A 50,582-nucleotide genomic window follows, 5' to 3' on the forward strand; every position below is an offset into this window, starting at 1 on the left:
TTATTGGCATAATGTTCCTGTGTCAAGAAATATCCATTCTGTGTATGAAGAACCTTGATGCCAAGGAATAGTGAGATGGTTCCCAACTGCTTTAACGCGAACTCAGTGTGTAGCGCATGAAGGAGTTGCTGAATGCTGTCGGAGTTATTACCTGTCACAAGAATGTCGTCGACATAGACTAAGAGAAAGATTTGAATATTATTTTTGGAGTAAAGAAGAAGTGATGAATCAGAACGACTAAACCTGAAACCACGATGTAGAAGAAAATTGGTGAATTTCTGGAACCATTGACGAGGTGCCTGCTTCAAACCATAGAGAGATTTTTGTAGTTTGCAAACGTGGTGTGGATGCCGTGGATCTTCAAAACCTTGAGGTTGGCGCATATAGATATCGTCGGGAAGGTCGCCATGGAGAAAGGCATTTGTGACATCTAGTTGAAGGACCTCCCATTTCCGATTGACAGCTACCGTGAGGAGCATACGGAACGTAGTCATCTTAGCGACTGGACTGAAGATTTCGGTGTAATTTTCGCCGAAACGTTGGTCATAGCCGAGAGCAACTAATCGAGCTTTGTAACGATCTATTTGCCCGGAGGGGAGGAGTTTGATCTTGTAAGTCCATTTGCACCCGAGAGGACGTTTGTTTGGTGGAAGCGGTACCAAAGTCCAGGTGTTTTGTTGGATAAGTGCATTGAACTCAGTTTGCATAGCCTTGTTCCAGTGATCGTGCAGGGCTGCTTGTCGGTATGATGTCGGAGTAACCCGATCAGTGGCCTGGCTAAGTAAAGTGAACATTTGCTTCGGTTTGTAGATACCAGACTTAGATCTGGTTTGCATCTGATGGAGTTGTGGTTGAGCTGAGTCAGGCAAAATCGGGACAGAAGGCAGAGGGGTGGGTTGATCCGGAGTAGCATTGGTGATAGAGGTGTGAGTGGGAACAGAGGAAGTGATGACATTGTCGGGTTTAGGAGAAGCATGATTACGAAGAGTTGAGGTTGGTACGAGAATTAAGGGGTTGGTTTGAGAAGAAGCAGAACTAGACTGTGAGGTAGTGATAGTATTAGATTTGGAATAAGGAAAAATGTGTTCTTGAAACTCCACGTGTCTTGAGACGTGAAGTTTATTGGTGTGTATGTTGTAGCACTTGTATCCTTTATGGCGCGAAGAGTAGCCAATGAAGACGGAAGGTTGGGATCGAGGCGAGAGTTTAGTAGCAGTGTACGGTTGGAGCCAAGGGTAGCACAAGCACCCGAAAGTGCGAAGATGAGCTAGAGAAGGGCTTTTCTTATACAGAAGTTGATAAGGTGAGTGTAGGCCGAGAGATTTAGAAGGCAGTCTATTGATTAGATAATTTGCCGTGTCTGTGGTGTCAGCCCAAAAGGTGTCTGGGAGATTGGAGGCATGAAGGAGAGTTCTTGTTTGGTTCAGAAGATGCCGATGTTTGCGCTCGGCTAAACCGTTTTGTTCCGGAGTGTGCGGGCAGGACAATTGATGTATGATGCCATGATCCTGAAGATAAGTTGTGAAAGCCGAGCTTGTGTATTCGCCGCCCCCGTCGGAGCGGAAAATATTAGGGGTGGTGTGAAATTGATTTTGAATTAGACTGCAAAACATTTTGAACTTATTTAACGTTTCAGCTTTCGTAGAGATGAAATAAATCCAAGAAAATCTTGTAAAATCGTCTATAAAGATGACAAAATATCGAAAACCAAATAGAGAAGTCGTAGGAGATGGTCCCATACATCCGAATGAATGAGTTCAAATGGATGTGTGGTGACCGAAACATGTCTGCTAAATGGTTGTTTGTGGCTTTTGGCCATAGTACAAGAATTACAATGAAAAGAAAAAGAAACATTCTTAATGTCGGTAGAATTATTCGCTAGATGTCGGAACGTCTGATGGTTCGGATGGCCGAGTCTCGCATGCCAGGTGAGTGAGGAAGCCGTGGTAGTTTGCAAAGCTGTCGGGTTGGTAGATGGCGGAACATCGAGCTGATAGAGTCCGTTATGGAGATGACCATGAAGGAGAGGGCGGCTGTCCTGTATATCCTTAATAGTGAAGCCATTAGAATCAAAAGTAATAGCTATATTGTTGTCCTTAGTGAGTTTAGAGACAGATAAGAGATTGTGAGTCAAATGAGGTACATGAAGAAGGCGAAGAAGATGAAGCTTACGGGGTGTATCGGGGAGAGGTAGCAAACCTTGACCGTAGTTATGAATGGGCAGAGAAGATCCATTCGCGACGGTGACGGAGTCGGAGCCAGTATATGGAGCAGATTGATGAAGACTTGCATTGTCATGTGTTATGTGATTTGTCGCACCGGAGTCAAGAATCCAGCTTTGTTGAGACGTGGGTTGAGCAAGAAGAGCGCGCGGAGCATTTTGAACTGTTGGAGCATATTTGTAGTTGTTTCTGTGCCAGCAATTTAAGGCAATATGACCAATCTTGCCGCAAATTTGGCAAGTGGGTCGGTCATTGGAGACGGGATTGGTGAAGGTTTTGGTTTCAAATTGGCGAGACGCGAGAATATTGTTTCTGAAGGAACGTTTGGAGTTCCTGTTCTTGTGCTGATTAGCGGAAGCGGCATAAAGAGCGGCGGTGGAGTTGTGTAGAGATTGCTCCTTCTTGATTTCATTGTTGATGTGTATCTCTTCACTGCAAAGCTGGGAGTAGAGCTTATCGAGATCCGCTGGTGAAGAAGATGTTCGAATTGCGGTTTTGAAAGCGTTGTAGGATGCCGGTAGACCATTCAGAGTGTATAAAATGATGTCTTCTTGGTCATTATCGACAATGTTCTTGATCATGGAAAGATACTGCTGCATTGTTTGATTGTTCATGTGAACTTGGTGTAATTCGTTCTTGAGTTGGATTACTCGAGAACGGCAAGTCGACTGAAGTCGACGTTCGAGTATCTCCCAGACTTCTTGCGCTGAAGATGCGGTGATGACATATGGGAGAAGCGTCGGAGAAATTACGGAAAAGAGAGCGGGAATCAAATTGCTGTCGATGAGGCGCCAGCGGGCGTAATCTTGCGAGGTCTTGTCGGCCGGAGGTGCGATCTTGCCTGTGAGGAAGTCGGCATAGCCGTTTGCCGTGAGGTTTTGTTGAATCTGGATCTTCCAGATTGCGTAATTATCTACGGTGAGGTGATGAGGGATCAGGTTCTTGAAATTTGAGATTATGAACTTGAGAGAGGCGGGAAGAACGAGTTCGTTGAAGGCGTCGGCGAGGGAGGAGGTGGGAGCGGGAGGGATAGAGGACGTCGTTTCTTGATCTCCCATTTCCTGCTCTGATACCATGTGAGAGCTGAGGAAGATGAGAAGGATCGGAACAGAGAGAAGCCAAAGATGAGAGAAAATTGGAAATTAATCTTATTATCTGAAAGCTTATTACAGAGCCTATATATATAGAAATACATGTGTATGATTGTAAATAACATAAGATACATAATGAGCTATACAGACGTGTTCGTCTCACAATATCATGCATGCAAGAAACTAAACAAGCATGTTTATGAATGATGTACTGTGCTTGCTGAAATTTTAAAATAAAAATCAATGAAAACAGAGGAAGATTTTATTAAGTAGAAGATCCTTATACCCACATCAAAAGCACTTAAATAATTCATTAAAAAAGGACAGAAAGACTGAGGAAATTCAATAGTGAAGCTCTTAAATACCCTCAGACTTGCTCTTAAAATGTTATACAGGAAAATTTTCCAGAATGGAAGTTAATCAGAATAGAAGACCGTGCTCCCGAGCAGCATCAGCAAGGGCTTGTACGCGTCCATGGTATGGGTAGCCACCTCGATCAAAAGCCACTTGTGTGATTCCTTTGTCTAAGCAAGACTTAGCAATGGCTTCACCAACCTTCTTTGCCACTTCCTATTTAACCATTTATGTTTACAATCAGCTGGTTTAATGTAAACATAAAACATGTTCCAAAAATGATAAAATAACATAGATTTGATTGAGATAATTTAAATTCTTCAAAACCTTACTTTATATTTATTTTTCATCAAATCAAACACCTAAAATGTTTGAATGCAGGAAGTTGACGGCTCGTTTGTTTATCCGTTTTTAGTGCTTTTTCTGTCTAGCAGCAGTAACGCAGAAAAAAAATTATTTGTGTGATAAAACTACTTTTCTTAATCACGTTCTGAATATCATTGTTTTTATACTATTTTTAAAAGCTTTATGATATTAACTTCTCCGTTAGAAAACTCAGTTATCTCAAACAACAGTTTTAAAACACTTTTAAGAAAAGTACAAAATAATCAACCGAAGCCTGGATGAAATACAATCCTAATATTCCGAAAAAACAACCCTTACAAAAAAATCTCAGGGCCAAGTACTGCTTTGCTTGACACAGTAAATCATTGCATAAAAACAAATAATTACTCGTCTTTTCTTCTTTTTCAGTGCTAAAACGAAATCTGATTACCTTTTCTTAACGGGATAAAAAAGATACTAGTATAGGATGCCAGAGGAAGGAACAACTGAGATGTTAGACAGCAAGTGACATCTGTTCAACCACAAAAAGACCTTCACAATAGCTGAACAGACTTTTTCATACTTAAACATTTAAGGATAAAAATCACGAAAGCAGTGCAAGAAAGGTTGAGGCATATGTTTCTATAAAGAAATTTTAAATATTTGTTAGATTTTTTCATGCATATTGTTGCTACGTTTTCCACAACACATCTTTCATTAGAGTGCTTACTTTCGCACAACATTAACATAACAAATAAATGGCAAATATTGATGCAACTTCTACATGAACGTAGATAGCTATGAAATATAGGATTAATATAGAGATTATCAATAGCATCCTTATCTTTATCATTCTCCACTGTTGAGTGCAGCATAAGGTAATAAATTTTACCCAAGTCTTTTTGTACAATTGCAAGCAACATTACCTTGGGTTAATTCATTTACCTTCTTATTGATTTCACATTCAATCTACTCACTCTACTTGGCTTATCTTTTACATTCTTTTCTATGTTCAAATCACCTAGTTTTATTATTCACTATCTTATCTTTAAGATATCTTAAGAGATGCTACTCCCTGAATCACTATAACAACATCAAGCCTTTATCTCACTACATGAGGTCAGCATTACTCCCACTATCACTAAAGTTATTAATTCTCACTTTATCGACCTTAATTTTATTATGTAGCCATTTTAACACTCATACATATATATAAACTCTCATTTCCATCTCCTTCAACTTGATTGTTATTGGCTTCCTTGTTTGTTTACCAACACTCAAATCCATAAAATATAGTAAGTCTAACTATAGCCTTATCAAAATGATCTTTGATTATCAATGTCATTCTCTCATATATCAGTACTCTTGAGACATTTCTCTATTTAGCAAATACAACCTTAACTCTAAAAATCACATCCTACTCCATATTCCCATCATTTTGTATAATGCATCCAATGCAATACATAATCCTTTGCAATGCTCTAAAAATCACATCCTAGGTATCACTTGTTCAATGTTTTATTTCACAGTTAATTTTCAATTACAAATTCCACTAAAACTGACAAGTACTTTATCTTTGTTCTATTAATCTTACACCCCTTACATTTTGGAACTCTACTTCAAAAAGAATTTCACCTATTAAAACTATGTGGCTTTGTAAGTAGCATACACCAAGTTGCCTCACATTGCATCTTTGCAAGCATCTTCATAATCAATAAAAAAAATGAAAAATATCTCATGCCAATAATATACTATAGTGGATAAGGAATATAAATCATTACACATATTACAAAAACTAAAACTTTGTAATATTTTGCCGCAAAACAATTCTAAATAAATAGTCTCAATTGACTTACAATTGTAGGCCCAGAAGAGAAATCAATTTCTTCTATCACTGGCTTCTGCATGGTTGAGGCTGCAGCTAGTGTGTGCATTTTCGTATCATCAATCACTTGGACATAAAGATGCTTGTTTGAACGGAAAACACACATCCTTGGCCTCTCAGGGGTACCATGGACCTTGAAAGAAGTAACATAAACAATACAAGAGTACCATATCATAAAAAATTAACAGAAGAAAATAAATTATACAAGAGTTGCAAGCATCATTCAAAATTTTTAAAAAATATATACTTTAACAGTTCAAATAAAGATCAAGCACATAATAAACATCAATCCCAATTATGAAAAAAGAGGGTACACTTTAATTTTTTCAACTGCTTAATACTTTTCACATCAAAATTTTCCTAATAGTAACTTATCTCAATCTATGCTTACATAAATGGTACTCACATATTAAAACACAAATGAGTTTTCTTGCTCTTCCTATTCACTATATGAGTCATTCGATATTGTTCATTGAACATAGCTCAACAAAATTACTAAAGAATGGAATAAATCTCTTTACGGATAAAGGCATTCTGCATTTCTGACTAACTAAAATGGAACATCAAAAGGTTATTGTACCTTGGATTCCAGTGCACCAAGCATTATAAATTTCTGTTTGGATGCTAGTAATGAACAAGAAAATGGTGTTCAAATACTTAAAACAATAATTTCATAATCAAGCAAAAATGCCAGATATTCCATGGATCTTCTTCCTTACTTCAACCTTTGTTCCATCTAAACATGGCCATCCTTTTGAAACATGGCCATCCTTTTGAGTAAAGAATAGTTCAATCGACTAACCTAGCTCATCAAATTACTCACAATTAGTCAATTTCATCACAATTTAAGAAAATCATCACTAAACTGGGAAAAAAATGCACTTTTTCATTGTAACTAGTCAGCACTATAATGAAGGCGGTAGCATTATCTTGAGAAATTAATAGCAGCTTAATTGCATCCAAATGCACACCATGAGACCAGGTTCACCTTCTTCCTAACGCGTTCGTGACGGGCGGTACGGCTCTCGCTCCTTGTCTTGGCTTTCGCCTCGATGGACGGAATCCCCGTCCATGTCTTTGCGCTAGGACGCTTATCGGTGATTTCGCCGGTGAAGTGAAGGCGAAGAGAGAAAGGAAAGGCGCCGCTTCCATTTGAGGAGGAAAAAGACCGAGCGGCGGGCGACAGAGCCGGAGCGGCAATTGCCGATGAATGAGAAGTAATTGGCAAAGAACAAGTGGAGTACATGACTCGAGCCAAGCTTCTGTTTTTCCTCTTTTCTTCCTCTTTCCCGTTTGAGCCTCCCACGCCACTCCTTATCCGCCCTAGCAAAGAAGACCTCTTGACAGTAAAAAAATTTAGGGATTTTTACATACATAACACTTTTTGGCCAATTTAATAAATAATGGAATGGACCGGGCAGGCAGTGAATAGAACCACGTCCGAGCTTGCCCTTTAAGAGGAACAATTATTACGTCCTCTGACCTGACGTAAAGCTAAGCTCGGCCGCCAATAACATGTCGCCACTTGTTATTATTCTAAATTGTCTTGATCCGGAGCGGAACCCGGAAATACTATGTTCTCGATTTTCTCGATATCTCGGTATTTGCTAGGTATTGCTTTGCAAAAATGAGAAATATCGCTATGTGAAGATCAAAACCATGCAAATACCGAGTTGTACCGAGTTTTTTACAACTCGGTACAACTCTGTACAACTTGGTATTTGCTCAGGATTTGCTCGATATTGCTACAGATTTGCTCGGTATTGCTAGGTATTTACTCGGTATTGCTAGAAAAAACTCAGTACAACTCAGTACAACTCAGTATTTGCTCAGGATTTGCTCGGTATTGCTAGAAAAAACTCAGTACAACTCGGTATTGCTCAGGATTTGCTCGGTATTTGCTCAGGATTTGCTTGAAAAAACTCAGTACAACTCGGTACAACTCGGTATTGCTAGAAAAAACTCAGTACAACTCGATATTGCTAGAAAAAACTCAGTTATTGACACACTTTAACTCGCCATAGCATACTAATAATTGCCCTTTGACGAGTCTTATAATAATTGTTTTGAATTTGGCCGTGCAGGATAAATCACAGAATGCTCTAATTCTTTTTAAGTAAATTTTCAGTTCAAATACAGTAATACGAAAAAAAATGCATAAATTATTTCCTATTAAATTTCATTTCCTAACATAAAAAAAAAAAAGAATATTATATGTATATTATTTCTCATTTTTATTTTTTATTTAATTTTAATCATATATTTAGATTTCTTAAATTTCCAATAAAAATAACTTTTACTCGATAAATTAATTTGGAAAATAAATATTTACTTAATAAAATAAATTTTATTTTTATTTCTCATTTTATATTTTTGCTGTCATACCTTATTCTGTATTTTGATTTTTATTTTTTTATTTTGTTGAAGTATTGCAATATTTAATATCCTAAAAAAAAAAAACTTTTACTCGATAAATTAATTTGTAATATAAATATATACTTAATAAAATAAATATTAGTTATTTTTATTTTTATTTCTCATTTTATATTTTCGTTGTCATAACTTGTTCTTCATTTTGATTTCAATTTTTTATTTTGTTGAAGTATTATAATATTCAATATCCTTTAAATTTAATGGGGCTTTTATCCTAATTTATATATTAATCTTGTATCTTAATTATGCTATTGCATTTTATATTATTTAAAATGAATAACTTAATTAAAACAATTAATTATATAAAAAAGTAATAATAAAAAACTATACTTAATAACCTATAATTATTAACCTAAGTTTCTGAATTAAAAAAAAAAGTTTGCATCGACATCAACACTGTTCATCCCACGAATTTAGCGTGCAATTTGACATTCAGGTGGAGCGAATAACAAACAAAAAACAAGAAGAAGCAATGCAGTTGGAGATAGCTTTAGGGTGCATTTGAGACGGCTACAGTTGTTGATAAAACATGTTGTGAATTTATTATACTTAAAGATTCTTTCTAAAGTTGTACATAAATAATTATATTTTATCTGGATAGTATAACTACGAAGCTACTATGCTACAGCTGTGTCAGAACAATTTACCTTGATACTCTTATATATATTGAGATGATAGAAAATTATTTAAAAAATAAATTTTTTAAAAAAAATTTATATAATTACAAACTAGCAATTCTAAATCAAAATTGATCCACTTTTACAAAATATTTCAAAACTCTTAAATATAAAAAAACTCCTAATATATTTTAAAATGACTTTTACTTTAAACAAAGTTTACAAGTTTTTGCTGTATCTTATATACAACTTGTACGAATTTTAAAACATAAAGAATTTGGAAAGTTCCAAGTGCATTACATCAAATAAATTGAATCGTGGAGTGCTATCACTGTCGGAGTTGAAAGAACTTTAATAACTAATGCATTACTCAACTGTTTAATATAGGGGTGCAAACCGAGTAAAGCGCTCGAACTCAACTCGGTAACTGGTTCGACGAGTCGAGCTTATCGAGCTCGCGAGTCGAGCTTATCGAGCTCGCGAGTCGAGCTCGAACACAGTTTCGAGCTCGAAGGCATATCGAGCTCGAGCTTGAACAGGCGTCTGACTCGACTCGTCGAGCATATCAACAGCCGAGCTAGCGGGCGAAAAATGCAATTTGGGAGCGGGAAATCGAAATGGCGAGCAGGAAAATCTAATTTGAATCTCGGACGGACGCTTACCGAAGGCTCGGCATCGACGGGACGTCATCGACGGGAAAATACAATGTTACGCTCAGCGACGACATTGAAGGCATCAGCATTGAAGACAACTAGCAAAGGTCTGCAACAGACAACAGAAACAAAAGTGGAAGCGGGCGACGGCATCTACGACGGACAACGGCGAAGGTCTCACGACGGTGCTTGACGACGAGCTTGCTTTTTCTCTGTCGAGTCAAGCTCAAGCTCGATTTTCGACAGCTGAGCTCGACTCGAACACCTCCCGACTCAAGCTCGACTTGACTCGTTTGCACCCCTAGTTTAATATTATGCAATTCAGGTTCCGAATTAAATTTAAAAATATTATCATCTAAGGAGAAAGAGGAGAAATCCTCCAATGAGAAATCCTCCAATGATTCAACTTGAAAATGTTGTGGATATTTTCAAGCATTTTGAGAAGAAATTGTCTATTGAAGTGACAAAAAAAAAAAGTGAGACTTCTCCTTAACAGCTACAGAATTCACGTTTAAATGATCTTCAGGGACATTTTGTTGAACAGTAGTAATGCAACATTTCATCAAGATTTTTTAAATAAGTGACACCCAAGCAAGCTTCTCGTTCAGTGCAGGAATTTACAAGAAAACAATACATTTACAAATTAAGCAGTCATGCATGAATATTTAGTGAAGTTGTAAACACTAACATTTTAGAGGGAGCACGAAACATTATCACGCATGAAAATTGAAAATAGCGCATTACGAAGAGTTTCCAAACAGAAAAAATTATTCTGTGCAGGCATTGAACGCCGTCTGAAGAACAATAAAAAACACCATGTCACCCTTTTACGGTACCGCGGCTCGGTACTACACAGTACCGCAGCATCCAAACGTAGAGCTGCGTCCGACATCCGCACAGAATAATTTCTCCCCAAATGGAGCCAAGTTCATGAAGTATGCTTTCTCACCCTCCGCAATGAATTATCATCATAATCAATGGAACTATGACCTACGGAAGCTTCTTCTAATTGTTTGTTTGTATCCATATTATTGCCTTCTCTACACCAACAGTAACCATCTTCATCCAGTAAGGTGTGATGGGATAAGTGATAAACTCTTTGAACTTCTGAGAATCTAAAAAGATAAAACTGGGAAACCTGATACTTTGTAAATACATGAATTTTTTTTCCACAGGTACGAAATGCAGGGCATAAATCAACAAAGAAGGAAAAAAAAAGAGATAGTCATCATAAACAAAAAAATTCAAGTAAAAATGATTTCAGAATAAATAAAGAACATTGAAATATATCATTTAAAGTTCGGGTTTCTCCCAGAAAAGCTTTACAGTTGTAGATCAATAAATACAAATATGATGCGTCTAATCCAACCTGTTTGTTTTTTTCAAAAAAATAATAAGAAAATAAATGGACTAACCTAACAAAGATCACAATTTTGCAGATAAAAGAAGAAAATATATCTGACGCTAAGCAATGACAAATTGAAAAACTAATATCAATATATCCCGCAAACTGCTCTTACATCTCAACGAAAATCCAATAGAGGAAATCCAAAGCTCGATTGTAGAAATGAAATGAAAAACTTCACTTTTTTTTTCAGAAGTGCAGCCTACGGGACAGAGTTTTACCTCAGAAGATTACTGCAATAAAATGCTGAGGAGTTCTCGCAACTGCAAGTTTGAAGAAATACCAAAACTGAAATGGTGAGCGAGTCCGATGTAGCTGAGCGTGGTAAGATGACAGGAGTGGAGAAATGTATGAAGTGGTCTGATATAGAGGAACTTCACAAGGATGAAGAAGACAACGGATAGTTCACAGATAAATGTAAGGGCATACCTACAAACAACAGGAAGCAACGGAATGCAGGAGGCTTCCTTCAGACGTAGAAAGCAACCGCAGGACATGAAAATTTAAAAAACATAGCACGATCACGGCACCCCAAACCACCTCTTGGTCACGTTCCGTGATGCACAATAGTGAAAAAGCAGACCCGAACGCACCCTTAGCCTGATCTCCTCCATATTCAACTTTTTTGTATTTTCATAACATGAAAATTCGAGATGCATTGAATGAATTATAATTAGGTTGATTATGTTATTCTAAAATGCCCAGTGAGGAGGAAGTTCTTTGGCTCTCAATTGCTGTACTATCATCATAATTTAATTACTTAAAGACATTTTTTATAATGACTTTATATAAGTATGTTTATACCATCATCATCATTAAATAAAATCAAGCTGTAACATTTTATAACTTCTGACAACATACAGCTTCGATATATCAATCAAGCAGAAAGTATAGATGATTCAGTTGGTTTCAGAAACTTACATGAACTATTTAAGAACTCAGACATAATAACCTGCCCAAAAATTTGTAACCTTCATCTCATGAGATGGCAATTGATAGTTAGACAAGAGCAGAATCTTTTGGCTCTTTTCAGCATGAAAAAACCAGCTCTGAACAGTCATAATAAATCAATCTGGCCTCGTAGCTTCATCAGCCAAAGCTGGCAACTAGCATTAATAAAAGTTCTTTCTAGCCGCTTATTCAAAGCTTAAATTAAGTTCAGTTCAAAGATGTTGGTTGCCTGCCATCTGGAATCGCAAACAGAACCATGGGTTTTGAAGATCGAACGAATGGGATGTCACATCTGAAATAACCTTTCCTCTCAAGCTGGATTACATCTCCACGCTTCAGATTACGCATATTGGAATCCCCGAGAGCCGCAACCTCTCGTCTTGTGCACGAATTTAGATTGTCAAGGAAGTCCTCACCTTCTTCCAGCTGCAGCAATGTTATTTTGTGCAACATACGCAGGCAAGTTAGAGCTGGAAGGAATGTATTTTCCATTTCCAATATCATAAGAGGAATTAGTAGCAACAATTATAAGTTACTGAGAGACCGAAAAGCCACCAATCATGGCGGTGACATTCGTATCCTGCTATGTTAACTATAAAGATGCTTGCGAAAGATATTCTAAGTTCAGTTTAAAAAATAAAAGAACTGGTTGGAAAAAAAAAAGACTAAATATGAAGTAAGACCCATATATTTCATTACATAATAGTGGTAAACAGTAGTAAATTTCATTTAAAACTAGAATACCATAAAGCAGTAGCAAACATACCTTCTTTTTCTTTAATAGGTAGTCAAACTCAACCAATGAAAGGTTAATTAGCTCATCTGTGTCAGGAAGCCATGTAAGCTTCAACTTGGTTGTTTTCACTGAGCCTTCTGGATGCAGAACCCCAACCAGATGAGTAACGATACCATTTTCCTTCTTAATATCTGTAATAATGGCATTCCCCCAGTCCATCAAAGTTACTTCCTCTCCCTCTAACATAGTTGATGCATCGGTATAGTCTACCCATATCTTATTTGTGTAAGTCGTGGCCTTGTTCCCAGCACCCTCAAATTTCTTATGCCTTGGCAAGACACGAACAAATGGCTTTTCAGGACCATTAGCAAGGGTGAAAATTACTCGTCCCTCTTCAAGTACAGCGGTATGCCTTGGACAAATGGGATCAATGATTTTTTTATTGATAGTCCAGAGCTTGTCCCACTCCATGAGGTTTATATTTTTGGAAGCACCCTGAAAAGAATAAGATAAACTCATAATTAGAGGTTTGCATAATGAAGAGTATTTAGGAATTAGATAATAAATACCTGTTGAAGAATGAACTGAATCAACGCCTCAATTTTTAGACCTCTACGTACTATTCCCTGCACAGTTGGGAACCGTGGATCATCCCACCCTTCCACTTTCCCATTCTGGACAAACCAAAGAAGTTTCCTCTTGCTCAAAAGAGTATAAACCATATTGAGTCGGCTGAACTCATATATTTGCACTTTTCTTAGTTCCATATCATCAAGTATACGGTAATATTGTGCATTGCGGTCGTGATATTCACTTGAACGAAGGGCGTGTGTGATACCCTCTACAGCATCAACAAATGGGCAAGCAAAGTCATAGGTAGGATAAACTTTGTATTTAGAACCGACACGATGATGAGGATCTGGGTTACACCGATAGTAAACGGGATCCCGAAGCGATTTGTTTGGGTCCTGCATGTCTAGTTTACCTCGTACACAGCACTGGATGCCTCTTTCAGAACCTGCAATCATTTCCTTCCACAACAAAAGATTCTCTTCAACTTTATTATTCCTACACTTTGACTCAATCCCATCCATCCTTTCCTTCTGCATCTGCTCCCTAGGTGTATCATCTACATATGCTTTTCCCTTGGCTATCAAGCTTTCAGCCATTTCCATCAACCGTGGAAAGTAATCTGACGTGTAAGTAACAGCATCATATTTGACGCCCAATGTCTCAATATCTCGTAACAGATTTTCGACAAACTCGTTGCTTTCCTTCGAAGGATTTGTATCATCAAAGCGTATAATCATCCTTCCTTTATATCTCTGGGCAAAATATTGATTTAACAAAGCGGCCTTAGTGTGCCCAATGTGCAGGAATCCACTTGGTTCCGGGGCAAACCGCAAGCAAACTTCTCCAAATTTTGCACCTGGAAGATCAACTTCAAAAGGAAGAGCCTTCTCCCTAGGATTTACTTCACCATTTACCAATGGTTCTTCATGTTCTTTGGAAGCTTGAGTAGGATTGGTAGAGGGAAATTTTCCCAGCCCTCTTTTGCCAACATAGGTTCTAGTAACTTCATTCAAAGAACTGTAGTCTTCTGCTATGCAGTTGAACCAACGGACTACATTTTGGTACTTCCTTGACTTCCTCAGACTTTCCCACCTCTGCCCAGTGCCTGAAAAATGAGATTAAACTTTCTAAAAAATCTCCAAAGTAATCAAATTAAAAGGCAAAGCATAACAGATCATTAATGGTGAGTGGTGACAACTTACCAGCAAGACCTGACCATAATGCTACATCAGCAATAGAGAGGCTATACCCAACCAAAAAGGTCCTCGAAGCAAGATATCCATCTACATGCAAGCATGCACTCTCAAATTGTGGACCAGATGAAAAAATTGGAGCATATTCAAGCCACTCATCAATCTGCATTGAAAGTCATACGAAATTCAGATAAAACTCAACTTAATTGGTACTCTTGATATCCATAAAACATACCTGAGATGACTCTATTGCATCTTTTCCATAGAAATTAGGAAGTTTTGAAACCCTGCCAAGATAACGCAAGAGAGTGTTTGTTCCCTGCAATTTCAATCTGAAGAGAAATAAAAAAAATTAGCATATACTTTAATCAGACGTAGCAACTAGAACTTGCACAAGAGCAAAAGGACTTGTCGAAACTGCATCATGCTAAATCAGTAAAACAAATTCCAGAAAAACATTATCATAAATATAATAATATTATTAAAAAAAAACTGAGGCAAAGAAGTGCCATAAAAAAGAAAATGAAGTCCAAATTGCTTCTTCAAAATCACAGCGCCATCTAATCACAAATGTACCTCAAATTTATCAAGATAGAATCATATTTCCATCTGAAAAGTATCCCAAAAAACAAGATAACAGGAGCAACCTTTTTAGTGAAACCAAAGGTGATAATAGCAGCAGTTACCGAAGCAGTAAATTTGATCCGTATGATTTAAAAAACAAAAACTCCATCGTAGTAAGTGTTTGTAATACATATTAGAATTTCAAAAAAAGTTCATCATAATTATTGATTTTCCAATCAGTCACTTCATTTCAATACAAAATGAAAAAGAAATCCCAATCAGACCATTTCTCTATATATTATTGTCTCGCTACTCCCAACAAAATCATCTCCCCATACACCCTCTTATTACACCACATCCCTCCACTATATTGTTACCGGTACAGCCGGTCCATGCGGGACCGGCTCAGCGGAACATAGGCGGAAGAATCCACCTCTTCCTGTACGTGCGTCTGATCGCCGATCCTCACAAAGCCATTTAGGAAGGTTTTTGAAGGGAGTTTAGGAGGGAAATTGAATGTAGGGGCTGTTTAGAGATTTCCTTTTGATTTATATGCATTAAATAGTTTGTTTTCCTAGGTTTATGGCATCTTGAATTTGGCTAAAATTTGATATCTCTTATATTTAAGTTTTCTTTTGGGCTCTAGCGGCATCTAGAGATTTGGGAGAGATTGATCATCCTCTCGAATTGAGGATCACGTATATCTTGTTTGTTTTTCTTCCGTTAGTTGATTTCTTGAAATAAAATCTAGTGTTTTCTCTGATTTTCATTGGAGTTTGGAAGAGTTTTCTCGTTGTTTTCCGAAGATTGACAGGAAATACTTGAGATCTACAAGTGTTTCCTATCAAATTGGTATCAAAGCTGTTTTTGGGATCTTTTTTGGGCTGTTTTGGTGAATTTTAGCAGCTGTTCTTGATATTTCAAAGAAGAAAATTCCTGTTTTTGAAGATTGAAGTTTAGAATTTTATTTCTAGAAAAATTTAGGCATCAATGACGGCCAACAAAATGGATGCATTGGAGGAATGCCTCGAAATGGAGAGTGGACAAATGAAATCTAAAATTTCAAATCTCCAAACTAAGTTTCGGATTTAAAAAAAAAAGATGTTTCAGCTATCCATAACAAGTTCGATTCGAAATTTTCCATCTTGGAGGAGATGTTGAAGAAACTGCTCGAGGGCCAATCCAAAATATCTCCGTCGGAGGTGAGGGATAGCGCCGACAGCCACGGAGATGGGAAAAATCCTAAGCCAATCAGGAAAAGGGGAGATCAAGAGGTGGTGACTCAAAAGGAAGGAGAAATACCTCTCATAGTGCCTATTTCTAGGGAGCAGCCGAGTAGAGGGTATGAGGAGATGCGTGAGGAGCTAGGGAAAGAATGAAAATGTGCTGATTTGGAGAGGAGAGAGGCGAGATTGGAAAGGGAAATGAGTAATTATGATAAAAGGGGGGCTAAATCTGAAAGGAGAAGAGTTTGTTATGATCTAAGGAGTGCTGAATTTGAGAGGAGAATGTGATAATTTGATGAAAGGTTTGGATATGAACGTAGTAGGGATGATTGGGACACTTGGGGGGAACCACCCCCTTGGGGAATAAGAAATTATGTAGGGAACAGAGGGAACAGATGATCTGAGGGTTAGGAAATTGAATGTGTCGATCTTTGAGGGAGATGATGCGCACGGGTGAATCTACAAGGTTGAAAGATATTTCGCCGTCAATGGATTGATAGAGGAGGAGAGAATGACGGCAGCATGCCTATATTTGGAAGGAAAACCTTTGGCTTAGTACCAATGGAGGGACATGCCACGACCCATACGGAGTTCGAGGGAATTCAAGGATTATTTGATAGAATGTCTCCGAACCGGCAGGGTAGGAGACTTCTACAAGCTGTTCTTTACAATGACGCAGGATGGTTCAGTGATAGAGTACCGAGAGAGTTTCGAGTACCTCTTGACTTGGGAGAGGCTATGAAGCTAGCTCAAATGGTAGAAGATCAGAGGCACCTCGAAAGAGATGCAGGAGGCAGCAGCTCAGGAGGCCCATACAGGATGACCACCACTTATTGAAATCAAAGAAGCCAACACCGGATACTCTTCAGGAGACTTTGAAGGAAAAAACTGCAGGAGGAAAACCTGGGGACAACTTCAAGAAGCTCACAGAGACGGAATTACATGAGAAGAGGGAAAAGGGGCTCTATTTTAGATGTGACGAGAGGTATACGCCGGAGAATAGGTGTAAGGACCGAATTCTTCAGGTTCTTACCATTTGTGATGACGAAGGAATGGAGGAGGGTATCGTCTTTCCACCTTGCGGACAAGATGGATCTTTAGAAGGGGAGTATTATTAGACCGGTCCAACCGGTCCACGCGGGACCGACCCAACGGAACAGAGGCGGAAGAATTTGCCTCTTCCTGTACGTGCGCTGACCGCCGATTCTCACAGAGCCATTTATGAAGGTTTTTGAAGGGAGTTTAGGAGGGAAATTGAATGTAGGGAATGTTTAGAGATTTCCTTTTGATTTGTATGCATTAAATAGTTTGTTTTCCTAGGGTTAGGGCATATTGAATTTGGCTGAAATTTGAGATCTCTTAAATTTAGGTGTTCTTTTGGGCCCTAGCGACGCCTAGAGATTTGGGAGAGATTGATCCTACTCTCGAATTGAGGATCACTTATATCTTGTTTGTTTTTCTTCCGTTAGTTGATTTCTTGAAATAAGATATACTGTTTTCCCTGATTTTCATTGGAGTTTGGAAGAGCTTTCTCGTTATTTTCCAAAAATTGATAGGAAATACTTGAGATCTACAAGTGTTTCCTATCATATACCCAACCTCTTGCACTCTATCATACTGTAGCTCACTCATTCTCCAGATTCTTATTTTTCTTTTTTATATGCCTGAAAAGAAGGTATGTTGCTGATTGTGTTGGCTCTGCCTTCGCCTCATCTTCCTTCCTACATCTGTCACTCTCTTTTGTTATCTATAACCTTTTTTTCCTCTCTGCCACTAGCAAGTCATGATGCACTTACTACATGCGAAGAAAGTGAGGGGTGCATTCAGAAAGAAGATGCATATGCACTTTATATGCAAAGGAAATGAGAGGTGCATTCAGAAAGAAGATGCATGAGAGCAAAAAGCGGGAACCATAGCATTAACAGGGCCATGATCTACCGTTTTTGTTCTGGAATCTCAATAAAAGAAATTAAAAGAAGCTTATGATGTAGAACTATATGCGTAATTGGAAATTTGCACGATTATTTTAAGAGCAACGTTAGATTCTCGTTAGAGCGATTTAACACAACAATGAAAACAATTAAGTAGTACCTTCGCTTAGGTTAAACCACACAAGAGACTAAGCTAGATCAAAACACATAGGAAATTTAAAATGTTGCATACGACGTAGTTTCCAACTTAACCCTTGTTTAACAATGAGATCTAGAGCAAAGAAGTAACAAATCCTACAAATACTAATGGATGGCGACAAGTGGACACAATCTCTTGTTTTGAACAATTCTCATGAAGAATTTGGAATTCGAAAGTAAGAGAATCAAGAAAGGAAAGGATCACCTTCGCGGAGAGACATCATAGAAATACCTCGTACCTTCCAATGATTGTTCCGTCCAAGACTAGGTGAAATCTTGTCGAGAAAACGTCGTGAGATGCAAGGTTAAACTTCAAGCTCCGGATTGGTCTTCCATCTCCAATTGAATTAGGAGCTATACCTTGAGAGGAGGATGAGGAGAGCAAGAGAGGGGGGCGGTGGAGAGAGGGGGCCGGCGGGTGTGAGGGGAAGGGGAACGGCTAGGGCTAGGGGAATTAGATGTTGTATTAACTCATAAATCTGAAATTATTTCAGGTTTGAGTGAGTTTGGAGGGAAAATCAATGGATTTGAAATTTCAATTAACAAGCATTAACTCCCCTTAATAGAGCATTAAATGGGATGGCCCATTGATGGGGCCGGCGGCATAGGGAGTCATTCATTCATTAACCATCAAAATACAAGAAAGAGGCTATATATAGCCCATTACAATGTCATGAAAAATAAAAGACTAAAATACCCTCGAGGGGCTACAAGACTCAATCCCTCAAGCAAGGGCAAAAAGGGAAAAGTGCAGAAATAAAAATACATCAAATAAGATGACCAATCCACTAATCAGAAATACATCGGGCAGATCGTGGCCGTCGATCTATGACCACGTCGACGGTAGACTTTCCAACCGATGTCCCCATCAGCTTACGATGCGGGCAAGAGGAAAAATAGTCTTTACTGTATATGACTCAGGCCACCCAAATTTCTCGACCCACAATTCCCACCCACATTTGTTTACTAGAAAAACCCATCTACGGACTTAACAAGAGCCATGATAATGGTATTCCTTCACTGGACATCTATTGCAACGCGGATTCAAATTCAGCATGTTGAACTGTCACTTCTTATCTTTAATCACGAGCATGTCAGCATATATCTCCTCATCTATGTAGATGATATTCTTCACACAAGTAACAATGATAAAGCTTGTGTCAAAATTGATACAAAACCTAGACATTACATTCCATATGAAGCTACTTGGTCTCATCTCCTACTTCCTGGGAACTCAGGTATTAAATGCACCACACAATTTCTTCTTATCTCAAACACAATAAGCAACATAAATTTTTCACAATTCTGGCATGACAAACTGTGAACCAACCCTTTATCTAAAAAAATTCAAAATAAAATCAAACACTGAAACATTAAAAGTATGTAAAAGAACTTGAAAATCTCCAACACTAATGCCACTTAGCGAGCTCACTTCAATATATTACAATTACTACACCTGACATACCATTCATCATATATCAAAAACATCAAGCTCAATAGCCACTTTCACCGGGTCAAACAATTACTTCGCTATCTCAAGGGTAAATTTACCTTTGGACTTCATATAAAACGAAAAAAGAAAACTCACTCTCTACTCCTACTTAGATTGCGACTAGACATTTAATCCTCATGACCAAAAGTCTCTCATAGACTACTACTTATGTCTAGAAAATACACTTTTCTCATGGAGTTTCAAGAAACAAAATTCAATGGCTCGATCGTCCACCAAAGCCTAAGTATATAACACTAGTTCCATCCGCGATTGACATCATATGGCCCCACCGTTTCACAAGAGAATTCCAAATCCCAACAATGTTGTCGATGTGTCTACATTGTGGCGATATCTCAATCAAACACTTAAGGATATATTATCATTTTATCAGACACCAAATCTTGCCAAAAGAATTGCATTTCATCACATCAACACTCAGGACCAAGTAGCTGATATTTTCACTAAAGCCCTCCTCATCATGCGCTATAGCTTAGAGACAAGTTGGAGATAACATACCTTAGCCCGTCAACTTGAGGGGAGGTGGCAAACCTCTCTCCACTATAGGCTACATTAGGAATACTCCAAACAGCACAGGCACAATCTCTCTGAAAATGAATCATAACCATCACACACGACCATGATTGCACCTACATCATTGTCATCTCATAACTTATTCTAATATAAATAAGCAACATTGTACGCCTTTGTAATTCAATTACTTACAAAATGTAACTCATCATTGCTACTCATCCTAATACTGAGACTAAAATACAACAGCTTCTACTCTTTTCTGTTCTGTATCATATACTCTGCTTGGTTTTGCCAATAGCCAACACAACAAGTTTATGAATTCATGGTCGTGTGTACCAATGGAAATATCAAAACTCATATGAGACAATATCATGGTAATCACCACACTGATTTTACTAGCTTTGATCTGGAAAGTACTCAAAAACCTAGGAAATGTATATCTACTGAAAGAAAAACATCAAAAACAAACATTTTCCCATAAGCAGCTGGCATTTAGAAAAGCAAGAATTGTAATAGCATACACCCTTAAGTTGTACATCCAGCAAAACCCTAAACAAATTTCCAGACATGAATTTTGTCATGCAAACAGGCTTTCAAGATAGAATTGCAATCAACAAACTTTTTTCTTTTGATAGGTGAGAGAAGCTTTGCTAGGGTTAGGGTTCTCTCCTTCACATCTTCTCCTACATTTTTTAGGCTCTTCTTGTAGCCGCCAGAGGGATCTTTCTCCTTACGACCCTTCTTTCCCGCCTCTCCCAAACTCCTCTACTCCTCCTCCCATGGCTGGCCCATATAACCCTCTTTACTGGGGCTGCATCCTTGCGGGATCCCCAAACCCTTGTGAGTTTCCAATATCCACTCTCCCAACTCCGGACGGAACCATCCCTTTCCCACACAAAGATATAGTAGAAGCTACATAGGAATGGAACCTGGCGCTAGTTGACTACTCTCTCGGTAGGCGGCCATTTTACGAGTCCTTGCTTAATGCAGTCTGGAAAGCTTGGAAGCTCAAAGGTATGATGAAGCTCATTTCTCTCGGCGATTGTTTTTTCCTGTTCAAATTCTCTATCCAAGAGGATTACGAACAAGTGTGGTCACGAGGGGCTTGGTTCATCCTAGGAAAACACTTCATTTTCCAAAAAAGGACTCCTCACTTCAACCCTAAATGTGAAGATTTTAATTTTGCCCTCATATGGTTCAAAATCCACAATCTCCCCTTATGTTGTTGGACCCCCACCGATATATCCAAAATCGCTAAAAAATTGGTACTCCCTTCGCAGTAGATGCCCTTACTACTTCAAAATCCCAACTTATATATGCCCGAGTATGTGTTCAAGTTGACTCCTCTGCATCTTATCCTGAAACCATTCCCATTTCTATTGTGGGAAAGACATTTGACCTTAAAATTTAGTATGACTGGAGACCCACTCTCTTTTCTATATGTAAATCCCTAAATCATACCACTTCTTGCCCATCTAACCCAATTCCAACTATCCAACTAGCTCCTATGTCTAGGAGAGGCAGAAGCTTAAGCCACAGACCGAGACCCCCATCCCAAAGTCCTAAGGGGATCCTTCCTCTACCAAAAGCTACCCCCAAAGTCAGTAGCATGAACAACCAATTCTCCTCTCTCAACGACTCTGCTATTCACCCAGTTGAACAAGGCCCTACTCCCAACACCCCAGTTACACCAAAATCTAAAGGACTTACAAACAACTCTATTCTTATCCCCAACCTAAAACTCCCCTAACGTGGAGTTCTCCTCCTCAGACACCATTCCTCCCCCCGTTAAACCAGCTCTCTCTAAAGTCATATCTCCTAATAAATTCAGCATTCTTCTTGAATCTCCCAACTCTGAAGCTTCATCTTATCAGGAATCAGAAGACCATCCTGCTAATAACCCTCACACCTCTCCTATATACTCCATCCCATCTAACCACACTAAGACCACCTCCACCATAACCAAACCAGCTGACCCTCCTAGCAGGACATAGCAAAACTAGAGGCAAGGGCTCCAGGAAAGGCCCGAACTCAACTCATAAAATTTTATGATCATTCCAACCATTACTGCCTAGAATATCAAGATTTAATAACCCTGATAAGTTTTACTGCTGTAAAAACTGGTCAGAGACGAGAACATTGACATTATATGCCTCCTGGAGAAGCGAATTCTACACTCCAACCTTTTATTCCACCCACAGAATCTTTGAGCAAGAACAAAGCTTCAATAACTTTGAAGTGGCATCCCCTAGTCGTATTTGGATCAAATGGAATTATGCAAATCTCTTTTTCTCCCCCACTTTTTCCTCCAGTTAGATGATCACGAGTGTCCTTAAGGCCGACCATATCCTACATTTACTTCTCTCTACTATTGTTTATGCCTCAAATTCTTTTGAGGATAGATCTTCTCTTTGGGAAGATCATAAAAGGATGAGCCCTACTGACTCCATGCCTTGGGTGGTCATGGGAGACTTTATTTGTTGTTGATTTCAAACTGAAAAAAAAAGGAGGGAATGTGATCCCTGCTTCTAGGCTTGTCCCCTTCAACAATTTCATCTTCGAGACAAACCTACTGGAACTCCCATCATCTGGCAATTTTCATACTTGGTTTAACCAGAGAACTGACAATCCGAATCATTTGAGACTTGATCGTGTGTTAGTTAATGAAGCTTGGGTTAATTCTTTCCCCAACTTCGCTTACAAGGTGCTCAATAGTTTAATTTCTGATCATTCCCGGTTATCCTCAGAGCCGATATTGATTTTAGACGAATTCTGAGATTCATGTTTAAAAACTACTGGAGCAAATTCCCGAAATTTTGGGACATCCTTATATCGATTTTTGCAACCCCATCTCAAGGCAACCCTATCATCTATTTTTCTAAGAAAAATTGAAGCTGTTGAAAACAACGATAAAATCAAAAAGTGGGAATCTTCGAACCTTATTGATGCTAAGTGTGAAAATCTGGCCTTACAACAAAAGGAATGTCAATTGAAAATGGATTTAGACCCTCTAAACAGTGAGCTTTGTAGTAGATTTAGCAGTTAAGTTCTGAACTTTCCTTTTACAACTCTACATGGGCCTCCTGGAGGACCTGGACTATCAGAGGTCAAAAGTTAAATGCTTGATGAAGGGGGAAGAAGACTTAAAATTCTTGTACTCCAAGCTTCACAAAAGGAAAAGTTTCAATAAAAGTGCACGCAATGCTCCTATCCTTGGGACAGACCACAACCAAAGTGCAAATATTCATGGCATAATTAATCACTTTAGGGACCTCTTCAATTCTCCATCCCCAGCCAACATGGATATCAATATATTTCCTAGGGGCAGGTTATCCCTCCTACAGATATCAAGACCCTCATTATGCCAATCACCAATGTTGAAATCTAAGCAACTGTCTTTTCGGGTTGCTCCATCTCCTATCCTAGTCCTGATGGCTTCAATTTCGATTTCTATAAGCAAACCTATAGCATTACGGGGAATACGATTTGCAATGTTGTGAGATCATTCTTTAACAAAGCTATCTCCCAAAATGTGTCAAAGCCATATCCATCTCTCTCATTCCCAAAAAGCCTCATGTGGAGAACATTCAAGACTTCACACCCATTGCGCTCTGCAATGCCTTTTACAAAATCATTGCTAAGATGCTTGCAAACCATATGAAGTTAATTATGCCTAGCATAATCCATCAGAGCCAAGTTGCTTTTATTGCAAATAGAATTTCTACTAATAACACCATCTTGGTTGCGGAAATTCTAAGTTTTTTTCAAGAAAAACAATAGAAATAAGTAGCTTTGCGCTAAATTCGATATCATAAAAGCTTTTGACACAATGTCTAGGGAGTTTCTCTTTGCAAGAATGGCTCAAAAGGGTTTCCCTACCCCTTTTATCAACTAGATAAAAGCTTGTATCAATGAAGTTAACTTCTCTATTAGCATCGAAGGGGGCTCTGGAAGGTTTTTTCCCTTCCTCATCCGATATCAGGCAAGGCTGCCCTTTAAGTTTTTTGCATCATCATGGATGCATTCTCATGCTTGTAGATTATACTACCTCTACTGAAACTTTTGAAGGCTTCAATTATGAGAAATTTCAGCTATCGCACCTATCCTATGCGGATGATTTGCTGGTAATTGACAAGATTGACATTGAAGATTGCAACTATCACATGAGAATTCTTAACACCTTTCCAAACAGCGTTGGTTTGCATCTTAACCTACATAAGAGCTCTCTTTTCATCTCTCCGAGCACACCCCTCTCTTCGAAAATCTCTCTTTTACTCTATATCCCTAAAATTTCTAATAAAATATTCTATCTTGGCCTACCCATCTCCTTGGGTAGAATCAAACCCTCTGATTATAATCCTTTGGTTGATAAAATTACTAATCAACGCGGTTGGAAGGCCAGATTACTCTCTTTAAGCAAGACGCAATTTATCAAGTTTACTATTACTAATATGGTGGCGTACTAAATTTGAGGCTCTACAATTCCTAAATCTATCACTAAGGCTATTGGGAAGTTATGCTCCAAATTTATTTACTATGTCGGTTCCCAACTCAGACATTTACATCTCATCTCGTCGGTTAATACTTGTAAGCCCCTCTCTAAGGGCAGCCTAAGTATTGCTTCTCTCCAAGCTTTAAAATTTGCCTTAAATTGTGGTATTATCAATAAATGTTACAACCTCTCATCTCATCTCACCAACTGGTTGAAAACTAGATACACATCCCCTTGGAAGCCCATCCAACCTAATGTTATTGCCTTTTGGAAGAGTATCAGTAGTACTGCCATACTAGCTAGAAATAACTTTATTTTCCACATCAATCCTAATAGTCCGGCTGCTGCTACCTGGGATCATTAGTGCATGGGAGACTTGATTACTTCTAAATTCTGGGATTTCCCTATTACCATGGTTTGCAGTTCAAATGCTAGACTTGCAGATTGGATTTCTTCCAACACCTGGGCCATTCCTACCTCAGTTAATACGCATATGAGAGAAATCATACCAAATATTCCTATATCCTCCAACAACACCGCACATATTCATTGGAAAAACTTAGAGCAAGCCACATTTAAAGACTATTATTATGAATTCTTTGCTCATGATGACACATTAGGTCGGCATCCTCTGATTTCGCACAAAAAACATTCTCTTCGTTTCTCTGTGTACTCCCGGTTGGCTTCTAGGGGAGGTTTAAAAATTATTGATGAACTGGCTAAAAGGAACATTCAAATTCAAGATAAAAACTGCATCTTTTGTCGTGCCTACACTGAAACTTTATCCCATCTGATGTTCAAATGCGAATTTTCTTTTACTGTGTTGAAAAGGCTTATTCCTTTGTTTCAGAACTTTTACCTTAGGCCTACTGTTGTCTAAGCTTTCTATCACGTTGGAGGATTACCTGAACTCCAAAACATTAAATGTGGCATTCTTCTCTCCCTTAATGCTATTGTTTATTACTTGTGGATCGAACGGAACAACAGGATATTTAACTTCAACAAAATGTGTGCGACCACTCTTACTAAAAAGATTGCTAGAGCAATTAATTTAAAGTTATCTAGTTGGAAAAATGGAGAATATGTGAAAGAAAGGATAAAGCTGAGCAATGCTATCTAGGCCAGATCATTTTGGTTGTTTACTGGGGGCTATATACTGGAATTTATTTCATGGGAAGCTCATTTTCAGTTGTTTTTCTGGAGGTTGGTTTTGGTAAATGGGAGCTCTTCGGGAAGCCCTCTCATTTCTGCTATATTGCTGTTATTTCGTGGTTTCTATATGCCTTCTCGTCAGTTTTTAACAGCATGTTGTCTCTCTGACACTTTTTGGAAGGCACAATTTTGAGCCTGGACAATGATGAAGCCTGCCCTATCCTCCCTTTGGAAGATCTACGGGCAACCAAGGGAGTATCTGACTAGCAATTTATGATATATGCATGTATTTTAGAGTTCAGGCCGACAGGCTCTCCTGTCAATTTTGTTTTTTGCGCCAGATAGATCTTCCTCTGTTTTTGTTTTTATCTGTTTCAATAATTTGCCGTTTCTTATAGGCTTCTTTACTTTTACACTTTTACCTTTGTTATTATAAATAGATCCGGCTGAGCCCTCAATTTTCCCAAAAAAAAAAAATTTCCACGCATAAAAAAGATGCATAACGTAAGAAAAATTGTTCTACATGCTGAAAATGCATCGAAGCTGTAAGTTTGAGATTTACCCAGAAGAGAAGCGGAGAAGGCTAGCGGAAGCGGGAGGGAGGCTTGGATCCAAGGTGAGAGTCACTCCTACGATGTTAGCCGCGGCGATGACTGAGAGAGGAGGGCTCTCCGCGGAGAAAGACAACACAATCTCCCCCATCCTCGCTGAAAAGAAAGCAGTTTGTAAGAATAAGGGGCTGTTTGGCAACAGGATTTATGCAGGATTTATTCTAAATCCTGCCAAACGGGATTTTTGAGCGCCCGTAAATCCCACGGAGGAATAAATTCTCCGTTTCCCTCTTTTTGCCGTAAATCAAGGATTTACTAAGGGGGTGTTTGGTATCGGATTTGTCTTCACTTTTAAGTAGGATTTAACCGAAATCCAGCCAAACACCATTTCGCGGCGACTCCCTAAATCCGGGATTTACGGATTTACGGCATAAATCCGGGTAAATCCTAATCACATCCTTTCCCGGATTTAACAAGATTGACGGGATTTGGCCGGAGAAGAGAGCGAAAGGGAGAAAGTTACCTTTTAATAAAATAATTAGTAATTGATATCTTTTTCTTAATCATAAAGTCTTCACATTTACGTCTAGCAATGTTGTCTTTCAAAAGCAAATCGGAACAAACAACACCTACAAGATATTCGATTTGTTTTTGAAAGACCTTCTGATCAAAATCGCAAAGATTATCGTACACGATTAAATGCAAGCGTTAATTGTGTACGTTTTCTTTTGCAACAAGGATTAGCATTCTGTGGGCGTGATGAATCTGAAGATTCAGAAAATCAAGGGAACTTTCTAGAGCTTTTGCATTTTTTTGCTAGAAATAATGAAGATATAAATAAAGTTGAATTGGAAAATGCTCCCCGAAATAATAAATTAGTAGCTCCAAAGATACATAAAGAAATCACAGAAGCTGTAGCAATCGAGGTTTCAAATGTTATAATAATGAATTAAGAAATTATATATTTTTTTTTCAATTTTACTTGATGAATCTCGTGATATATCAGTTAAAGAACAAGTTGTTGTTGCATTATGTTATGTTGATACACACGGATGTATTCTTGAGCGTTTTATTGGGATTGTTCATGTTGAAGACACGTCAGCTCTAACACTAAAGTTGGCTATTGAATTACTTTTCTCAAAGTATGGGTTGAGTATGGCACAACTATGTGATCAAGGTTATGATGGAGCAAGTAACATGTGAGGTGAGTTTAATGGATTGAAAACATTAATCATGAAAGAAAATTGTTCAGCTTATTATGTGCATTGTTTTGCACACCAACTTCAATTAGCATTTGTTACAGTTGTAAAAAATCATGTCAAAGTTGCTTCATTCTTTAATAATGTGACTTTTTTGTTAAAGATTATTTATAGTTCAAGTAAAAAAAGAGATATGCTAAGGGGAAAGTATTATGACAAAATACTTGAGCAACTAGAAAGTTGAGGAGTTGCCAAAGTTAGAGGTTTAAATCAAAAAATTGTTCTTCAAAGATCAGAAGATACTCGTTGGGGTTCTCATTACAATTCACTTATCAATTTAATTCTTTTGTATGGATCTATAATAGAAGTTCTTGAAATATTAATACATGAGGAATCTAGCAATGAGTAAAAAGATGAAGCATATCCCCTACTTGAATCCATGCAAACTTTTGATTTTGTTTTAAATTTGTATAGGATGAAGACTATATTAGGAGTTACAAATGAGTTATCCCAAGTACTACAAAAGAATGATCAAGACATTATAAATGTCATGACTTTGGTCAGAGTTTCAAAACAAAGAGTTCAAAATATGAGAAATGATGGATAAGATAATTTATTTAAGGAACTTGGATTATTTTGTGAGAAGAATAACATAAGTATTTCAAACATGACTGATACATTTCTGATGCAAGGAAGATCAAGACGCCGTACTAACAAATATGTATTATTATCAAATCGAATTATTTTATACTGTTATAGATATGCAATTTTAAGAGCTCAACAAAGGGTTTGATGAAATTAATACATGATTACTTATGTGTGTGGCATGTTTGAATTCATATCAATCATTTTTAGCTTTCGATACAGAACGATTGCTACGTCTTGCAAAATTTTATCCGTCAGATATTTCAGAAATGAATCTCATTATATTAAACAATCAAATCGAGAATTTCATTGTTGATATGAAATCGAATAATGCATTTATGAATTTAAAAGGACTTGAAAATTTTGCTCAAAAAATGGTCATGGAGACTAAGAAGAATGATATTTATCCTTTGGTGTTCTTACTTATAAAGCTTGCTCTGATATTGTCAATTGCTACATCAACAGTTGAACGAGCATTTTCTGCAATGAACATTATAAAGAATCGTTTACGCAATCGTGTGAGAGACTCTTGGATGAATGATTGTTTACTTACTTATAATGAAAAAGATATTTTTAATGGTATTGACAATGACTTGATTGTACAACGATTTTAAAAAATGAAGACTCGACGGGAGAAATTATAAATGACATATAAGAATAATCTCAAGATTAGTGTTCTCAATTATAATTTTTTTTTTTTTTGCTTTATCATATATTTTATGTTTTTATAATGAATCTAAGGATTTAAACAAATAAAAAAATGCCATTGTTCGTCCCAAGCCCGGATGAAAAAGTTTGAGGATTTTTTTCACTTCAATGAATTGTGCCCCACATGAAAAAAATCTTGGCTCCGCCCCTGATCTTAGGCTATGTTTGAGATAGCTTTCTTACTACTTTCTAAAGCATTTTTTCTTTTTTTTTTTCTAAAATGATGTTTTAAAGCAATACGAAAGTTATCCCAAATGAAGTATTATTTATATCTTTATTAGTGCATGTTACTTAAATTCCATATAAATAAAAGATCTTCATAAAAATATGAGAAGAAATTTTAATTCATCTGCGTAACAAATGTTACATAAGCTATTTGTTGAATATTATATAACTACAAACACAAATAAATAACTTGCTAATATTGCTTTATATGTGAGATGATTTTTGGCTTCCTTTAATAACATCCTTTTATGTTACATTACATGCCAAAAATATTGATGCTAGCTATCAAACATTAGGTCAGTTGACAATGTCTCTATTAGGAATTTGGTTTAGTCAACTCAAGGGCTATGCGCATCTTATTGCGTTATAAATTTAATTAGGAGAATTTTTTTAGGATCTATGATGGTCACAAATAAACTAATCAAGAGATAGGCCTAATCCCTAAGTCCCTCAAGATAGGAGAAATTATTCTGTGCGGACATCAGACCGTTCGGAGTCGAATCAGAGGGCGCCACATCACCTGGTACTCATCAGGTACATAACAAAGGGTGATGTGACGCGCTCTGATTTGCCTCTAGACGACTATATCCACACAAAATATTTCACCCATGATAGTGACTCTCATCATTTTTTATAATTTTAAAGTTTTGAAGCAATACAATATGAATGAACACTCTCTTATTATATAAATTTTCTGACATAATGAAAAAAAAATTTCCTATAATTTTTATCCGTAATTTTTTTTAATATATAAAAGGATATGATTTTTACTTATATATTATTATTATTATTACATATTCTTGTACATGTAGATATCAAACAATCAAAATTTAGAGATCTTAGCCCAAGTGCTCCAGCAGTAGAACTCCTTATTTTGCTGGTGATTCTGACATAAAGCAAAGGTAATCTGCATCATGAAATTTCGTGCAAATCAGACGAGTTACTGTCATAGCTGCCCACATTCAATGCGTTGATCCTTTTAGTCTTTCTGGGAGATTTGTTTTTACTTTTTTGCTTGAATGTTTACCAATCATGTGTTTAATCCTTTAAAAAGAAACATGCAATGTGATTTGCTAATCTTGTCAATCATCAACATCCTCCTCAGGCTCATAGCTGCAACCGATGAAATTATTACATGCGATCATCAGATATGATCTGAAGTCCAATTAAGACGTACCATATCACCATTTTACTATGTATCATTTTTTTGGGAAAAATTTGGGGCTAAGCCCATTTTATAAATGACAAAAAGGTTACAAATTTTGGGGCTAAGCCCACTTGGAAACCTTTAGCCTTGTAGCATACTTCAAGAATTAATCACAGCTGAAGGATTAGCCCAATTTCCATTAAACTTTCGATTATTTTCTTTCTCTCCATAAGTGATAGACAATGCAACAAATTAATAAATAACAAAATTGTTTTTCCCCTTTATTAAAAAATGGTAAGTTGTCAAAATAATCCAATAGTTGGAATATTGTCGATCTCATTAAAAATGAACCGGTTATCAGAAATAAATTTTTAATGACTAGAAAAGAATAGTCACCTTCAAAAAAGAGGTGCTTGCGATTTTTTTGAACAGCTTGGCAAAAATTGCAAAGAGAGGGTATATCTAAAGTTTTCTCAAATAAGAGATCAGCTGTTTTCAGCCTTTCAATACTTGCCATCCAAGCATGCCAAGAAAATCTTAGAGCATAATATTTGTGCCAAATAAATTTATGCCAGATAACAGACTCCACATGAGAATAAAGATGCAAATAAAATATTATGTGCCTATGATTTACTTATAGTGTAATATTGTGTATCAGATAATGTGGCACGTCCTGATTGTCCTTCAGACGGTTTGGTGATTGTACGCAAAAATCTTTCATGCAATAGAGCACATATATGTAGGATAAAAAAGATCCGACAGTATCCTTAAAATTCAAATGATTTCGTTTTGATTGTTGAAATAGCATATGAGATTATCTGATTTTCTTCCCTTCTTTTTCAGTTTAGTCTGTATTAATTTCTCTTGAAGATTAAGCTAATGGTTGGGGCTATTACAGGTAAGGGACAAAGGAACCGTTGATCTTAATAAAAAAAATTTCTTATGTTTAGCTAAAAATGATTGAAGAAACAGAAGGGTATATTTGATGGTAATGATACTGTTTTCTGTAGCTCAAATCGATTAAAGAAGCTAATATCTATGGTTGTTCTCTTTGTGCTTCTGATCTGTATCAGTTGATGTCAGAGATTTGCAGAACAGCATAAAATCCTCAAAGTTGCCTCTGTCGAAGTATAATTGGTTGATCAATGTCTTAGTCATGAGATGGATGTTTGGTTGTCATTGCAGATAATGTCTTCTTGCAAACTAGCAATAAAACTATGAAAATAATGTCAGAATATCTGATGCTTTTATTATTTTGTATATTATGACTTTTCTTTCCTCTGAAATTTGGATAAATTTGATGCTTAGATATTCCTTATAAGAAAAAAAAATAATTTTTGCTGTTGCATTTTATTTTTATTTAAATGTCCTAAATTTAAACAAATATATCATTTTTTAGTTTATGTTTTTTCTTAATAAAAAGCTAATGAGTTCGGCTCATTAATATGTGTCAACTAGGCTTAATGAGTCCACGAGCCGATATTGGGTTTGAGTTGTTTTTGACTCAGCTTGTATGTCCACTCATTGACCGAACACATTTACATTTATATATATTGAAGTTTTTCTTAATAAAAGAATAAACTTTTTAAATAATCTCCTCTAGCTAATTGTGGATCTCGTCAAGTTACTCTTCAAGTTTCAGTACGCTAATGAGCTCACTCTTTTTTAGGCTTCATTTGAGATAAATTTCTTACTGCTTTCTACCGTTGTTTTTTAGCACATAAATTTTTTAAAACAACGAAAAAGAGGTGGCCAAAAGCTGTCTCAATACTAATATGATCAAAGGAAAATTTGTTTAGTGGTGCATCGAGTTAAATGTAACTTGAGCTGAGCTCAAACTTCTAAGGTTTCGTTTGAAAAAATTTTCTTACTGTTATCAACAACTTCTTAGCATACAAATTTTTTGGAAGTAATGAAAAAACAGTTGTCAAAAGCTGGAATAGGTTCGGACACCTGACGTAGTTCTACATTCGGACGCCAATAACATGTCGCCGCGTGCTCTTACTCTTTACCTCGCGGCCCGACGACCCGGGTATTGGCTGATTTGTATATTGCTAGGTATTGCTCGTTACTGGTCTTGAATGAGCGGTATTTTTCATTATTGTCGAGCAATACATAGCAATACCGAACAATATCTAGCAATACCGAGCAATATCTAGCAATTCCCAAACATAGCAATACCGGGTTCCGGTCTGGGTCGGGTCGTCGGGCCGCGTGGTAAAAAGTAAGAACACGTGGCGACATATTATTGATGTCCGAATATAGAGCTACGTCAGGCGTCCGGACCTAATAATTATTCGCAAGCTGTCCCAATACTAGTACGTGTAAAGGAAAATTGATTTAATGTTCACGACTTAAATGCCACTAGAGCTGAGCTTGCATTGTTTTGCATTTCTGGCTGTACCCTAATTTAATAATTTTAATTAATTGTAAGGTAATAAAAAAAAAAGAAAATAAGATAGGTAAGGTAATCAAACTCTTCTCAACGGTATTTAAACAACTCTTTCATGCTATAGCAGTCGTACCCTTAATTGAAGAAGAGGGAAAAATACGTTGTATGTGATCTCCACATCAACTATAGGCATAAGAAATTGACAATGAAATTAGAACTTTGTTGATAGCTAGACAGTGTCGGAAAAATATTAGGATAATTAAAAATTTTAACAAAAATTTATATTAAAAATGCATAAAAATTATTTAATACATAAAATTATTTAAGAATATTCTAACATAATTTATATTAAAATGAGCCTAAGAGCTATTAATTGATTCTATGGATCAATTAGATTGTATTGTTGTCTTAGACCTAAATAAATAATGCCAGTCGAGCTCACAAGTGGACAACGCTCCCATTATTTGGGGCTCGGGGGCCTTACCCCTGATAAAAAATTCATATAAGCACTGTAATGCTATATGCTGGAGCGTTGCAGCACTACAGGCTCTGGTTGGAGACAGACTGAAGTGTTGCGGCGCTCCAAACCCCAATGCTTTGGCGCTTCGAGTCGATATGGAGATAAATAGTGTAGCATGTGCCGCTCCAAACCTCAGCGTTGTGGTGCTGTGAGTTAGACTATGCAGTTATATTTCTCTACACTCATAAAACTGAGCCTGGCAAATTTTTTTTGTTCTCATTCTCTCTTCTTTTCTCTCCATTATTCTCTCCATTTTCAACTCAAGACCTCTCCAATTGAATTTAACTTGGCGCACACAGAAATAATAAAATCTATAACAAATTTTAAACCTAACATCATCTATGAATTGTATGCCTATCTTAATAAAAATATTTAGTAAAGCCAAATAGAGCCCCACTGTCCACCAAGCTCAATGAGTCTTTGCCACGCCTGCAAAGGCACGGGAAGCTTTAGTCCATTACAATGGAGTTGGAGTTCTCCCATCTCTATCAATCTTCGTTGTCAAGAGAAGTCTACCTTATGACGTGTGCCTCTACATACAGAGAAAAGAAGCGAAATTTAATTCAGCCAAGCGGCCTTCTTAGCTGTGAGAATCTTCTGTGAAAGAGTAGGCATAGACCCTTCTCTATATATAAATATTTTTGATGACGATGAATCGTCCGCTGCCATTCTGACTTAGTCAGGGCGTTTGGAGGTCCGTAAACCCCGGTCAATCTAGACAAGCTACCCACGTCCGCTGCAGCCTGAGGGGATCGAACCCGATTTAGAGGTACCCAACTGTGCTCGCCCATCAGCCGAGGTAAGCATCGGTGGGTCCCCCCTCTATATTCCTTAACCATTTTTTTAAACACCCATCCACTCGTCTCAAGGACATTGACACATAATTTAATACTATTGTTGGTCCAGCTAAAATAGTGCTAACAGTAGAAGAAATAAGGATCAATAGATGGCGATTTGAGGACTTCTTTCTCTCTAGACTTGTCCATTATGAAATTAGAGATGTCACTCTCCTTGTACAAATTTACTGTATCATTTGAATTTGTCCATTTTCTTTTACTTCAATGAAAGAAAAAAGAGAAAAAAAAAAAAAAAAAAAAAAAAAAGAGAAAAAAAAAAAAAAACAGAAAGAAAGGAACCCGTCTGGCATAAACTGAACTAAATGATGAACACAAACTGTTACAGAGAGAGAGCGAGGGAGTTTGGGAGGGTGGTATTAGAAGAAACCAGTGGTTTAGTTAGTCCACTGAAGCAAATAAAAGTCGGCAAGCACAATAAAAGAGACAAGTGGAAAAGGTAGAGATAGTGAAACAAGCTTTATTCTTCAGTGATTTCCACCCATGGAGAAGAGGTGGACTAAGCTTGTCAATCTGCACAAACATTATCCAAAAGGTGAAGAAAGAAGCTTGAGCTTTCTCTGTGTCCTGAGGCCTATATCTATATGAGAAGAATATCTGACAGATTCTTACAAGAAGCAATCAAGCAATCAGTGAAAGCTCTATCAAAAAGAGTACCTTCAATAGCTGGTCATAATCTTTTTAACAAATTATGTCTCTCTGGCAGTCCTTTCCATAATTATCAGAAGCCTGCTGCTGCTGCTGTTGCTGTTGCTGATGATTCTGCAGCCAAATACCCAAACCATCAATCCCAAACTGTTCTTCTGCTTTCATTCCATTACACAGGTCAGGATTCTGGTTCTGAAGTTCTGTGGATAATGGAACTGAGCCATTAAGATATTCTGACCATTTGAGGTCATCAGTTTCTTCCTGGAGCTGGACATTTGTATCTTTCTCTGGAATCAGCTGGGTCCATTGAAAGATGCTTCCGTCGAACAGGGGATCATTGCTCCCACTGCTTGCGCTGCTGTTGCTTGAATTCCCTGTCTCCCAGTAGAATCCTGATGGAGAATTCTCCATTAGGAGAGAAGTTAGAGGCTTCGGCTCCTTCGAAGTTGAAACAGTGGATCTGGGAACAGACGGGAGTAAGCTAGATGCGGAATTAAAGCTGAACTCAGAGTTGGAGTTGTTGTTGCTAAAAATTTTGCCGCTTTGATTATACCAAAACTGCTGGATTTGGCCAATGTTACTTCCACAATCAGGGCTGTAAGTTAAATTTGGAAGAGAGAAGTAGCTGGCTGCTGAAGAATTGGCTGGCCTTACAGAATTATTTGGAATACCAGTCTCCGGTGGCTGCACAAGATGCTTCGCCGGTTCTGGTTCTGCAGCTGGTTGATCGGCGGAGTCGATTTCGGCGAGCTGTCCTTCGATTTCAGCGAACGGCTTGTGCGTGTTGGGGTCTATGCCTCTCTGCCTAAGCTTCTTCTTGATGCAGGAATTCCACAAGTTCTTTATCTCGTTATCAGTTCTTCCGGGCAATTGTGCTGCAATCTGAGACCACCTGACGAACAAAAATTCACCAAATGTGATCAATTTGCCAATTTGGATCCAATTATTGGAACCCTTGAAAAAAGATGGTCGTCGGCGGAAAAATTGAATCTTTTATCAAACCTGTTTCCTAAAATTCCGTGAAGCTCAATGATGAGGTTCTCCTCCTGCTGCGAGAAAGTTCCTCTCTTCAAATCAGGCCTCAGATAGTTAATCCACCGCAGCCTGCAGCTTTTCCCGCATCTCTGCAGGCCTGAAAGATACAATTTTCTTTATAGAATAAATCTTTATAAAATTCGCCTAAAGGGATGAAGGTATTTAATTACCTGCAAGCTTAGGCACTGAGCTCCAGCATCCATGGCCATACTTTGTGATATGCTTGAGGAGCTTCTCATCCTCCTCAGGAGACCACAAGCCCTTCCTCAACTTCTGCTTATAGCAGCAAGAGTGCCTCCCCATTCTCTGAAGAGAAACAAAGAAGCAGTAGCTTATGCTGAAGAGGAGAAGAGCAGGAGAGAAGAGAGATGGCTCGAGAGCTAAAAAGAAGATGAGAGGGTCACAGTCAACTATGGTTTCTTCCTTTCCTTCTCCTTTTCTAATGTGGTTAATTCTCTTTGCACATAAGTCTTATCAAAAGCTTTGAGAGAATGCAGAAACCATGGTGGGGCTAACATCACAAAGATAATTGAATGGAGGAAGAGAATTCAAAGGAGGAGGACAGTAGTAAAAGCTGGTAACATCTCTTTAATGGTAAGAAACAAACTGTAGTTGCTGTACTTTTAGTTTCAAAAAGCTATTGTGAGCTAAAAAACAGAGGTAGAAATGAGGGAAGTGCTTTCATTCAAGCAACTGCCATGAGTAGTAAAGAGTTTTTTTTTGGAAGAAGATAAAGAGGCCATAGGCGGCCTTAAGTAAGTACATTGGATTTCTGACAAGTTAATCTGTGTCAGATTGAGCTTGGAACTTTTTGCTTTGTAGAGGGAACTTTCTCATGAGAAATTATTACCTTGTAAAGTTTCGTTACTATGAGAGAAGAAAGAAGATGATGGGGGGAGGGGGTTGTATTTCTTCGATGGGAAGGGAAATATTTTATGTGGCTTCAGGGATTTCTACTGGATTTCCTACTGGGAATATCAACTGAGAGTTGGAATAAATAAGGGAGCATTTATTACAGGGAAGGGGAAAAAATAGCCTATAAATTAATATTCAAGTGCTATTTTGTTGGATAAGAAATAATGACCAAACGAGGTGAATTTATTATTTAGCCCTTGTTTTCTTAAAATTTGTCCCATTCAGCTGTACTTTATATTATATCGAGCAAGATTTATCATTTTACCCACCAATGCTTAGCTTGGTTGGTGGGTGAGTGCGGTTGGGAATCCCTCAACCCGTGTTCGATTCCCTCGCACGACAGCACTCCTCTAGGAGGGACCCAATAAGCGCGGGCCACGAGTATTAATAAATGTGGGTTGCTCGTCTACGTCAGCCGAGGAAACTAGTGGACATCGCCAAGCGCGTCACAAGCTGATGTGGCGACGGGCCGATACTCCCCATTCTCAAAAAAAAAAAAAAGATTTATCACTTTTCATTCTACTGATGTCTTGTTGTTGTCCCGAAGTGTTGGGCTGTAAATGAACTGAGTGTTTGATAAGTACTCAGAGTTTGGTTTGATAAAAACTTGTTTGTGATCATTTAATTAAATAAGCTTGAACATTTTCTTAAATACTTTATGATTTAATAAATAAGCTTGAACAACTATGAGTTTGACTCATTATATTCATTAACAGTGTCTGAAGCTCGTGAACATGCTCAATAAGAAACTCAATTCTTGATTTTTTTTAGATAAGAAGCATAATAATTAAAATAAAATATTCGTGTGCAGGCTCATTTGGTAGTTTAAAATAATCCCTAAAAATGTTTGTGAACATACTTGTTAGTATGCTCGATATAGCTCATTCGTAAAGCCAATAAACATTTAGAAGTAGATCTCGTTTATAGCTTGATAAGACTCGTTTGTTTAAACCTTGATAAATATAAAATAAACATAACATGAACTAAACACAAATCAAACATTAACATCCATTAACTTAAACGAACCAAATGTGAACACGAACATAAAAGCTCAAAGTGAACTCAAATGAACATGAACAAGCTGAAAATAAACGAACACAAACATGAACCAATAGATACTCAACTAGGCTCGGTTTGTTACAGCCCTGGCAAAGCGGGCGATATCTAAATAAAAGATTATCTCCTAGAAATTTATATAATTAACATGAATTTTGTATTATTTGTTTATCTCAAAGCACTTCAATTTTCAAACAAAAATTTTTTTTAATCAATTTTGGGATTATTTGCATTGTTTTTTAACCGTAGGAACTTCATTCTTATGAGACAAATCCGATGAGCTCAATATCCCTAAATTATGATATCATTAAGGAGCTCAAATGCTAAGAAATTATCAAATGTTTAAAGGGGGTTATTCTAGGCCATTTGATGAAATGTTAACATTTTGGTAAAACTAATCAAAAATATATAAATATGCCTTCATTTCACACATGAAGGGGAGAATATTTGGGTGGAAAGAGTTCAAACCTATCAATACATAGATTGTAGAGCTCTATATGTTGATCAACACCTATGGTCGCTCTTGTCCAATTGTGGACAATTAATATTGATGATGCCACAACTTTTTATGTTTTTGTTGATTAGTGTCTATTATGAGTGTAAGTGACCCGAGTCAACTCAAATTTGACTCGTTAACAAGTTCAAGAGCCAAGATTCAATTCATGAGTTCAATCTAAAAATTGAGCTCATATATTAAATGAGCTCAAGTTCAAACTCGATAAGGCTCGGTTGAGCTCGCTCGTATGTCCAACAATTTACCTAATGTGTTGGTTAATGAAATAGTTGTTAGGAGTCTTTCATTAATAGGACAATAGGGAGAGTAATTAATATGAGCACTTATGTCTTTTATTAGAGGTCTGCATGCTTAAAACTATCAAATTTGAAAAACTATATTAATTGTGAATTTAAGATGCAAATCTTAAGAAAAAAAAGAGGGTTGGAAGTCATGGATGATCATGTTGACACCTGCGAATGATCACATCGATGTCTTTCTACAGTGGAGGATCACATCAACATCATCTTCTTGTCCGACATAGTATCACATCGATGCCATCTTCTCTAAGGTAGGAGTATGTCGATGCCTTCTTCTTCATAGAGCGGAAATGCTTTGGTTCAACATCACAAGCTAACTCACGAGCTTACTATTATTGCCTCAAGTCGAGCTTGATTTGAGTTCGCAATTTGGTCAGTGAGTCAAGCTCGAGTTTTTCAACTCAAGCTCAGCTCGATTTGGTTACGCCCCTATTGTCAACTATTGTAAACCAATGCTAATATTTGTCATCAGCCTCCACCAGCCAATGTTGATATTCATTATCTCCCTCCATTAACAAAAGTATACATTTGTCATCACCTGATCGTTATTGTGACCCGTTGTGTAACACCTAGATGCATTTATTATCATCCAACTAATTTCACTTTTTGTCAACTAGCATCGAAATTCATTTTTCAGGTAGCCACTATCGCCCCTGTTGTGAATCAATGTCGACACCTGACATTATTAGATGATTTCCTTCATCAGTTATTGATCGACGTCAACATCAATCATAACATGATCACCATCGTCTATCTCCAGCTAACATTGGCATCCGTCATCACTTGACTAACTTTGTTGAAATTTAACCCACAACAATGATCCTTTTTCTTTGTCTTTCTTCTAACATTCTCAACAACTCTTTCAAAAGATTAAACCGACACTCCATGCTTTATTATTCCCTCTTCTTAAGTTGAAGAGAATATTATATTTTTTGTTTGGAGTTTTGTGTTTAATGGCTTTAATGAATTAGTTTGAAAACAAATAGAAAATGACAAAGCAAGCATTATGTGTGAATTAGTTGTATTTAATTGCAATGTGAAAGCATCAACTAGTTTTAACTCATTTAGATTTCATTGTTTGGATGAAAAGATTGCTTTCATTTCCTGTTCTGAAATTAATTTCCATTTTCCAGTAAAATAAGATATAAATGGAAGTTAAGAATCACATTCCAAAACCAAGCAAAGTGATAAAAGAAATAAGTGCAAAATGATAAATACTAATGAAAGTCTCATATATGGAACTTATTAAAACCAGTCAGTCCCCACTAATAATGACCATAAATAATGCCTATATTTGCATTTTACCACTGTTTAATTATTTAACTTCTTTAATTTGAAACATGCATCCATTTTTATATTTTCAAAGCTCCAAATAAGGGCGTAAACGAGTCGAGTCGAGTTTGAGTCGCTCTTGACTTGAGTTTCAACTTAATTAATTTATCGATTTTGAGCTTGAGATTGAGCTTAATTTTACGAGTTAGAGCCAACTCATTTATTATGAATGAGAGAAAATGATTAAGATTCAAACAAATATTATAATAGAATAGTAGCTCAACGGGCTTAGTTGGGTTGGTGGGCAAACATGATTGGGAACCCCTCAAACTCATGTTCGAATCCCCTCTCATGTGGAGTGACCCCTTAAGTGGGGAGAAAATAACTGCAGGTCCTGCATCTATGGGGCTGTTTGCTGGTAGGCTTATCGAGTGATTAGTTACATCGTCAAGCGCCTCCTAAGGGGTGGCAGTCGATATATACCCCCATTTCCACACAAAAAAAAGCAAAAATATTGAAGAAAAAAATAAAAAAAATAAATCACTTATCATAAGAGAGTGAGTTTAAATAATTTTAACAACTTTATAATTAAAATCTTAAATGCTAATATATTTTAAGTGAATTGTATATTAATATTATTTAAACGAACTGACTCGCGAGCTACTGAGTCGTGTCAGGCTAGTTCAAACCTGGGCCACGAGCCATTTTCAAGACGAGCTAAAGCCGGCTCACGAGTCACCCCCTAGCTTCAGAGGTCAATTAAGAGAATAATATCATCAATTATTTAATTTACAAGGTACATAAAAAACTAGTGAACTTAATTTGGGTACAAAGAATGAGAAATAAAAATAGTTTGGAAGAGAACATTATTTAATCTCATCAATTATTAAGGAAGAGTAGTGTCATGATTGAATTCATTCATGTGATGCCTCTTGTAATATGGAATTAAAGAAAATGAAGGGTAGGGATTTTATAATTCCAGAGATATTCTGACCATCTGTTTTGTGTGATTTTTATTCACTTGGGCCCCTTTTAATCTTTTTTTTTTTTGTAAACACGGCTTTCCTCTCAGTCCTTTTTTTTAGCTTTCATCTCTTCAAATCCTGGCTGTTTCCAGCTTTTGTGGGGAGCCCATTTGCAATAAAATTGCCGATAAAGAAGGACAAAATAAAGAATTGGGGGGTATTACATTCCAAGTTTAAGAAATTGTAAATCCAGAAACTGTAAATGTAAGGAAATATTTCTATATATAATTTTTTTTTTAAGTTCAGGCTGAATAGCTTTCGTCATTAATTGCAATAAAATGCCTTTTAATTTTGTGTATTCTGCTTTTGCAATTTTGGAAATAGTTTGTGTTTTCATGCAAATATGGTCCGGGCCCGAAGGCGTCCATCTAGCGGCCCGCTGTTGCGGTGAGGGTGAAGGAAAAGTCAAATGTAGATCCAAAGCATAATGATGCAGAGTGGAAAATATAGAGAGCGGTTGCGACAAACAGGAGAAATTGAGAAAGTCGGGGGTTGACCTGGGTATGGGCTGGATGACCCGAGCCCAAGTCTAAGCGATTCCATTTTGGGTCCAGGGTGGGTCGGGCCAGCTGATCCGATTTGGGTCTAAATACTTTCATTTTGGGTCTGTTTTGATTAGAGATCTTCGTTTAGTCCGATCTCTGCAGAAAAAAAAAAAAAAAAAAAAAAAAAAAAAAGCTAACGCTAAAAAAAAAAAAAAAACAGAAAATAAAAGCTAACGCTGTATATTGTTGAATTGGCACTTTGGATAAAGCTTATGTGTTTGATTCGATTTAGTCTACTCTTAATCTTATCAAACAGACTTAGACTTCGTTTGGAACGGCTTTCTTCCTGCTTCTTAAAGCAGCTTTTTAGTACAAAAAACTGCTTTTAGAATCGGTAAAAAAAGCTATCACAAACGAAGCCTTAGTATTATTTGGAATAGCTTTTTAATTGTTTTGCTTTTCTGATCCTAATTTCTATTTGAATAATATTTTTTTGCTACTTTTAAAAAAAATTTATGCTTGAAAATTATTTTTTGTAGTATATTTTAAAAGTTTATTTTTTTTCACAATAATTTTATAATTATTTTTATAAAAAATTAGTGTAAGAGAGAAGATAAAACCTCTCTCTTCAAAATTCATTTAATTATGATGCTGAGAAATTCCTCATGTTTATGATAACTTAAACTGGTCATTAACGCGTTAACAATTGAAAAAAAAGGATAAATACATATTGATGATAAAGTAATTATATAGGTAAATATTGATAATTATACTATTTTTTGGTGGAATTTTTATCAAAATTTAAGTTTGTAGGCTTTCAGTTGTCAGCATATGAGATTATGGGTGTGATGGTGATATTACACGAATGTTGCATTAATTAATTCTATGTTTTTCGAGAAAATAAGTTATATTACTGATCTTATAGATTTTCATTCATCTTGCTATATTTATGTTGCATCATGGTATATTCGTGACAGTAAAGAGATATAAAGTTTAATATATATCATAGCTTTATATGAAGATCAAACACACAAATAAATAAAAGAGCAGGTTGTAACATTCATAAGTGACACAAAGATTTTTTTGTAGAAAATCCTAAAAGGACAAAAAATCACAGGCTGGCCCAAATTGAAAGAATTCACTAGTGTTGATTGTTGATTATAAATAATGTTCTTTTTTGAAGGAGGGTGTTGGCTCAATATAACAAATATATATTGTATGTAGCATATTACATAATTGAGTTGGGAGGATGATGACATGAGAGCTGTTCTCAAGAGAATGTTGATATATTCCTTTATTTGGTAGGACCATAGTTGGACGACAGAGGTCCGTAGGATTGTAGTCGATGATGGTGGTCAGAAAGATCATAGTCGAGCGAAGGTGGTCGAAATAATCATAGTCGGGTGACAATGGACGGAAGGGCCGTAGTTGGGCAACGACGGTCGAAAGGATCATAGTCTAACGACAGTAGTTAGAGGAAAGCTCGTCAATGGCTACGATATGGAGGTTCGTCGACAATGGTCCGGAGAAGATTTAACAGTAGCGTCCTGGTGGCTCAAATTCGTTGGCAGTGGTGCTGGGGTGGAGCTCCTGGATTCTTCAAGCCCATAGCTCTTCTCTTCCTCCTCCTCATCCCTCCGTTTGAAGAATGAGAGGCAATTTATAGTTTTTTTAGAGTGGTATGCCTAGTAAATATTGAGAAAACCAATGGCATATTGGAAGTGTTATATCGAACGACTCATAATGATTCCTTGGATCCTAAAGCCCCAACAGCGCTTCGAACCTTTGATTTGGACTCATTTGGGCTCGGATTGGGTTGATCTTGGTGTCGTTGGGTTTGTATTTCCGAGACGCTCAGTTTGACTGTAAGCTCGCTGAAATCGGAGTTCATATGCTCCCGAAATTATCTTTTGAAGTTTCCAACTAGGTTTTGCCTCGAGATTCGTGCCTGATCAAGATAATTTTGCGATGCCGTATCAAGAGGTAATTTATAATTTTTTTTAGAGTGGCATGCCTAGTAAATATTGAGAAAACCAATGGAATGTTGGAAGTGTTCTATTGAGCAACTCATAATGATTACCTGGATCCTAAAGCGTTTATTAAGCATTTAAATGCCTTAGAGATGTAAAAATTGAGTGATTTTAGGCTCGTTGGATATATCTCTTCGAGCTACTCGATTCGACTTTAATCATGTCATATTTGGACATCCAATTAATGCTCTGAAACTTTCAAGTAGGTTTTGGTTCTTTGATTTGGGCTCAGATTGAAAAAAATTTGATGCCGTTGGGTTCGTCTACTTGAGATGTTTAATTTGACTGTAAGCTTACTGAAATCAGAGTTTGTATGATCCCGATTTTAATTTTTGAAATCTCAGACTCATATTTAGATTGAGATTAGCGCCTAACCAAGACGAATTTTTGGTGAATATCAATTTAACTCTCTATGTCAATATATGTATGCTATGGTGAAAAACGTTTTGAGCAAGGATGAAGTGTAAATTTGATAAGAGAATTTCTACTATATATGCCTCATATAGTGATGTTTTGTGCAAGAAGTTATTTGGCCTTGATACTCTCATCATCTTCTTCATCAATTAATAGTTACGATAAGAGTTCCAAGTGAATGTTTCTATCTCTATTTGGCTAGCCGGCGATTGTCATTGAAAGTTGGTGATTATATGATATCATACATTTGCACTATGAATCGTAAACCCAGCTTCAAAGATTGCACAAAACTTATTCTGATCTTGATCGAAAAATGGTTGGCTCATCATTCATCATTAAATATTAACAAAAAATTTATTCAAATCATATTTTTATTTCAAAATTAGATAGCAACAATAGTTTAGTAAACTTCAAACATTATTTAAAAAAAAAAATGATACTTTGATGGAGATCTTTTTTTTTTTTTTAAATTAATGCTAGAATATTATTATTTACATTTTTGCTTCCTTTTGAAATTGAGTCATTTGAGTTTATCTTCTTATATATGCTTAGGTCACATATAGAGCTAAGGGTGTAACGAAGAAAGATATTAAACATTTTGAAGCTAATAATATCTTTGTTTTGAATATAAGAGGCAAGCAGGTGCCTTTCCTAACAGCAGACATAGCAAAATTAGGCTTCTAATACATAATTATAAATCTAATCAGATATTATGATTAGTTCATCTAAGCATTCAAAGTTTTCTACTTTTATCCAAGGCTTTATTTTAGATAATTAAATCGATACAAAAATAATCGATCATTTTGCTTATAAATATGCTTATCCTAGAAGGAGAATGATAATTTTTATTCTCATAAATAATACTTTATATAATCATCAAATTTAATGATAAGGGGTACATTATAAGATTTATTTATATATATATAATTATGTTTATCAATTTTTGTGATAATATTATCATTTATTAACTATGTTAAAACTATCATTATGCTTTATTTAAAGTCATCTTAAATATTTAATTATTTCATCAATCAATACAAATATCATCAACTCATCATACATTCAATTCCAAGCTATTTATATGTTTTAAAATTTTGATATTAATAAAATAATGCATTTAATTAATAATCAAATGATCATAAATTTTGATTATGGTAACAAAAAAAAAGTCTTGATCTCGAACAATTATTACGTCCTCTGACCGGACGTAGAGCTACGTTCGGCCGCCAATAACATGTCGCCACGTGCTCTTACTCTTTACCGCGCGGCCCGACGATTTGATTCGGACCGGAGCCCGGGAATGCTATGTTCGCGATTTTCTCGGTATTGCTCGGTATTGCTAGGTATTGCTTTGCAAAAACGAGAAATACCGGTCTGTGCAGACCAATACCATGCAAATACTGAGTTGTACCGAGTTTTTCTACAACTCGGTACAACTCGGTATTTGCTCGGGATTTGCTCGGTATTGCTAGGTATTTGCTCGGTATTGCTAGAAAAAATTCGGTACAACTCGGTACAACTCGGTATTTGCTCGGTATTATTAGGTATTTGCTCGGTATTGGTTATTGCCGACCAAAATCGACCAATACCTAGCAATACCGAGCAATCTTGGGTCAGTTCCGGATCAAGTTGTCGGGGCGCGCGGCAATAAATAATGAAACGCGTGACGCGATTCTACTGGCGGCCGAACGTAGAGCTACGTCCTGTGACCGGACAAAATAAAAATCCCTTGATCTCACATTTCAAGATGATAGCATAGTTGGAGGGCCAAAGTAATTCTCCATTAGGAGAGAGAGAGAGAGAGAGAGAGAGAAATTATATCAGTCTTTATCAAATTATGAAAATCATATTTAATTAGTCATTAGGTAGAAAATAGCTTTCTTAGTACTTTCTAAAATAAATTTTTAGTCCAAATATATATAATTTAAAAATAAAAAAAAATATATTTTAAAAAACAGTAAAAAATCTATCATAAATGAAACCTAAGACTAATTAGATAAGAAACTAACCTCCCTAAGTGCTTGCCAAATGATCATGAGTTCTCATCAGAACTATATATTCTTTAAAGATATTTGCCCACAATTAAGGGTTCATTTGGGACGGCTTTTTATTGTTTCTTAAATCAACTTTTTAGTACGAAAATTAATTTTTTTTACTAAAAAATATTTTAAAAAACAATAAAAAAACGGTCCCAAATAAAACTTTAAAACTCACAAAAGTTTCAAATAGTTGTAGATTATAATGCAGACTCACACATTACACCGAATCAAAGCTATGTATTATTATCTCTTATCTATATGTTGATCAACGATTATTCTCCAAATCATTTTATACTTATCTTAGGAACATAACAAGCCTAATATTAATCTTTAAAATATCTAAGGGCGTATTTAGAATCATTTTTTGCCAAAGTGTAGTATTTAATCAAAAAAGCTTGCAAATATGAGAAACATCCTCCAAATCTAATATAAAAAATGATCAGTAGTCTAATATAATGTGATTGGTAAGAAAGAGTTCCTTCTTGCTACACTTTTTTTTTTGGCTTCTTCTTGCTACTCTCCTTTCCTTAATTAGGACCATATCGTATATGCTAAGAACAAATCATACTATACAACGACATAAAAAATTAGCATAATTAAGACATGATCTATATCCTCCAAATTATCTTCTTACCATCCATCCAACCACTCCACATTTACCCCTGATCTCTCACATATTTACAGGTCATGCCATTCCAGAAAATCTATAAATAAACCCTTCATTTCTCTTGAAAGGGGATCCAAGCAAGAAGAGAAGAAGATAAGAGAAGGAAGAGAAGGAAGAAGCTCCTCCTCGATCACAGCCGGAGTTTCGCTGGACCACCATCGGAATCTCGTCGGACCATCACCGGACCACCACCTGAGGCCCTCACCTTCTTGGACCACCGCCGGAGGCCCTCACCTTCGTCGGACCACCACCTGAGGCCCTCGCCTTCGCCGGACCACCACCTGAGGCCCTCGCCTTCGCCGGACCACTGCCGGAGGCCTTCACCTTCGCCGGACCTCCACCTGAGGCCCTCACCTTCTCCGGACCACTGCTAGAGGCCTTTACCTTCGCCAGACCTCCACCTGAGGCCCTCGCCTTCGCCAGATCATCACCTAAGGCCCGGAGTTCTGCCAGACCATCATCTGAGGCTCGAAGTTCTGCCAGACCATCATCTGACATCCGGGCTTCTATCGTACAATTGTTACTTGTAATCTGATCGCCCTCGGAGGCGAATCAGCCCATTGTAACCGACTCAAATTCTAGTGAAATCATTTTTAAGTGGGCTAGGCCGCGTGGTTTTTCTCCTTTCAAGGGGTTTCCACGTAAAAAATATTGTGTTATCTGTGTGTGAGCTGGATATCCGTGCAAAGCTAAGACATATAAAACTCTATCGCTGTGTATATTCTAGCCCGTATATATATAATACTTACAATCTATATCGTACATGCTAATCAATTAAAGATAATTTTTTTAGAACACATAAATAAACTAATTATAATGCATGATCTATATCTTATAATCTGATAAAAAAGAGAAGATTTTTTTTTCGGGAACCATTCTAATGAACTAAGCATATTGTATGATATAAGTATCATACAATACGATCTGACAGTAATTTCTTATAACTACAGTTTTACATTTTTAGTTAAAGCTCTTTATAAATACTGTTCTATAAACCCTAAAACATAATTTTTATTGTGAGATGATGGTGTTACTTGAGAAAATGGGAAGAAAGAGTTTCTTTTTGCTACCTTTTTTATTTTGATATTTTTTCCATTACTCAAGGTGAGGTTTGTTTGATATTATGCACTTTGGTTGTTTGCCCTAATCATGACCTTGATCCTCTGATTTAAGAGCCCAAAGTTTTGATTTAATGAAATTTTATGAAAGATCTATTAATCTTGAGGAATAGCTACTTGTATTGTGAAAATTAGCTAGTGGGCTAGAGTAGTCATGTTTTTCATGAAGAAAATCGATGTGTGAGTTTCTCCAATACCTTGTGAAGGAGGAACGTTTCTCCATCTCATGTAGGGGTGTCAATTTCGGGTCACGGATCAGGTTCGGGTTGAACCCGAAACTGACCCGGTACTATTCGGGTCAACCCGAACCCGACCCATTTCTATAAATGGGTCGGTTTTCCGGACCGAACACGACCCGCTTCGGGTCCGGGTCAACCCGACCCGACCCGAATAACATGAGTCGAACAAAAAATTGCTAGTTTTCGGATCCAAAAAAGGGTCAAACTCCTTTTTTCGGGTCAAAAACGGGTTATCGTGTCAAAACGGGTCAATTTCGGGTTGACGGGTCAACCCGAACCCGACTCGATTTTTGAAACGGGTCAAATTATTGAACCCGAACCCGACCCGTTTCGGGTTCGGGTCAACCCGAACCCAAAATTTTCGGATCGGATTTGAGTCGGATTTTCGGATCTGGTCGAATATTGACACCCCTAATCTTATGTGCAGCAAAAGGAGAGAGCTAGCTTAGCGGAATTCTCAAGGAGTTGGAAAATAAAAGTAGACTAGTAGGTCAAATCACAGTAAATCTAAGTTGCAAATTTTTGTCTTCATTTTATTTCTTTTAGTACTTAGCTTACAATATCTATCATTATGATTATATTCTCTTTTGATATGATAAGCATGAAAAAAAAATTAAATTTTGTCTTTAAAAATTTTTGATCTCATCTCTAAGCTAAACAAAGTGTTTTTAAAAAATAAAAAGAAAAAAAGAAAAATAATAATATATTGGTTGTTCTTATATTTGGGATTGAATCACATATTTATTTATTATTTTAAATTGATTAGTCCACTTAGTATTTTATTTCATAAGTTTATTACTCATTAAGATTTAACAAAAATTGAATTAATTTTAAAAAGGCAAGACAATTCAATCCCCCCTACCCCCCTCATCTTTTAGTTTTTAGTTGTGCCTAACACTACAAATTTTATGAGAGGCCTGAATAAATTTTGCTCATGCTATTAATACCAAATTTTTCAAAAAGTGTACATCTTCAAGCACTAATGCCTTTGCCCTTAGTGTGTTTTTGCAAAGACATGTGCTACTTGCATTAATGCTTCGTTTGAGATAGATTTTTTTATAATTTTCTTACAATAGCTTTTTAGCACAAAAATATAGTGAAAATAGTAAAACAGTAGTGATCAAACTTCGTTTGGGACTGTTTTTTTATTGTTTCTTAAAATAATTTTTTAGTATAAAAATTAAAAATTTTATACTAAATACCTGTTTTAAGAAACAACAAAAAATTCATCCCAAACGAAACCTAAGCCTTAAAAATTAAATCTCTTATACATTCCCTATGTTTTATTAACTATAACAGTGAAAGTCATATGTTGCGTAGTCCTTAGAAATCCCAAATTCAAGGGATGTGGTGAGAGAACGAGGAATTCCATCTAGTAGAGTAGGTTAAAATGAAAGATTAATATAACCTTGAAAATTATATCTAAATTTTGAAAAAGTTATAATTAAAAATCTTCTTTAGCCACAACTTAAAAAAATATACAATGAATGCAATCTTAATTTAATCATATTATTAAAAAATAAGATAATATTAGCACCCTTAATGAAAATAAAGATTTCTGTTTTTATCGGCGTATTAGTAAAACTGAAGTTAGAGAGGCTTTAAAGAAAATGAAGGGTGGAAAAGCTGTTGGACCTGATGATATTCCAATAGAGGTGTGGAAATGCTTAGGAGATGAAGGAATTTCATGACTTACTAAACTTTTTAATACTATTTTGAATACTAAAAAGATGCCAGATGAGTGAAGAATGAGTGTGTTAATTCCTATTTTTAAGAATAAAGGTGATGCACAAGATTGTGCGAATTATATATGTATTAAGTTAATGCGTCATACTTTAAAACTATGAGAAAGAGTTATGGAGCATAGGTTGTGACATGATACTGATGTTTCTCAAAATCAATTTGGATTCATGCCGGGTAGGTCGACTATGGAAGCCATACATTTATTAAGAGGTTTCATGGAGAAATATAGAGAAAATAAGGAGGATCTACATATGATATTTATTGATTTAGAAAAAGCATATGATAAAGTTCCAAGAGAAGTGCTATGAAGAGTTCTCGAAAAGAAATGAGTTAATAATGCTTATATTCAAATCATTAAAGATATGTATGCAGGAGCTATTACTTGTGTTCAAACACAAGGAGGATTGACCAAGTATTTCCCTATTTCGGTTGGATTACATCAAGGATCAGCCCTAAGTCCATATCTTTTTGCTTTAGTCATGGATGTTCTCACTAGACATTTGCAAGAGGATGTACCTTGGTGTATGCTTTTTGCTGATGATATTCTTCTTGTTGATAAGACTAGAGAGGGAGTTGAAGGTAAACTTGAATTATGGAGGTCAACCTTAGAGTCTAAAGGTTTTCGCTTGAGTAGATCTAAAACGGAATATATGGAGTGTAAGTTTAGTAGTAATAGACCTAGTGAGGGGATTGTGACTTTGGGCGATCAAGTCATTAATAAGAGTACACGTTTTAGATATCTTGGATCTATTGTTCAGAGTGATGGTGAAATAGATGGGGATATTATCAGCAGAATTCAAGTTGGATGGTTGAAGTAGA

General features: G+C 36.7%; 3 protein-coding genes across 3 annotated transcripts; all 3 read right to left on the reverse strand.

The window, feature by feature from the left end:
- Positions 1 to 3,650: 3,650 nt before the first annotated feature.
- Positions 3,651 to 7,224, reverse strand: LOC110093332 (50S ribosomal protein L18, chloroplastic). Its single transcript, XM_020818180.2, has 3 exons — positions 6,865 to 7,224; positions 5,848 to 6,009; positions 3,651 to 3,883 (listed from the first exon to the last, which is right to left on the reverse strand). The coding sequence occupies exons 1-3, from the start codon at positions 7,120 to 7,122 to the stop codon at positions 3,734 to 3,736; spliced, it is 570 nt and encodes a 189-aa protein (XP_020673839.1). The 5' UTR covers positions 7,123 to 7,224; the 3' UTR covers positions 3,651 to 3,733.
- A 4,539-nt stretch (positions 7,225 to 11,763) lies between these two features.
- On the reverse strand, positions 11,764 to 26,750 carry LOC110093340 (glutamate--tRNA ligase, cytoplasmic). The gene is made up of 6 exons (XM_020818188.2): positions 26,586 to 26,750; positions 14,673 to 14,769; positions 14,447 to 14,600; positions 13,241 to 14,349; positions 12,702 to 13,166; positions 11,764 to 12,361 (listed from the first exon to the last, which is right to left on the reverse strand). The coding sequence occupies exons 1-6, from the start codon at positions 26,723 to 26,725 to the stop codon at positions 12,143 to 12,145; spliced, it is 2,184 nt and encodes a 727-aa protein (XP_020673847.1). The 5' UTR covers positions 26,726 to 26,750; the 3' UTR covers positions 11,764 to 12,142.
- A 7,783-nt stretch (positions 26,751 to 34,533) lies between these two features.
- LOC110093341 (transcription factor MYB61) lies at positions 34,534 to 37,028 on the reverse strand. The gene is made up of 3 exons (XM_020818191.2): positions 36,118 to 37,028; positions 35,915 to 36,044; positions 34,534 to 35,804 (listed from the first exon to the last, which is right to left on the reverse strand). The coding sequence occupies exons 1-3, from the start codon at positions 36,248 to 36,250 to the stop codon at positions 34,946 to 34,948; spliced, it is 1,122 nt and encodes a 373-aa protein (XP_020673850.1). The 5' UTR covers positions 36,251 to 37,028; the 3' UTR covers positions 34,534 to 34,945.
- Between the last annotated feature and the right edge of the window lie 13,554 nt (positions 37,029 to 50,582).

The sequence above is a fragment of the Dendrobium catenatum genome, unplaced genomic scaffold (genome assembly GCF_001605985.2).
Source record: "Dendrobium catenatum unplaced genomic scaffold, ASM160598v2 fragScaff_scaffold_658, whole genome shotgun sequence".
Classification (NCBI taxonomy): domain Eukaryota; kingdom Viridiplantae; phylum Streptophyta; class Magnoliopsida; order Asparagales; family Orchidaceae; genus Dendrobium; species Dendrobium catenatum.

What these genes read in the sequence shown, in the direction of transcription:
- LOC110093332 (XM_020818180.2), bottom strand. Translation starts at nt 7,122, where the DNA reads ATGTACTCCACTTGTTCTTTGCCAATTACTTCTCATTCATCGGCAATT. An exon ending in ACGAACGCGTTAGGAAGAAG is followed by an intron (nt 6,010 to 6,864) that starts GTGAACCTGGTC and finishes ACTTCTTTCAAG; the next exon opens with GTCCATGGTACCCCTGAGAG. An exon ending in TCTCTTCTGGGCCTACAATT is followed by an intron (nt 3,884 to 5,847) that starts GTAAGTCAATTG and finishes ATGGTTAAATAG; the next exon opens with GAAGTGGCAAAGAAGGTTGG.
- LOC110093340 (XM_020818188.2), bottom strand. Translation starts at nt 26,725, where the DNA reads ATGGGGGAGATTGTGTTGTCTTTCTCCGCGGAGAGCCCTCCTCTCTCA. An exon ending in ATGCAATAGAGTCATCTCAG is followed by an intron (nt 14,601 to 14,672) that starts GTATGTTTTATG and finishes CTTTCAATGCAG; the next exon opens with ATTGATGAGTGGCTTGAATA. An exon ending in ATTATGGTCAGGTCTTGCTG is followed by an intron (nt 14,350 to 14,446) that starts GTAAGTTGTCAC and finishes CTCATTTTTCAG; the next exon opens with GCACTGGGCAGAGGTGGGAA.
- LOC110093341 (XM_020818191.2), bottom strand. Translation starts at nt 36,250, where the DNA reads ATGGGGAGGCACTCTTGCTGCTATAAGCAGAAGTTGAGGAAGGGCTTG. An exon ending in CTCAGTGCCTAAGCTTGCAG is followed by an intron (nt 36,045 to 36,117) that starts GTAATTAAATAC and finishes TGTATCTTTCAG; the next exon opens with GCCTGCAGAGATGCGGGAAA. An exon ending in CACGGAATTTTAGGAAACAG is followed by an intron (nt 35,805 to 35,914) that starts GTTTGATAAAAG and finishes TTTGTTCGTCAG; the next exon opens with GTGGTCTCAGATTGCAGCAC.